Source organism: Aulonocara stuartgranti, assembly GCF_965226115.1.
Source record: "Aulonocara stuartgranti genome assembly, chromosome: 17".
Taxonomy (NCBI): Eukaryota; Metazoa; Chordata; class Actinopteri; order Cichliformes; family Cichlidae; genus Aulonocara; species Aulonocara stuartgranti.
In genome coordinates, this window is record NC_138953.1 from 27,893,314 (window position 1) to 27,964,470 (window position 71,157).

A 71,157-nucleotide genomic window follows, 5' to 3' on the forward strand; every position below is an offset into this window, starting at 1 on the left:
GCCAAAACAAGCATTATTTTACAATAAAAACAAAAAGAGGTTAATTTGATCTTTGTTTGACCGAACCTTTAAATACTTACTTTTAGAGTAACAATAGAGCACTGTACATTTTAAAAAAAAAAATGTCATTATTACACATGTTCAGTTACAATATTTTGATACTTTATAAATTGCTCAGATTTTACCATGTGTACATTTTTTTATGACATGAAACCATTCCTCCCGATTCAGTATCTCTAGGATGCCTTGATCAACGAGCACACAGTGCCACAGCACTATTGTTGATTTACCCTGTGTGCTTTAAGTTATTGTCTTGCTGGGCGGATCGATCCAAACATCGATTGTATCTGTACCAAGTCGGTAACGGTATCAGATCGATACTAGCCCGGTGAGATCGATTCTTTACTTTAAGTTCCGCTCTTGTTTCCAATGCTTTGGTTTCGCCAAAGACGAAACAGCCAGGTCGCCGGAGTAGCCGCTCCTGTGTCAGCGCAGAGCGGGCACACTTTGCTCCCCCTCTCGTGTTTAGATGTTGCGCCGTCACGTGATGTGACTTAGACGCTTTGGGGGTTGTTAAGTTGTTTACATATTATTTATATTTTCACCAGTTGTTGTTTTTGTTCTTGAGAAATTTAATTGTAATTTTTGTATTATAGTTTCTCAACATTTCTTGTTTGTTTTAATGTGTTTACTGGTTTGCGTGCACTTTTTATTTACGATTTTTCTGGAAAAAAAAGATAATAAAGCACTTTCTCTTTAATTACAAACTTTGTCCTAATTATGTCCCGGGTTTTAACTATTTAATAATAAAAAAGGAAACATCACAAAAAACACTTAAGGTCATGAAAATTAATTGAGATTTAGCGATTCAATTACGCATCCCCCTTATTTATTGAAAAGTATCGGTATCAGTATCAGCAATACTGGACCGTATTTACCAGTTCACAGCTTTTATTTTGGTATCGGATCGATACCAAAATATGCTGAATCGCACACCGCTACTTGCTAGATCACCTCCTCATTTTTGTCTGTCTATCCAGGGTAACTTGGTGGCTGGGGCCTATCTCAGTCATAGGGAGAGAGCCAGGGTGCTGCCCCAACAGACTGGATTCTAACCAAGGATCTTCTTACTAGGAGGCATCAGTACTACCACCTTTTTCAGTAGAAAGGACTAGATGTTACAGTCCCTGATTCTGCATTGCTTTAGATGGAGAGACTCTTGAGGGACGGCTGTTATGAGGAAAGGCAGCCCAGAAACTTTGCCAGCAGCACACATCGTTGTGTGTCGCAACTTTCGGTCTTTTACCCAGGCTAATCTGCCATTTTCCTTCCTTTGTTAGGTTTAGGGATTAGAGATCTGATCTATATTATCATTTTAAATTTGGGACACATCGTCAGTAGTGGACCTTGGATTCATCGGGTGTTCCGGCCATTATCACTAGACACCCTCATCCAAGGAGGCCCGAGTGGATCAGGCCCTGGAGCGTGTCACTGGTTTATGTTAAATTGTTATTTCTCTTCTTCTTTCTTCTGTTTAGTTTCCTACAGTTTATTTTCTATCTATTCACTGCAACTGAGAAATAATACTTACCTCTTTAGGTAACACATTAACGTGTGTTATCCAACCTGTCCTACTCTTCAGGACTTGGTGTTCTTTGTGCACCAAACTCTAAATACCTTTTGTTCCTTCAAATGGAGAAAACGTTCTTATCGAGAAATTAAACATCCTAGCAAACATCACTGAGAGAGCAGTCTTTTTCTCATTGTGCAGAAGCTAATGAATTTTAACTCTGATTCAGTAACCACAAGATTTTCTTTACATGTCATGGGGGAAAAACACCTCTATTCGATGAAAGTACTTTGAATTCACTGTCTGGTTTTTCTTTTTTCTTTCTTTTCTTTTCTTTTTTTTAGCTTGCTGGATAAAAATGGGTTCCTTATACAAGCAAGTACGAAGATAAATGTCAAAACTATTTAGTGAGCTTTACTCTTCAACTCCTTTAGCAGCTGTCTCCATTATAGAACAAAACCTTTTTTTTAATTTGCCGGTTTGTGTTTCTCAGAGAGCTTTCACCTTGTCAGGACATGCTTGGCTTTTGTTGCTGTAATGCTCAGGTCTCAGTTTGACTGCCAAAATGTTTTCAATATTTATTGAATTATTAGTACATCTGGAACTTTCTTAGCCTGGATAACAGCATTGTTAACAGCAGTAAAACCATAACTAACAACTTCTTTCAAAGGGGAAAAAATTAAAGCATTTTTAAATAAGCTTGTATCTTAAAAAAATAAAAGAAAAAAAGATTTGATTGGTGACTTTATACATGCAAATTTTATATCAAGAAGGAGCACTGAATAAATGGGTATTTATATAACGCAAAATAAGTGCCCAAAAAGTGTCCAGCGGCATTGTTTTGACAAGGACTTCCTTTATGACTACAGTGTACCCAACTTCTAATATGTCAATTTTCTTAACATGACTATGAGTACACTGTAATCATATGGAAGTACAGCCAACAACTGTGACACTATCATATTAATATGGACAAAATCTTTCCAGCTGAATATACTGTTGAATATGAAGAATTAAGGCAAAAGGCGGTTCAACCCAGTATTAGCAAGATGGACCTAATAAAGTGGCCAGTGAGCGTATATTTGCTTAATAAACATAGCCATTTATACTTGTGACATTTTCTAGTCTCTTTCCAAGTATAACAAGATACTACAATTAGGGTTACAATAAAAATGAGTTTGTTAACCTCCCAAAGCCAAGTCATCATGTCGGTGTAAGGACAGAACTTGTGTGGCTGTTAACAGTAGTGCTAACTACTGTAACTTAAATGCTAAAGTTATCTGGCTAATGCTGATGTTTGGAAAGCCTAATGTGTACTTTCCAACATCTTGTAGGATGGTTAAAGAATGGTGTGTTAGCATGCTGACATTTGGCAATTAGCTGACCCTTAAAGTGATTGTGTATGGACTGCACACAAGTTCCTTGTACTCTTGTCCAGCACATTCAGACATCCATTTTGACTGGCTCTGTTTTACAAAAGTGAAAGCTGTGTCTCAAAAAATTCAGGAATGTGACAAAACCTAAAATGTCCATTTTGTGCTCTTTTATAAAGAAAATAAATCTAGGCCTTTCATACTGACATTTTCTTAGTGTATTAATTATAACATTTTCTTGATGTAGCCTACGGTATACTCAACACTCAACTTTCTTATTGTTATGTGTTTAATTAGTTATGTATTTATTTATTTATTCATTTATTAGGATACTAAACTTCTTCGTAAACAGCAAACATATGTTTTCATTTCTTCATTTAGGGCTCCTATAGACGGTGAGGCTTTATGTCTTAGATCAATGTGGAAATGTAAGGGAAATCATTGCTCAATCTATTTACTACATGCTCACTGAGTCACAAGCTGAGAAATTATAAAGGACTTGAGTAATAACCACTTTAAAAATGGTTATTACACAACCACTTTGATGGACGAGTTTAGACCAGTTTATCAGGAGGTTTTTCACTTTGCTCATGTTAAAACTGAGATGAGATACCAGAAAAATATGTAGAGCAACATATATCGAGGTCACTTCATACTTTTCACTATCTTAGCTCAGAACTTTGTATGGTCTAAGCTTTCAGTTGTACTCTTTTTCTATTCATTCGAGTATGTTAACCAGCAACATATCACAGTAACTAAAACAAATATGTACTTTCACAAATAACATTGAAAATAGTTTTCCCTGTGAGCTGATCTCATTATGATATCTGTTCATTGAATCCAGTCGTATGATTTCCTAAAGTTGAAAAAAAGGTTTGGAGTTGTCTAAGCAGCTTGTAGATGCTTGGGCATGCAAAGAACTGAGGTAAAAAGGGATCTTCTATGTTGTAACAGTTGGTAAAGAGAGCACTGACTTGGAACTATATTAATAGAAACCGATTGTTAGTTTAAAAAGAATGACAATAGATAATGACGGTTTAGACTCTCAGATTTTTAGTGTGTGGCACTACATGTACTCCATATATTTTTCACATGTTTAGTATTCTCTCTTACTTCTTGGCAAAAGTAGAAAGGTTCAGGCTGCTCATACATGCAGTTAATAAATAATTCTGGCTTCCTTTTTAAAGCCTAGACTTTTGTCTCTCAGTTTAATACAGTTTTATTTCTTTAGAGGTTTTCTTGCTAATGCTTCTCAAACTTTTTCTGTCATGCTTCATTTGAGAAGCCATAAAAAGTTTATACCTCACTTCACATAACCTTAATCAATCATTAAAAAGTTAAAACAAAGGGCAACAAAGTCCATAACTGATTGGTTGTTTCCTTCATAGCTTAACTACATAAGTAGTTTTTTTCTCTCTTTTCTTTTTTTGCACAATGCTAAATAAATTGTGGCTCTGTGACTCACTGGTGAGTTTACTCTAAATGCTGAAAGGCTATCTGGTAAAAGCAATGAAACAATGGGAGGAAAAGAACCAGACGAGACTGTGAATCAGAAGCTATTCGTTGTTTTACGCAGAATTCATCCAATTTTATTTGGGTCATCATAAAAATTGAGGAAGTAACTATGTTGGTTAACAACATCTTACAGCTGACTCACTTTATAACCATCATCTTTAGGATTTATGGACTGGAAGAAGATTTTGATTTCCCCACTGCAAGAATATCATTGAATCAACAGAAACAGACTTGTAAGAAAACACATGAAACACAGGAAGACAAACCTTGCTAAGGAAATGATGGCATCTGAAATAATTGCACATTGGATTCACTAGATGGCAGCACTTTACAGTTAACAAAGCAATATTGAACGGCCTGAAGACTTAGGCACTGAATATCAGTGAGAAATGTAATACAACACTGTATCAACAGTGTTGTATTACATAATAATAAGGATCTTTACAGTAAACTTCCCATAGAGGGAAAAACAGGGTTGTTACTAATAACATTAACAATATATCCATTCTATCCAGATGTAAAACAGTATGTTATTGCAGTTAGTGCGTATTTATAGTACCAAGGCATCTTACTGAAGCAGCTAAATATAATTCAGCTATTATTCATTTTATTGTTTAAATTTGTGCTTTTACTGTTATGATACTGTAATAGGGCTACCACACTTTAGTATGTCTATTTTTTAATATAATTTATTATATTGTAACATAATAGAGATATCAGCATGTCAGTACAGGAAAAGGTGAAGGTATGCAGTTATTAACATTGGCACCACATTTCATTTAGTCAAGTCGAGGTTCTGCATTTGTTTGAGTTTGCTGAAGTTTGCATATTAACCCTCCCTTAGGTTTGCTTTTACTTACATGTACTCATATTTTTGATTATTGATTTTACATTTCAGCTTTTTTCTTCTTTTTAAAGATGACTTGATACATTTTTTTCAGAGTTTTTGTATTTAAATGTATTTGCCAACCCCTGGTGTCTGGTGAAAGCACAGTATCTTCCCCCATTTACCTTTCCATTTGTCTTTATTATCACTTCTGTTTTGTACATTTTAGTATTTTTATTTTCTTCTTTTAGTCAGTTATTGTAACTGCTTTGTTCTTTTTCCTACTGGACAAAATAAAAGTCCGCTTTTATGTCTTATTGCTTGATTCCTAACACCTGGATAAAATAAGATAAGTTAAAATAACATTTTGATGGACATTATATTTATCTTTTCAGAACATTAATTTTAGTTTCTTCTAACTGAAATGAATTCAGATCATCTGAAGGAATATGTCATCCGCAGAGACTCAAACATACAAACTTAGCCTTACAAGGAGCGCTCTTTTGTTACTCACGTGTTAAATCTTATGACTCTGATTTATCACAGCTAGTCAATGACTACCCATACTGTTCACATGATGTCCATTACAATAAATGTAATCAAATTATGAGGGACAAATTAAGGGCATGCACATGTGAAATTAAGAGTGTGATCCTTCTAGTTCTCCTGCATGTGACACTAACCGTTTAATACCAGATTAGATAACTTTCAGGCACTACAGAAGCAATGAGCTCTCAGAGAGGGAAGCGGGATCAATGCACAAATTCATTCAGATTAGAAACCAGTTTATATTTAACTTATATTATAAAAGGCCATTTGTTGAACTGGTACATGTCATTTTGGGGGTAGCATGCAGCAGAACAATGATCTAAGCACCGTAGACAGCCTACAACAGAATAACTAAAAAATAGAAGAATCATCATGTTGCAAGCAATGTCCAGATCTCAACCTGACTGAAATGCTGTGGCAGGACCTCAAGAAAGCTGTGTGTATATGAATGCCAACAAACCCCAATCAACTGAAGCAACATGGGCTAAATAGAATCCTGTGAAAATGCTTTTTATCGCCATCTGTGACACATTTATCCACCTATTTTAGGGGGTTTGAGTTTAGCATTAGAAGACCACCTAAGATAAAAACCACACAGTTTAAAGTGGTCATGTCAGGATAAGGTTATGCCTAGGAAAGAAGTGGCTATTTTAATGTTATTGGTATTTTTTCCTTGAAGTCAATAATAAAAAAGCTTTATAAAAGTCTCACTGAATGCACAACAACATTTAGATTGGACTGACTGTTATGATGCTAAATGTATTTGAGATTTGCCCTTTGCTTTGCAATAAACAACCAATTTGACATGACAAGACAAACATAATGGACTTGCACCCATGTAGGATTATGACTTGAAAGTGAAATTCAGAGCAATTATGTAACACTTAAACTTTTGCAATCAATGCTCTGCAGTGTTAAAGTAGAAATACAAGTTGTTTCAAATTGCTGGTCTGACCTCGGCCTTTGAGTAGTAAGGAGAATGATTACACCCGAGTTGTTTTTATACAGACTGATATCTCTGGAATGCAAACTACTACCTTCTGTGAGGTCGTCACAAAGCTGGAGAAGCTGTAAAATCATACCCTTCCAGCACGAAGAAATGCAAGTTTAAGCTGCCTTTGCCAAATATTTCCATAAATGTTGCTTTGTGTTTGTGGTTTTTGCAGAAATGTGGATTGCACAACACTTGACATTATATTTCTTCATTTCCATTTAATACTTGTACAGCTGCTGTTATTGTATATATATTTATTTATATTTCTTCATACATTCTTATATATTTCTATACTGTGTATTTGTGTATTGTGTATTTTGTTGTACAGTTATTTTATTTTCAGCTTTAATTTATATATTTTATCTTATTCTTTCCCAGTTAAATTTACCCTTTTTAATTTTCATATTTATGGTAAATGGTAAATGGCCTGTATTTGTATAGCGCTTTTCTAGTCCCTAAGGACCCCAAAGCGCTTTACACAACCTGTCATCCACCCATTCACACACACATTCACACACTGGTGATGGCAAGCTACATTGTAGCCACAGCCACCCTGGGGCGCACTGACAGAGGCGAGGCTGCCGGACACTGGCGCCACCGGGCCCTCTGACCACCACCAGTAGGCAACGGGTGAAGTGTCTTGCCCAAGGACACAACGACCGAGACTGTCCGAGCCGGGGCTCGAACCGGCAACCTTCCGATTACAAGGCGAACTCCCAACTCTTGAGCCACGATCGATTTATTTCCTATCTTATTCATAGCCTTTTTTTTCTTTAGGCCACGAGCAGTTGTGTAAGCATTTCACTGCATATCGTACTGTGTATGACTGTGTATGTGGCAAATAAAATTTGAATTTGATTTGAATATGTTGCTCTCTTTGCAGAGCACGTTCACTCTAGCTGGTCCGACTAATTCTGAAATCCTCTTTGTGAACATGACGTGCTGATAGAAAGCAGGATTAACCCGTGCATAGAGAGCGGGCAAGACATAAAGAGAGCTCCAGGAAGCACTCAGCAGGACAGTGCCACTCACTCACTCAACCTGTATTCAACGCTCAGGGCAATGACTGCTTTATCCCAGACATAAGTACAATATGGGGCTGTTACCGTGCTCTTCCATCATTTTTCCACTGCCCTCCTCTGTCATGACTGAAAACCTCCACTAAGATTTCGAAGACATGAGCACAACAGCCTCACCAAAACAAAGTGCAGTTCCTGGCATTTCCACAGCAACACCCTCTCACTGGGAGAATCTCCAAGGTGACGCCCTCTATTGACACGCCTAGAGGTGGCTGGAGCCTTTTTTGTAAGCAGGTGCATCCTGTTCACAGACAGATGGTGTAGACTGAGAAGGGTTTTTCTGTTATCTCTGTGGGAATACCTATGTGTAGCTTCATAACCTGACTGGAGAGCAGCATCAGGGTAAACAGAGCAGACAAAATGGAATTCAGATTAGATTATCAAGAAACAAATGAAGAATTTGCATTTGGAAGTCACTAACTTTTACGGAACTTGGGTGAAGACATTTATATAAATCGAGGGGTTTAAAGAAAGCAATCTTCTCTGTTTTGGCCTGCATGTTGCTTTCAGCTCTTGGATATCTTCTCTGATATTATTAAGTTGAATTTCAATGCAAGGATCTGTTATTCCAAGTCTGGTCTTGGACAAACAATGGAGGGGTTTGGGCATGAGCACTTTCGAGAAGGAGAGAATGAGAGCCAGCAAGCGGACTATCGAAGATTTGTAGGGGACACTCAGCGCTCATGTAACAATGTTTCATCCCGGGAATTAAAACGTTACGTCCGGCAAAGCTCACACGGTCATGAAACTGCAGCTCAGCGATACAATGCCACACGGATCCAGGCTGGTTTAGGCCCAGAGAGGTAGGTGACTGGGATAGAATATGAAAAAACAAAAAAAACACCTTCAGGTATCAAACTAGACAGTATTTTGATTCAAATACAGCTGCAATTTCTCAGCTGCAAGAGAAAATTTATGTCTTGCTGTTAGTTACCACTCTTGGTGATGTACGTTCAGCTCACTCTTACCAGCTGCAGCTTTGCAAGGTTGCTTCATGTAAATAATCTTTGTGTACCTGGAACAATTTACATGTCCACACACACACTTTGCAAATGTGCTTGAGGTTAAATCATGCTTTCAATGTGCTGCATTCTTAGTAGTTTGGAGGCCATGCAGACAACAACACTGAGTTTATGGGCAGGCGCTAATACAATAAAAATGGCTTGTCATAGGTTGTCATGTGCTATTTTTAACCTGGTCCTTCTGCCCCTTGTACCCACCCACACACTCACAACTCTTTGATGCACCATCAAGGCAGGAGTGAGCAGCATGCTGCAGGGAGGATAAACAAGGCTAAAGCAAGCGCTTAGAATAGCTACAGTGCATAAAGGAACCACTGACCCATATCTGCAATGACCCACATTTAATTTGACACACAACACAGAGAAGGAAAAGGATCCCCCCTGAGTCACCTTTGCAAACATATCTAGCAACTCTCGCCTTGGATTAACACAGAACAAAGAAGGACTGTCGATTTAAGGGCATAAAATGTGATTCTGAATATTGTCTGGTGATAATATCAGTCTCAAATATTTTGTGGATCAGAAACAACATCTATACAGTGGTGCTTTAAATTTTGTCAACCCTTTTCTCTAATTCTGCAAAAGTACACTCATCACAAAGGGAATGGTTTTGCAGAAAGTGGCCAAAGACTGTGCCCATCCTTCATGGTTGATATTTCTCAATAACTTATTTTTGTTAGTGTCATTGTCACTGCTGGTAGTAGTACTAGACACCCCTTTAGGCAACACAGGTCCTTCAGGATGGCACATCTATGCGTTCTGTTACAAGAAGGTTTGATTTGTCTCTCAGCACACTCTCAAGAGCGTGAAAGAGATACTGGGAGATGGGCTGTTTCACAAGAAGGGCTGGAAAGGGCCATCTGGTTCTTTGTGTGATCAAGAACAGAAAGAGCACTATCAGAGCTGCACAGTGCTGGGCTGTGAGCACAGGTGCCACTAAAGGACATCAGGACCTTATGGCATGCTTATATATGTCTGTTTCTGACAGTTTGGTCAGAAAAATGTATGAGTAGCTTTCTGGAGGTTCTTGCTTAGTTCCTCTTCAAACAAAGCAGCAGATAGAGTTTAAGCCATTCTGCAGCCCAGTCCAGTTCTCCTTGTGTGATGGCTCAACTCCTTGCAAGGAAAACATTCTTGTGACAATATGTAGAGGCTCCACTTACCACTTCATGCTATTAGTGCTGACAGAGATACGGGTAAAAAGCAAAACTAAAAAAAAACAAAACTCAGGAGGGATAAGCAGAGAGCAATGGTGTGTGGAAATCACCTGCAAAACCACTCTGTTTTGGAGGGTTGTCTTGTTGTTGCCTCTCCAGTGTACCTGCAACATTCACTTGCACCAAAGCAGATGAAATTCACAGTGGTTTATGCTGATCTCCAGAATCTCAACTAACTTTGTGTTATAGTGTGAAATCAATAATGCAAATCTAGAGTAAAGTGTTCTCAGTCAATATGATAATATGGTGTGATGGATCAGAATGGGAAGAGTCCACCATCAGGACAGCACTGAACAACAATAGTGTGCATGAGAGGGCTTCAAAGAGAAAGTAACTGCCCCCTAAAACAAACACCGCAGTTTGCTAAAGATAAAATGGACAAGCCAGATAGCTATCAGAGTAATGCTGTGTGAATGGATGAGCTCTGCATGTTGTCATAGAAGGAACAAAGAATGTAGAGGCATCTGGACTGAATCTCCAACCCGGTGTTCTAAAAAGTCCCCCACTCAGATAAGAAAGAAGGTCATTTTTTGGAACAGGCACGCCAAAATCCCTATCTCGAGTCAACGGAAATGCTTAGGGTGGTACCTAAAGCAAGCTGGTTAAGGCAACACCAAACATCTGGGAGCTGAAGCTATTCTGTACAGAGCTATGGGGAGAAATTCATTTAATTCACGTGCAGACTAATCAACAGTTAGTTGCAAACATTTGGTTGTAGCTATTGTTTCACAAGCAAGTCACGTGTAAGAAATTTTCTTTTAGCGCTCATTAGGCTTTTTTCATCTAGTTTGATGAAGGTTTAGGTCATATTTGCAAAGCAATAAAGACCTTTTAACAAGCTTCACAAAATACGTAAGAAATGCTGTTAGCAAACATGCTGTTATGTTACATGGACATTTGTGTTGAATGTACAAGTTTAAAGTGAACAAAGCATTAACTTCTGACACAGTTCAGCCACCCTGTTATTGATAATTAGCCATTTATTTGGCTGTGAGGTGCATGAATGAACAACTCAGCCTGTTTCCTGAAAGTCTGGAATATATCTAATAATAAACTGGAACATACTTGACGTTGGTGAAGTCATCCATGTGAAAAACCTTTTTTGACTGTGCCAGACCTGGTTTGGGTTATTGTTAAAGAGCCTAATTCTTTCCTTCCAGAGAATACAAGACACCCACCATCATATATATAATTGGATGAAAGTAATGCCATGCAAAACATTTATGCTCCTGGCAATACACTGTCAAATTGTCAAGAAGTGTATGGATGCATACACTGACTGTATGGAGTAGTTTGATGTTCCTTATAATTTCAGTTCAGTATAAGTGGGTGTGTACTGAACAGTTTTAGGAACTATTTGGCATCCTTAAAATAGACATCCCTACTTCCGTTGTAGTTGAACTTGCTTGATTTGTTAGAAATCAAAACACCTATAGATATGTTTTCTACTAGTAAGCTGTTTTCTATGTTTACTTTTAATGACTATGTCACATAGAGTAAGGTATTTTTTTCAGTGGTAGAATTTTGCATTCTTAATAAAAAAAATTGTAAGTAAATAACAAAAGATCACAACATTTGTTCAATAAAGGTCCTTTCCTTAAGTCAGCATAGCCAGCCTGAGTTACAGTGTGTTAAAGTATTCAAATGTTCAAATGTTATCATGTGAATGAAATGTGGTTAGTGCTGGCCTTTCATTGCACTTAATCCTGTTAAGAACCTTTGCATGTGACCAAAATTTAAATTCAAGGCAATGTTTCACTAGGTTAAGGATATTAAGCCTTAAAAGTCTCATCTGTATTTCAACCTGATATGATGAAAGAACTGTCTATGGTCACCTGATTTCCACTTTCACTTTGTTAAAGTTCATGCTCACGCACTATGTAGGATCAATCACCATTCAGGCTTCTGCCTTATTCTACCAAGCTTGTATTTACACCAATATCCTATATTTAGTAGTAACACATGAGGATGACTTACACATAGACTATAGTTTGCTAATTACACACAATTAGAGATTTTACCAACAATACAAAAAAGGGGCTATTTTTAAGCGAAAGAAAAACTGCCAGTGTTTAAAGCTGAATATAAAGATTGCCTGGTTATTACTGTGATTTGTCACTATGCTGTGGGCAGGCTGACAAAATGTTAGTGATAAAACTAGTCTGGCTGCACATCCGTGTAGTAAACGTTTCACCTGAGCCCGTGTTGCTACTTTGATTCCAGATATTGTTCCTGATTTCAGGGTCACAGGAAGCACAGGGTTAAACTTGCCTGAAGGGGAGAGGGGATGTGACGCTGCTGCTAATATATAACACCAACACGCACTGTCTGAAGACAGCGATAGGCAATCACTTCTTGACTGGCTTCATCGCTGACGTTTACATCTTGGAGCCACAAAAGACTGCTGTTTTTCTTTTATTTTTTTGGCTAAAAAAATCCAGTTTGTCTTTCGAGGTAACGGGAACAAACTGCTTTCTGTTTTAATTGCTCTCAGTCTACAGCTGGAAAGTTACCTCCTTTTTGGCCAGCGTGGGCATCCGCTCAATGAGGTAGCTAGCTAACCGTAATCTGCAAAAGATGTTGAGTTTACCATAGCAGAAAAGATGCGTAGTTTAAATTGCTTTCGCTTACCGGTTTTAAAGATATAAGAAGCTTGTTTTAGAGTGTCGGGAGCCTTGTTTTTTTTCTCCCACAAGCGAAGCTAAAATAAGAGAATAGCTAATGCTAAATGCTAATGGTTTCTCCCACATGTCTGCACGTATAGTTCAGCATATAACCAGGATGCAGTGCGTGAAAACTTTGGGATGTGTGTTTTCGTTTTTGTTTTTGTTTTTATAAAATAACTGTTTTATTGTGAGCAGGATGTTTATTTTATTCGTGCAGGCATTACTCTTAAGGGGGCAATATGAATATCCACGAGAGTATCTAAAACTGAATCTGACGCTATTGGGGAAAACATTATTTGTGTTAAACATTAACGACTGATTGACTTGGCCAGCTTATCAGTTAATTTATTACTTATAATTACTGCTTAGTGTTTAGTACAAGTACAAGGTGGTTGTTAAAACACTCGTGGTGATAAGGCTTTCAGTCCTACGTATACTGGTAATGGTTTACTATTACTTTAGGTTAATAGCTTGACTCGACAGACTGACTTCATTGAGTGATTATGTATTTTTGAACAGCTAAATTATAACGGTGTTACTCACATAATTTTAATATTATTAGACGCAATGAACTTGGTTCAAGTAGAAGTAAACAAACTAAACTTTACGTTTCTGGAAATGCTAGATAAGGTCTTGCAACCTTTATGCAACCACATGCTTTAGGAAAATGCAACATATGCCACTGAACGCAGCACCAAACTCGCTCAAAAAGTCTTCTGAAATATCACCGATCGCCTGATATACCAGAGGGTTTATTCAATATAGAAATGGACCAAAATATTTACCAAGTATTAGAATGCGTTTTTTTCCCGACGTGGTTTAAATACTCAAACGCCAACCTTGGGAGCAAGGTTCACCTGTTAGCTAACGTTTGCTAAGCCTAAATGAGTAGTGATTTGAAACCCAAGGTAATTCATAAGCATGTGAGCTAAGTGTTGCTAAAATGTAATAATCCGTTATAGCTTCTGGAAAATGAGCGATGTGGAGGGTCCTCGATAGCATGGATAAGGTTACACGGATGATGCATAGTCGCATCTCTGTATAAACAAAGGCAGGTCTGACTGCCATGTTTTTGCTAACTCCCGGCGTGCAGCGCAAGCAGCTAATGTTTGCTAGCTGATAATGCAATGTGGGTCACTAGGGGAGTAAACGTTATCGTGCAAGTGTAGATGACACGGCGTTTTGAGGTTACCGTGTTCTTCTGACATTTAATCCAAATCTTTTAACTCTACTGTTTTGCATTTCATTCCTTGAAAATCGAAAGCATGCATGATTGGCTAATATGGAATGGTGCAGTTATATGTTAGTGGGTCACCCGGCCATGGTTTCCTTCACACGCGATGGTGTGGAGAGTAGTGCACCGTTATCTGCCTCGTGTGCGGTTTGTTTGGCATTAGATTAGTTATTAAATAATAACGTGTTTAATGTTTTTATTACACATCTCCCTTCAGCAGAGACTCGATTTTTATTTTAGTTTAGTGAGTTGGGGCTAAGCTGTGGTATTTACCCGTAGAAGTGTTGTGGGTTTCCGAGTGTCCCCTGTTTTGGGTTTAAAAGGTGATCTCATCTTAAGTACCACCAGCAAGGTTGCAAGTTTAGTACAGGATTATTTATGGGGGAAGCACCTGTCACGCAGGTGCACTGACCCCAGGCTGGCTGGGGATGTTGATGTTGCCATGGTTATACCTTCCTGTGAGAAGGTCACCCACCAAAGCTCTGCCTGCACAGTGGCTGTGCAGTCTTCCTGCAGAGCGTCATTACACTGTCTGTAGATGAACATCCTAATGTTGAGTGTTGGCGTTAAAACAGCTGATTGAAGTGGCTTTGTTTTGGTCATTTGACAGCATGGCAGATTACCTAATAAGTGGTGGCACAGGCTACATTCCCGATGATGGGCTCTCGGCACAGCAGCTCTTCTCCACTGGAGGTGGTCTAACATACAAGTAAGTTTCCCTTCATTGCAAAGTTTTTGTTTCGTTTGTTTTTCTTGAAAATGTTTTCATTAATTTCAAAGTAAGGTTTCCTCATTTAAAAAAAGGAAAAAAAACCAACCTTTTTGCGAAGTTGTGGGTGGAGTGTAAGCACCAGTGCTTTGTAATGGCCAACACGTTTTGAACCGGCAGATCTGACCAACAGTGTGTTGTCTCCGATGGTCAAACGGCTGAAGAGCTATGCTCTAAAGGAGATGGGTTGACTTACAAGTGAGTAAAAGAAAAAAACAGTCACCTTCAAACTGAAAATCCTTGATCTATCTAAATAGTGAATTCATAGAGGAGAAGCAAATAATTGTTCTTCTACAGCAACTTTACTTTGACTGCAACAAACTATATCAAAAATCCCATGAACCGCGGCGCATGAAGGCAGATGGTAGATATAAGGCTTTGTGAAATTCTTAACTTGATTTGGGTCATGGGAATGAAAATTGCTTTCACGGGACATCGCTGTTTTATTAACTTCAACTAATCATCAAAGTATGTGACCTCTCCTGTAAATGCAGAAAGCATGATGGAGCAGCTTGTGCTCTTTAGCATGAATACTTTTGATAAAAGCACTCATTTCTGACCTCTTGCAATTCTTGCACTCCTCTGCTTGACATTCTGATGACATGCTGTATAGACACGCACATGCTGGATTTTGTGTAGACTTATTTTCCTTCATTAACTCTTGTAAATAGCCTTTTATTTTCATAACCATAAATGAACAAAGCAAGCTAAGTTGTAGTGGTTGTTTGGCACTAAACAACCAATTTAATCTTGCCTGCATTCATAAGTTCCCTATAGTGCGTCACGTGTGGAGGGAAAGGTTGCAAACGTGACTGCCTGAATTGATATCATGTGAATTTCAGGGGTAATTGATAAGAATGAAATTCAGATCAGTTTCTCGACCTCCTAATTAACGCAATGCAGATAGCTGACTCAGCATATATAGTCCACCTAAAAATTATTTTTTTATTTTTTTATTATATGAATGAAAAAAATATTTGATTACAAACTTTTTTTTTTTCTTGGAGGAAATAGTCAAACAGGGAAACTGATACACAGTTGCAGGAAGATAGAATCAGATTTCTGTGAGTGGCAGCTTCCTGCTATACCAGATGCAGCAACCTTGTTCTGAATGCGACGTGTCAACATTTTGCTCCAATCAAGTCTACTTTCACACCTTTTCTTCCTGTAATGGCCCTCAAAGTATCAGTGCACGACTGCCTGTATACCGACTGTCTGTTCAAGGAAGTGTTAAGAGCACACAAATGAGTTTTAGATGCCGACACTGTTCAGTACATCTACAGGTTCCTTCCTGTACATGTCTCTGTTCTAATGCAGCTTTCTGACACAAACAGGGTATTTACTGTGGTTGCATATGAGGTCACTGCCATCCACACAAAGCTACAGGCTTTAATTAACCCGTTTAATTCAAGCTATATAAATAAATGTGTGAACTTTTGAGACTTGGAGCCGAGTGTACACTTTCAAAATCATTTTAAATGTTAAAGCTGGTAAGGAGAACTTGCATGGCAGCATTCTCCTAGAACCTGATAATGGAGTGGGGTCACACTTAGCCAAAGTTACCTCAGGCTAAGGATGGAATATTTTAAGCATGACATTATGATCTTTAGGTAGTAATGAAATGTTTCTTTGGTAGTCAGTTTTAATAAAGGGAGGTGACTCTGATACAGAGATCTAACCTATACCAATTAACTTTAATAATAGGATTGTAGGGTGTGGGCACATAGTGCTGTACAAACCTTGATACCTTCAGAGCTTCGTTTCTGTGCTTTGTCTTTCAAAATCAGTGTCAGTTTTACCCTCAACCAAGCTCTGAAATCTAACTAAAACCAAAATAATATTAATAATAATAATACAGTGCGGCTAAAACCTGTGATAATACACACAACTATACAACTTCAGTGCCAGGGAAAAAGCTGACAGGTGAAGGCCTGTTGTGGCCTTTGGTTTTACTTTGAAACCATTAGCATGGTAGATTTGTCTACATTTAACATTCAAATGCAACCTGTGCGATATGGCCGAGCCAGTGTTTTCTTTAGGAGTCAAAGCCAACACGGCAATCAGGTTACTGCTGACTTGGGGTCAGCAGTAAGCAGACAGTATAGTCTGTGTGCTGCAGCTGCGGTTTGTGGCTTCTGCTAAATGACAGCAGATGTTCCCTGGACATTTTGCTTGTCCCGTTTTGCGCTTTAAAGTGAGGGTAGGCAAAGCCTTCTACCAGATTTCTCTACTCCTGTTCTCAGTTAGACCCGCTTTATGTTTGTGTACTGTTACCTCATAGTTTCCTCCAACATTCACTAGATGTATAAAGCTTCACTTATTCCTCCTTATTTCCATTTGTCCCCTGCTTCTTCCCCCCCCCCCCCCCCCTCTCTCTTACATAAACATCTCAAAAAACCCACAAAATACATATAGACTCGAGCTGAAAAATAAACACATCATTCCCACGTCTGGCGCTCGCTGCTTCACTCATCTTTCTGCCTCTTATTGTGTTTATACAGGCCAGGAGCTGAAAAGAGGTCAACTGTAGCTTTTTACCAAGTAGAGGGCGCACCCAGCTGCACTTAGTGTCTGTACTCAGCCGCAATGCCATTTTGTAATTTTCTGGGAACCACGATGTGGTGCAAGAGCGTCCAAAAATGGGTTGTTGTCCTTGGTTAAAATATTACACAGAAGGAGAGGAGTGACTCTGTAGGAAAGTGACTTAAAAAAATTATTACAAGGCCTTGATTACAATCAGAAGTCTATTCACATTCTTTGATAATCTAAATAGTTCTGTTATCACTACAGATCAAAAACTGTAGTACTTTTATTAGTTTGTTCAGTACACCCCATTTGCTTTGAGATACTCCTCAAAGTTGTGAAATCCTTTAATTCATCTGGTTTTCTTAGGGATGCCATTACAAGCTTTCACTGAAACATATAGAACACCATCTCCTGGAATATTTCTGAGGTGTTGTTGGAGTTTTAGACCTCACAATACTGCTAAACTGCTGCTATTAGCCCCTTACTTTGCACTTTGCTTATGTCTTTCAGCGATTTCCTGATTTTACCTGGCTTCATCGACTTTACCTCTGACGAAGTGGTGAGTAGCGTACACATGTGAACAAGGAATCTGAGTCATATTTTTGCCCTTTTAAAACAGTCTGCATCTTTTGGTCTCTTTCTGCTTTGCTATTTTTTTTTTTTTTTTTTTTTTTTTTTTTTCCCCCCCCCCAATGTGGTCACCCACTGGCTGCTCCCTCACCCTTGTGGTCACATTTGTGTCCGGTTAGTTACTCATCTTGCAGCAGGCAAAAGGGGGGTTAATCTCAGGGCTTTACGGGAAATCCCTCTCCTCTGCTTCGTCTATCTGAAGGTTTAATTTAGTTTTAATCTCTTTCTGTTTCCTTACGAGTTAGAGTGCTTTCTTTACTATGGGACATATTTGCCTGGCTGCCATATTATGTTCTAGTTGTTTTCTCCACAGTCTTGGTCTGCCCTAGTTTTTCTCAGGATAGTGAACCTATTCATGCTTAAATAACACAAATGCTTGCACAACCTTGAATAGTGAATAAGTCTAAATACTTTGAGGCATAGAAGCATGAAGTAGTGCTGTGTGTTGAGGGTGGTGGTGTTTTGGGACATTGTTTGCAGTCATGGTCTTCCTCACATTCTTTAATACCTCACAGTAGAATTTAGCAGGTTGCTGCAGTTGTGTGCTCTGGCAAAGTGGCGTTAGGCATTTTCTCTGGCCTTCACCATAAACCTCTAAAGAAAACGCTGCAAGCACCCACTATAGTTTATGTCTACATCAGATACTGTTGAGCCACTTCCCTGGTTTCCCATGTTAGTGGAATGTTATTATTTTCACTCTGCCAGTGGATTGAAACGAAATGTGCTGGTTGTTTTGGGAATCGGCGATAAGTAAAAGTAAACCTGGTCGTTGGACACTGTAGTGTGGCTCATCCCTATTTTTTTCCAGACAGTGTCATGTTTCTTTCCCTGGTAGGAACAACAGTTGCAGTATGTTACGTCAGTGTCTTTTAATTTGGAGGCATTTCATATCTAATATGAACTAAATCTAAAGCTTAAAATATTTTTTTTAAGCTTAAAATTGGCTCCATTGTTTTCCCGTTTTTATAAAAGTTTGCTTGTATTAACCTTGTTGTGTCCTTCTGGTGTCTGATGTGAAGGATATTTACAGTGAAGTCCTTCATGGCTATCTAGTTCATTCTGCCCCCTGGTGGACCACATGCAAAATATTCAATCCCCTATTTTTTTGTCTTTCAGGACCTGACATCAGCACTGACTAGGAAGATTACATTGAAAACCCCTCTCATTTCCTCCCCCATGGACACTGTGACAGAGTCGGCCATGGCAATAGCTATGGCGGTAAGAAAGTAGCATCTTAAGGACACAGTTTTTTATTTTTTTATTTTTTCTGTAACTGTTTAATCAAAAAGCACACATCTCATTCTTTCTTTCTTTCTTTTTTCTTTTAAAAAATTTGGTAGCTAATGGGAGGCATTGGCATTATTCACCACAACTGCACACCAGAATTCCAAGCCAACGAGGTCCGCAAGGTCAAGGTAAACTGTGACTGCATACAAATATTTATACACATTAAAGGGTGCTAACTAGAGCAGGGCAATATGGCCAAAAATATTTATCACGATATATATATTTGAAAATTTGCGATAACGATATAACTGACGCGAGACAAAATACAACTCCACAACTTCACTAGCGCAAAAAAAACTCGATCCATTTATTTTCACTTAAACAAGCAGCTGTTTTTTTTTTTATGTGCATTAAAGCTATATAAAAATTATCCACTGAAGTTAAAAAGAGGTGCTTTGCAACATTAAACTGCAGTGTGCCAAATATAAAGTCAAATACGTATTTTTCGGACCATAAGGTGCACGGGATTATAAGGCACATTAAGCGAAACAAAGCAGTCGGATAAATCAAACTTTATTCAACTCATACTTCTTGCTTCCTCCACTTCTGTACCATTGATTCATTAATGCTGTATTCTATCACAGCTGCTCTATTCCTGTGTTGTTGCAGTATATTAATGACTATTAGTTTCCTGTCTTCATTTATTTTACAAGTGATAGCAGAGCTGTACGTTTGAATGTTTTCAGAAATCTCTGTCAGAACATGCTATATCAGGGGTGCTCACACTTTTTCCGCATGTGAGCTACTTATAAAATGACCAAGTCAAAATGATCTACCCACTACAAAAATCCAAAACATATACTTATTTATAAATATATTGAGGATTCTTTATATCTACAATGTATATACATGCATAACCGCAATATCCAATATTTCACAACACAATTAACTATGTAAATTTTTTGTCATTACCTGAGTTTACTCTGATGACTTGCACTGAATTGAATCAGCCAGGGATGCATAGTCCGGACAGTAGCTGCTGACGGCCAGGTTTAAGAGAAAAAACCGAGAGCTAAAAATTGGAGTTAACTCGCTGACTAGCTTGTCAGTTTTACTACACTTCGCGCCGCTGTTTGCGCATGCGCAGCGACCTAAGCGTCAGAAAAAATCTGCTGTCATCTGACTGGCTTCCCTGTATCAATCAAGTGACGGGATGGATGATAGGCTGGCATCTATTTTTTTAATGCCATGCGATCTACCAATACTACCTTTGCGATCGACTGGTCGATCGCGATCGACGTATTGAGCACCCCTGTGCTATATCATGCTTAGGTAACTAGCAAAACTAGCGAGCTAACTTCCGCTAACGTCCTGCTAACTTCTAACTCCGTTAAGTGTAATAAATTCTGTTCTCATGGATGCCTGGATGTTAAACTTAATAGACATTCATACACCTGGTAAAGCAGCAATGCTGATAGTTTTATTAAAGATGAAAGAATTTAGACCGTTTTTAACTCTCAGTGATGCTGCAGTGTTCGTTTGACTTTGGGACCTGAATTGGACGGAGTTTAGGACCCAGATTACTCCCAGATTTACGAGCGCCTTAGTCCGACAAATAATAAAGACGGCTGCTTGCATGTTCTACAACAAAATGTGCTTTGTTGTGTATCTGACGGACAAACGCCAAACCAGTTCCACATCACTGAAGTGGCACCACTTTTACAAACTAATTCTGGTTCATCCGTTTCACTCAACAATCCGCTTTCTCCTTTCTCATTCTCCGTTACCGCCATGCTTTTTCGGCCATGTGCGTATGAAAACAAAGGCACTGCGCATGCGCGCGTTACCCATAATATATCGCGATATTTTAATTTCTTATCGTTGCCTAACATTGTACCGGTATTACTGTGAACGGTATAATATGGCCCAGCCCTAGTGCTAACCTTTACCTCAACCAACATAATTCAGCTGTTGTGTGATTCATGCTCTTGACTTTTCTTGTTATGGTGTCCCATCTTGTCCCTATATAGGCTATGGTAATGGCGTCACATGTGTGTTATATTTGTGTGTGTGTGTGTGTGTGTGTTACTTACTGTTTTTCTGCTGCTTCTGCTCACGATTTTTTTTTTTTTTTTTTTTTTTTGTGTAGTGTGTTTTGGCTTTTGCTGTTTTTTTTTTTTTGCCACATTACCGATGTACAGTGGAAAATAATTGTTTTGGTTTCTGTTGGCTTCCAGAGGTTCGAACAGGGTTTTATTACAGACCCAGTTGTTATGAGTCCACGCCACACAGTCGGGGATGTGTTTGAGGCCAAAGTTAGACATGGTTTCTCTGGTATTCCTGTCACAGAGACAGGAAAAATGGGCAGCAAACTGGTGGGTATTGTCACCTCCAGAGATATCGACTTCCTCTCTGAGAAAGACCGTGGCAAGCCTTTGGAGGAGGTGTGTGTTCTTGTTGCTTTTAAGAAACTCTGTCATTTATAAAAACTTGGCTTTACCCGATTATTTTTACACTGACCCCGTCTTCTCTCAGGCTATGACTAAGAGGGAGGAGTTGGTAGTGGCTCCTGCTGGTGTTACACTAAAAGAAGCCAATGATATTCTGCAGCGCAGCAAAAAAGGTGAATTTAAAGAAAAAGTATTTGTGTAATAGATGTTGGACTTCTTTTTGGTTATTGTATTTTAATAGCCCGACTTTCTGTGTAACCAGGCAAGCTTCCCATTGTAAATGATAACGATGAACTGGTGGCCATTATTGCCAGAACGGATCTAAAGAAGAACCGGGAGTACCCCCTCGCCTCCAAAGACTCACGCAAACAGCTTCTCTGTGGTGCTGCTATCGGAACCAGGGAGGACGACAAATACAGACTGGACCTGCTGGTGCAAGCTGGAGTTGATGTCGTTGTACTGGTTGGTGCTTTTTAAAAAGTTAGATTGTGGTCGGTGCTTTAATAATGATCGGTCACATCACAGATACTTGGATGTATTGTAGAGAAGATAAATCTTTATTGTCATTACAGTCATAAAAACTGTCCCCCATCGGCACTACTTAGAAGATTCATTTCAAATTTTAGAGCAGCTTGTAGCTAAATGGCAGCCACTGTCAGTCACATGGCTAATTTCTATAATTTTCTCATTAAGAAATATTTCAGATTATATTTTAATAGTTTTGGAAATTATTTTAAGGTTTGTTTGTTTTTGTTTTTCTTACATTATTGTATAGCTAAAACATATTTTAGAATTCATAAAAAAACAGTACTATAAACAGCGCAATAAGACATCTAAATAATTAGCCTTGAAAAGAAAAAAAAACTACTGTAGTAAACTTTAAAAAACTGATTTTTAATTGGAGGTACTAACGTTAAGAAAGTATTAAAACAGGGCACTTACATTGAAAGGGATTGAACTGGTCATTGACTGCATTTTAAAACTGACACTACAGAGTGCTACACAGAAATTGAGATGCAATATGAGATTATGGGGTTTTATTTTAACATTGACATCATTTTTAAAATGCTAAGGGGTCTGTCGGTGATTCTAGTGTTAAATGGCGACAGGATGTGAAACCTGTGTCATGTTTTGGTTTCACTGAAGAGCCTAGCAGTGTGGCTGTTGTTAATATTGGCCATATAATGGCAGGTCTGAAGCGCCTTGAGGCGACTTTTGTTGTGATTTGGCACAATATAAATAAAATTTGATTGAATAGATCTCGAAAAAGAGTACAGGCACTATTCATGCATGGTGAGAAACTGTCAGACTCCGTGTAGAACACTCTACTGTAACTAAACACAACTAAATGGAATGGGTACCACCTTGTGGTGCGATTCAGTATTGCAGGTAAATTACAAACTGATGTTATAGCCCAAATCATACTTCCTGTTGCTGTGTTTTGTTTTAAAATTGTAGCTTAAATGTTAATTATTACAGAGTAAAATTCTCAAGGAGATATGTGACTAAGTCCACAAATAAATCCATGGATCCGTGGGGTCTGCCCCCTAGGGGTGCAGAGCCATTGTAATGGGGGGGCGGTATGAAAGGGGGGGGAACAACAACAACACTTGGACACTGCTAGCACGGGGCACCTACACAAACGCAAAGCAGGAGATGAAGCATAGCTGAATATGTTTCCAAACCAACTTCATTCTAAGCCAAAGACTAGAAAATATGGTGAAGCATATCTTCCCTTTGGCTTCACCTGCACAAGTGCCAAGGTAGGTCTCCCTTGCATAGTTGGTTTTCCCTTCGTCGGGAGCAGGCGTTGGGCTCTTCAAATCACACAGTATCCCACATTCTTGATTTTTAGTTCACAAACACTTGTTGTAATGACTAACTACTCCTGACATTTTGGAGATGATAGCTCTTTATTCAGTAAAGTTACAGCGGGATACAAATAACATCAGGCTGATCCTGCCGCAATTTGTTCCCCCTGTCTAAATCACGGACAAACAGTATCCCACAGTTGTTTATATTTTTAAACCCATTTTTTTTTTAAAAAATGTATTGATAGCAATGTTGAATATTATTAAACAGGAAAAAAACAACCACATGTAAAAAAAACACACGGCGACGCCATTCAAATGTCTGTTTTGACTTATTAGGTGTTACTGTATTTTATGGTCTAAACTTATTATGTTTAAACCATAAATATTTTTTTATATATATTTTCTTTTTTTTTTTCTTTTTTGTTTTTTTTTAGGACTCCTCGCAAGGCAACTCGGTGTATCAGATCAACATGATAAACTATATTAAGCAGAAGTATCAAGAATTACAAGTGGTGGGAGGAAATGGTGAGTCTGTTGGTGTGGGGAGTGAGTATTATGTGGCTGTCCCTTTATGAAAAGTAACATAAATGACAACAAAATAAACAGATATATATTTTTTTGCACACATTTCTTGACAGTTTTCACTTTTCCACCTTTCCTACAGTGGTCACAGCAGCCCAGGCCAAAAATCTGATTGATGCCGGCGTGGATGCTCTGAGAGTCGGCATGGGCTGCGGCTCCATCTGCATCACACAAGAAGGTATTCAGTGTGGAAACCGTGATATGATGATAGAACTTAAGTGTAGTGATAAGTATTTATAAAAAATTATGCCGATCCTTTTTCCGGCAATGAGCTTTGCTAAGATGAAAAGGCCATCAGTTGCTAGTGGAAACTAATACCCTGAGACCACTCCTAGTTGTCATGGTGATTTGCCGAGGCCTCTGTTCTGTGTTGCCATGGGGACCGGTCTCATGTTCAGACTAGGTCATGTTTATACTAAAACAAACAAACGAACAAAAACAGTGTTTTTAAAACAACATGGCAGTCACCTTTGATGTGTTTTCTACTTTCTAGTCATGGCATGTGGACGACCCCAGGGGACCTCTGTGTACAAGGTGGCAGAGTATGCTAGGCGTTTCGGTGTGCCAGTCATCGCTGACGGTGGCATTCAAACTGTGGGCCATGTGGTGAAGGCTTTAGCTCTCGGTGCATCAACTGGTGAGGTTTAAGAGATGGCGACGTGCAGTTTGTTCAAGCTAATATTTCATATAGGTCTTTAGAAATGTCTGATTTCTATACAGTGGAGCTGTCTTTCACAAGAAATTTGCTCTCACTCCAGTTATGATGGGCTCCTTGCTAGCAGCCACAACTGAGGCTCCTGGAGAGTACTTCTTTGCAGACGGTGTGCGACTGAAAAAGTATCGTGGTATGGGCTCCCTGGATGCAATGGAGAAAAGCACAAGCAGTCAGAAACGCTATTTTAGGTATGTGTGAGGTTATTAAAAGCTACAGCTATTGTAATATTGTGAACCACTGGGATGTATATGAATTTGGTGATATGTTGTCCACAGTGAGGGTGACAAAGTGAAAGTAGCCCAGGGTGTGTCGGGCTCAGTCCAGGACAAGGGTTCCATTCACAAGTTTGTACCATACCTGATAGCAGGAATCCAACATGGGTGCCAAGATATTGGGGCAAAGAGTCTTTCCGTCCTTCGGTGAGTTGTGTGTGTGTTTTTTTTTTTTTAAGGTTATGAGATGCTTTTATAAGCAGTATGTATGATGGTGCTTGTATGTTTTATACAGTTCCATGATGTACTCTGGAGAGTTGAAGTTTGAGAAGCGCACCTTATCTGCACAGGTGGAGGGTGGTGTTCATGGTCTCCACTCGTAAGTGCAAAAACCCACAAAAGAATGTCTTTTCTTTTAGTCATATTTTAGCTACTTGATATAAACAGTGTAGAGTGTAGACTGTATATAAAAGATGGGCAGCCGTTTCTTAATCTTTCTGGTTTCTAAAGAGCAGCAAACAGAAAAAAATCAGAGTAGAAGTCGATAAGAAACTGCTGCTGCTGCCTGCCTGATGTTACCTCAGAAAAGATGAGTTTCATTTTGTAATATGTGAGCCCACTGAGAGAAATGGAGGGTAAAGCATGATACGCGGTAGCACAGACAGTGCCCATGCATCCTTTCATGAACTAGCTGATTTGGTGTTTCTTTGCCTCCACAGATTTGAGAAGAGGCTTTACTGAACAGGGGTGTGACATGTGGATCACCCAGTGCACAGGACCTTCCCAATCTTACAGTGACCAAATGTTATATCGCTACTTCTGCTAGAACACATGCCGCCAACTACACCCCCTCTGCAGCATCATATTCACTGTTGCTCTTTCTGATCTTACCCGGCTGGTCTAGAGGGAGGGGGGAAAAGAAGGGGGAGGAGGGGCATCGCAGCGAAGTGTGAATTTTCAAACTGACACCTAACTCTCTGAACACCTTGGATTTTGCACTTAAGAAGCAGAGCATCAGGGTCTTTGGAAAAACACACACACCTGTATCACAGCTATACAGCCCGATCCCAGTTATATGTGCGTGTCGATGGCAGTGAGAGAACAAAGGGGTTGAATTAAGAATAGTGTGCTTGAATGTGTGATATAGTTTTGTGTATGTGTGTGTGTGGGGACAGACAAAGTGAAGGTGCGCTATGTTTATTTGTCCTGTTTCTGTTAGTGAGCTGACAACAGTCATTGTGCGCAGGTCCCATCAGCATCCTTTTTTTTGTCTTTATTTCTTAATTTCCCCCTGATGTTTACCTGCGAGTTGCCTCAAACATCCCATTTTGGAACCAGAATAATACACACATGCAAACAACAAGAGAAACACTTCTGCTCTATTTGTGCAGCGTGGCAGTCGATCACGGCAAACATCATTACAGGTATGCGCTGCACGAAGAGTAGCCGCTTATAGTTGAGCATTCATTCACTCGGTGTATCGTGCAGTCAGAAATACACGGCCATGGTAGTCATCTGGTCAAGTTTGTCTCCTCCAGTGTCAACAGTAGATGGAGGTCAGACCTGCAACCTTTTTATCTTCGTGAATATTCATTTACCCCTTAGACATACTGAGCCGAATAACCAGTGTCCCATCTCGATGTGTAGTGTTCATGTGTTGAGCAAGGAGAGGACCAAAATCCGAAGATCAGGTATATTTAAAGGAGAAAAAAAACAATAAAAATGTGTCAATCAAAAATAGTTGAGTTTTTTTGCCCGTACTTTGAATACTTTTAGATATATTAAAAACAACAAAAGCTTTATATTAAACCTGTATAGTCTCGGGGAGGGGGGCTTTGAAATGAGCATGAAGGGTTTTTGATATGCATGTTTTTTTTCACTAAGCCAACCGTGGCTGTATTTATATTCTGCGTTAATTGCATACATACTGCCAAGTGTATTTACACTTCGTTTGACACTTCTTTTATAAGTTAAAAACCAAAATTGGTGCAACAAGTTGCTTCTCACTTGTTTGTTCCTGCTCTTTTCACGTCGTGGCATAGTTTCTCGGAGTCTTAAAGTGTCTTTTCACTGGAGACATGCCTTGAAACGGGGGTGGGTAACAGCTGTAAGACGGCTATGTGAAAATGCATTGAAATGCATAATGTTACAGACCTTCTTGACTCCATTTCTTGCTTTGAAACAGTCTCATTGTTTGTTTTTATCGTTAAGCTTATGTAGGAGTAGGTTTATTTTCTAACATTTTCATACAAAGTTATGTTTTTGTTTTTTGTGGCCCAGAGTGTAAGCAAGAATTGTTTTCCTAACTGGCTAATGTATTACACCCTGCGCAGGGTTCACTTGACTAACATGATCTTGCAGCTGGGCTGAATTGCAAAAAGTACATTAAAATATATGGAGACTTGTATACCTGTAGTTGGAAATGACTGCTGCTTGTTTTCAGTTTCCCCACCTAAAGTTGTAATTCAGGTTTTTAAAACGTCTTAAGTTGTCAAGTACAGAGTCCTGTTGGTCCATCTAAAAAGGCACAAATACAGTTATTTGTAGTTTTTTTTTTTTTTTTTGCCTTATCAGCCTCACAAGCGTTGCCAAAACACAGCGGTTGCTTATGCAACTTGCAATCTAAATGACAAGATAACTGCAATTTAATTTTTAATTTTTTTTAATTTTAATTTTTTTAGATGGACTAAAAAGACTTTGTATGTAGTAAATCGTTTAGGGGAATTTGAGGACTGTTGTGTCAGAACATGTTTACAGTAAAACACTCGACAGAGGAACGTTGCTTTTGCTGTTCATCAAAGTAAAAAGAATAAATGAATAAAACCATGTATGGGCTGTTGTCTTTTTGTATGAACCAAGTTATTTGTTTCAAGATATAAAAGAAGCAAACTTACTATAAAAACAAATCTTTATTAAACAATATGTTGACAAAGTTATAGATAAACATAAATAAGTTAGTAAGCTGGTCATTAATATGCTGTCTGGATTGTTTATATAGAAGCATGTGACAAATAGCTTGTGCTTAATACCGGTAGAGGGCACTGCTGCATCATAACTGCAAATGCGTAGCTTAGTGGTATGTTTTTGTTTTTTAAGCTTGAAATACTTGACTGATGATTTTGTAGAACTGGAAGGAGTCTGACTTCAGTAGTATTTAATAAGCGCTTACTTCACTCACAGTACTATCTATTGGAATGTTGGAATGCGATAAAATTCTTTGTACAAATCAGTTCTTGTTAGATCACCACTCACTAAACGACTGTATCAAATGTCACTTGCTTTTATCAAACATGTAAAAGTTACAAATTGCCATTTGGCTTTTGACATTCTTGGCACTTAGACCCTTTTATCTTTTTACCACATAACAAAGCCTTTCAAAAACTATATTTTGGCAGCTGTAGCTCTTCCATAGTGTATACACCGCTAACCATGCACTATCAATTTGTAAAATTCCTGGACAGTCAGCTTGCTGCACATAGTAGTCACCCTAAAGTCCTCAGTATAACCCTCATTTGACCAGACTACTTCATAAATCAATAGTCTCACTGCAGATGCTCAAAGCATCGATTTGTCTGCAAACACTGATGAATTCCTCCTGGACAGATCGGTCTGCCTCTGTCGACGTGTCTAGATCCAGGCTCTCTTGTGAGGCTGCTCCCAATGTGTGATAGTGCCTCTGCAGGTCTGCATGGCCCTGGTGGCCAGAGGATGCCACGTTACCCGTGCGGCCTTGTTGGAGAAGCTGTCGTGCATGTCTCTCTGGGCTTGCGCAGAGGACCAGCGAGCTTCCAAGAGAGGCTCGGTAGAGGGAAGAGGAGGAAGAGCTTCCCCTCCATCGTTCAGGTGATGAACAGCTGGAAGAAGAGCTCAGGGAGGGAGATGGCGGAGCACCTTCAACACCATTACCCTCAGATTCGGGTGGCTGGGGTTGAGAGGCTATCTCCATGCAGGAGGAGGTCCGATAAAGGCCAGCGTCGGCAGAGACGGGATCACAGAGTCCGTTGCTGGGAAGTGTCCAGTGCTTGTTTACTGATTGGTCACTGCACTGAAAAGGCCTAGCAGGGCTGAAGAGGCTCATGGGAAACAAGGCTTCACTGAAGAGCGCCTCATCTATGCTGCGACGTAGGTTGATGGGTGAAGGTGGACGTAGGTCTGCGGTGGAGTCACTGGTGAATGAAGATGCACCTGAAGGCTCTCTGCCACCTGTATCTTCAGGTTTTTCTGAACTCTGTAAATCCATGTCCAGGTCTCGGTAAGCCAAAGCCCGGTTACTGTGGTAGAGGAGGTCCAGGCCATTCAGACTGCTGCCAAGTCTTTCATCCACCAGAGTGTAAAGCGGGAGACTCTCAGTCTCTCCAAGTCCAATAGTGTCCACAATAGCTAGCTTCTCTTGCTGACTCAGGGTCCATTGGTAGCTCCCAGGCAGGATGGGTGACTTGGATGCCAACAGTTCGGTCCAACAACTTCCAGCAGCTGGAAGGTGGTCAGAACAATAAACTGGCTGTGCAACCACTAAGGCTAAGGTGAGACAAACCCCGAGCTCACAGAGTCTGCAGCTAAACTGGAACGCCCACCACGGCCAAGGATGGAAGACCTCCGCTCCACCCACAACACCCATTGCATTGAGCATTGCGTATAACTGAAGTCCTGCACACGCCAATGAAAACAATGCTGAAAGACACACCGTTGCAGCAGCACGATCCCACTCCCTGCTTTCAGCAAAAGGGCAGCGGTTGTAGCGCTCAGCAGGCGTTGGAGATGTGTTATTCAGGTGATAGATGTGCTTCGAGTCTGCCCGCACGTAGATATAGAACACAAAATAGGCAGCTGATAGAAAAGTTGCCAGTGCCACAAAGGTTCCCCGGGAGATGAGTGACAGAAAGAGGCACAGAGGAGGCTTTTGCTGGTAGAACTTCAGAAATGTAACTGGACCGAACGCAGCTGCAAAATGCAGGACAACCAGGCAGGCCAGGAAACAGGGTCTCTGAAAGGCCGAGTAGGAAAGCTGCATCCGTGAGCGCATGGACAGGAGAAGGAAAACCAGACCAAAAGCTGCAGTGAGGCAGGGAAACGGTGCTTCGTAGAGCATCAGTGAGGCCTCTGTGGAGGGTAGGCGGTCCTCGTGGCCATAGGCATCATACAGGAGTGAGAAGGACCTGGTACAACCAGCAGCTAATAGGAACAGGCTAACCAGAGCAAAGTAGCCACAACCAGTTGGGCATCGCAGTGGTAAGCAGAGCAGATTCAGTGCTGAGGCAATCGTCAGCATCGCAAAGACGCAACCAGCGCCGTAAATGTGGGCCTCCCAGGCCAGGCCCCACGTGGCCATAGCGCTGTTCCAGTCCGTGTACAAGGGCACCAACATCGGTGGAGCTGGGATCAGAAAGGGGCTACTTGACTGGTTGATGACAGTGGCGTTTTCTGTGGGCTTAATGTCCATGTAGGTTGTGGAATCCCACGTGGTGGTGGAGCGATTACAGCCTTCTTTAGCGACGTTGGTTGAGGTGGACATCCAGTCTTCAGTATACAGAAGTATATGGGGAGTTTCAGGGGGAAGGTCTATAAAAAGAAAAAAGTAGAGATGATTCTGGAACATTAATAACTGAATGAGTTTTCATAAAAACAGAGAAAAAGAAAATGCATAAACTTTGAATTGACAGTAGCTGTAAACATGTACGGACACTTTTATATCACTTGAAAATGCACTAATGGAGTTCTAATGAGAATACACAGAAGCATTTAATAGTAAAACTATCAGAGTCAGAACACAAATGGGCTCTGGCCCAGGATGGGGAACGTTCTCCTAATGTGCTAATCCTGTGTAAAATCTTGTAAGCTGTTCAAACCGAGCGAGGCCCAAAAGCAGAGGTATGCATGTGTGGCTGAGTGTGGGTGTGTGATGTGAGTGTGTGTGAGTGAGATCAGCCCACTCCGAACCACAAGAGCTAGTTCTTGCGTTACGTAAGCCATCTGGAGTTTCCATGCAGCTATAGTTAATTGTGATTTTGTTAGACATGTTTTAGCACTGCAAAGGAAGTGGCTTGGCTTTGTAAATTAAGGAGTAGCCATGCATATGTGTGTTTGTACAAAATTTGCAGAGACGTCTGCAAAGCTCATCTACCCTGTACATGTTTATGCACTTCAATTACTCGAAAAGGATGTACATAAGGGACTTCACACAGCATAATGCCTCACAGATGGGCAATGAGACAAACATTTTTTCAGCCTTCTAGTCTCTGCATCACTGAGCTCCACAAACTGGTGCTTGTTCTTTTTCATAAAGCACAACCGATACTGCGTTCACCATGAAAAAAAGCAAAACAACAACAAAAAAAGAAGGACCCATGCTAACAATGGAAGCTTATAAAGAATATGTATTCAAATGCAGCTGAAGAGAAACAGCTTCTAACTGCATATCAGGGATTTGCACACACACACACAGGATCATTAGTCATTCTGCTGCAGGCTTATCAGAGACAATAACTCCACCATAAAAATTCAGGTGCTAAAAGAGACCACAGAGACAGGGACAAATGGGCAGGATAAACTGACAGCCTATTAAATCACACAGCAGGCAGATTTAATGTAGTGCACACTCATAGATATATTTTGGAATCATTTACGTGTCAGAAAGTGATGTTTTTATTGATTCAAATATTGCCCAAGTGCAGATAAAAGGCACTCCCACTACTTTTGTCTGCAACAGTAATTGAAACCCATCTAGCGTTAACTGGAGAATCCATTATATCCGGTGGTAATGTTAAATGCCTGTTTAAGAACATGAATGTGTAGACTTCAGAACCGCAACCCCCCCAAATCTTTGCCTATAGGCCGAAGATGTCTAATTTGTTTCCTGAGTAAAAATAAAAGCGGAATTCATGTGGTTTTCTGAACTCTTTCTCACATGTCTTTTATGGGTTATATTCTTGTGTTTCCCATCCCACCCTGTCCTGGTCACCTAATTCATTCTTTTGTTTTTGATTTTCCTTCGACTCCCGCCTGCAAACAGGGAAACTCCCATAGGTGGGCTTGTTATTTCTGAACAGGGACAGTTTTCTTTACCAAATCCACTTTTCTCTTTGACAGCCCTGAGTTTTACAAGTCTCTTCCCATGCTTTATTTTTGTGCTTTTCCTGGTGTTTTTCCAAGTATATAGATTCAATGTATGGCAGCTGCAGTTTCTATTACGTTTAATATGTCAGCAGCTCCAGATGGAAATAGCAGTTTTTGGGGTTTTTTTTTTGCTCCAACGTGAAAACTCCTTTATTTTGTGCTTTCCATAAAACCTGTGTCTGTATATGCGTTCATTTTGGGGTGTGAATCCTTGCATTTACATGGATTTGTAAGCTACTTGTGAACAAAGCCATCATCAGATCCCTATGAGCAGAAAAGGACTTTCACAAGCGCTTTAGCAAAAGCACCTCTCTGCTGTTTGCCTGTGTTTGTTTTGTCATTATTCACATTTATCTCCTGACCTCAGTGCTGAGTCACAGCCCCAGGTACTGATGAAAACATTGAGCCTGAGGAAATACGAGCCCACCGCAGGCTCACTTCTGCATCTCTAAATGTGATGCAGCAGTTTTATTTCACACCCTGAGCTGATCCAGAGCAGCGGGCGGAAACGCAAGGATCGATTTTTGTGAGTGGCTTTGTTTTGTTTTGTTTTTTTCACTTAAGTCTTAATGAAGCTTTAATAGCAAGATGCATTCAACGTGGCTCTGTTACACATCTCTCTCTCTCTCCCTCTCTCTCTCTCATGATGATGCTGGATTATTAAGAGCAGGAAAGAGATTTAGATGTGCAAGTCTGCAGTCAGCACTTTCACACCACATTCTGCTCTGCTAAGTACAAGCTGTGCAACCATTAAGTCTGCTAAGCAAAATAGAACTAAACATCCTGTTCCATGCTGACATTTAATTTGCCATAATTCAGAATGGCTGAATTATAAACACAAGCCCCGATGGGTGTGGAACAGCGACATGCTTTAAATTTGAAAGCGCTCCAAGGAAATCTTGATTATCTGCCTAGAAAAAGGACAGAAATAAAACCACCTTTTTGACATATAACACGAAGTGGTCAAACATTTATTACTTTCATAACAGTCCCTGTTTTGTCTCATTATATTTACAGTACCCTTGACTTTTGGACTGCTAGTCTGACAAAACGGGAATGCTAAAGACATGCAATATTAGTTGTGCAGCACTCAGTGCTGCAAAAGTCAACCTCATGATGCCATTATAGGAAAAGTCAGCGCTCACTAGTGTCATTAGAAGTCATTGTCTGGGAATGTGTAATGTCTGTAACACGATATTCAAGTCCGGACAAATGTGGTGGGCTGACAAGCACTGGTGCAATGCAGCAAGCATAAATAAATATCTAAAGATTAATCAAGGTCAGCAGTAACCCTTTCTCCAGTGTAGTGAAATGATAATTGGTTAACTGGTTAATTCAAATTCCATGTTGCATCAGTGCAAAATGCAAAAAACAAGCAAACAAATCTTACACACTCATTATTATCAAATAAAAATAAGATAAAATTATGTTTAATCTTGTAAAAGTTATCGCACTAGCAGCATAGAAACAGTCTATGTACTCGCACTGACTCCAACTATGTCATCTTATCACAGAACACAGTCGCTGTGTGGGAAATGTGGTTCGAGTATTAAACAAACCCATGGCTGCAGACATTCTGAATGTGGCAGCCACTGATAAAGTAGGTGTGTTTTAGTATATGCATTATGTCAATGACCTGTGTGCCCACTTGTCTGCTTTCCAGGGCAATGACTTGGATTCCACTGAGGCAGGCCGAGTGGAAAACGTGATGGGTATTGAATGATCGCCCTGTTTTGTTTCCTCATGTCAATAAGAGTCCCATCTGAGCTGCTGGCCGACTGAGCGGCCTCAGGAGGGTTTGGTATGTGCCGGCGGCTGCTCACTCTTGCCTCTGACACACTCTCGCCTCTTATGCTGGGAACCTTTTACACAGAAAGACTTCAAGAGGTCTTTTGTGGACTCTGAGGGGTTAGAACTATTAAAAAACAAAGTATAATCTTTTAATTACTTGAGAATTGTTCTGCTTGTTGGGATCACAGATGTAAAATGAGCAGCTCTGTGAGACATACGATGGTGCTTTGAGCTCGCCGTTAATGGTAGCACACTACTGTAAAATGCTTACAGTGGCAGTGCTCCCATACTTCACAATGTTCAGCATTTTTGTGTTAGCATGGCAACGTTCAGTAATAAAGCTGTGTCACCTCTGGAGCTCAGACAAAACCTCCGCACAAAGACAAGGCATCGAATCTGAATGAATGGATAATTTTCGCATCTTCTCCCGTTTATGTGACAGCTTATGTAACAATAATTATTTGCCTTCATTGCAGTAGCAACAACAGATTTCGAAAATGTGACAGCAGCAAGCTGCTTGTCGTTATAGTTAATTGGCAACAGTGCAGGTTACTTATGGTTGTCACAAGACAGTGCCGCAAGGGAGAAGAGATTTCCGATTTATTTGCCATTCTCTAACCAGAACTCTAGTGAGGGAGGTTTACACTCAGGATTTTATGCAACATAAGTATTTAAATCATCCAGTCGAGTTCCAAATCCACAGATGTGAACTTCTAGGTGGGGCTTGGGAAAAAAGTAGGGGAAAGTCACAAATGTTTAGAAGATTTCTACTTTTTAGACTAGTAGCATTTCATTCAGGAGTCGACCAATCCACCAACTGGCATTCCCGTAGCTAGGGCTGTTCGATATAACGATATATATCAGATGACGATATAAAAACGTCTATTGTTTCATTTTACGCTATCGTTTGTTTCGTGGTGTCCCAAAATAAACTGTTTACGGCAATATTTTTTCAAAGGTCTCACCTGAGGTGCCTCACATGTCTACCAGCTAAGATAATGAAGTAGAAGGGTTCTTCTGATGATACGTGGACTCCAGCTACCCCACGCCCATCTTTAACTCACAGCATGTTGATTCTGTATCACTAAACTAAGGGAACCATGTAGTTTTCTTCTGATCGCCTTCATCTTCAATTTGGCTCACTTCAGAAAAAGTAATTTCGTGGGAGCTCATGGAGAAATCCGATGCATACTAAGGAGGGGCCAGTTGTGCTGGGACCTGTACGACTGAGGTTTTATCTCTCACTTAAACAGTTCTACACAATGCAGCGGGCCTGATTTTACGATAACTTTATGCGGAGCAGACATTCTCATCAGCACATTTATTTTATTTTATTTTTCTTCCTTGTTTTTTTTTGTTTTGCTTTAGGGAGAACACTATTAAATAACAGATACGCACACTAGTAATATTATTGTTTCATTTACTTACTTGCGAGCCATATTCAGCAGGTGGCACATTTGAAGTCTATTTTTGAAAACCACTTGACAGTATTGGCTATTCTGGGTGAGGTAATGTGGGTTACAGCTGCTTCTGTGAAGTGGGCTGAAAGTGAATCTCTTCAACAGATATCTGATCAGAAATCAGCTGTATATGATTCACAAATAATTAGACTAATATGTGAATTTCACATTTATACTGTAACACATTCTTACAATTGATCTGATTTTTTTCTTTTTAATGTGAAGTGAGGCGATGAAAAGAGGTTTGATCCAGTTGTAGCGTGTTCTTTGTATAGCCTAGGCATTCTTATTGTTATTGCTGCTATTATTATTATTTATTAGCACCACAGTGACCTACAATGTTGGATTTCCTAGTGAGTACTATTCTATGTGTACTCGCTTGCCAAAATGCTTCCATCAGACTTTGCCTGTTTGAGCTGTAAAGATTCGTGCTATTAATAAAAACCAGTGACATGTGGAAATGTTTGAAGTAGATGCAAATGCTTCTAAATTACTTTTTTAAAAAACTGTTGACAGCATGGTTCCAGACAACTGTAGCATAAAAAAAAATCCACATCGACCAAGTAGAATTAATGCATTTATTTCTATTTTTTTCATTCTCTTTATTTAATTCAAAAGTGGATATTGCTTTGTTATAATGCAAAAAGATGACTAATGATGATAATCATTGGCCAGCAAGATTTGCACTACTGTGTGTTTTATTTTTGTAATAGAAACTGTTATCATTGGATCAATAATTGTGTATTTTAGAAGTAGTACCTAGAAGTCTGTTCAGTGGTTGGGCATTGCTCCCTATCTGTTGGATGAGCACTTTCCCCCCCTCCCATTGGAAGCAATTAGTAGCCTCAGGCAATGGATGCAGGTAATTGTTTCTCCCAGTCTTCTGACAGATTTACACATACGCAAACATTTAGAGGATGGCTTCTGAAAGTAACAGCATGCAGACTTTTGCTTGTCCTCCTAACAGTATGACAGTGCAAACACATGCTTCTAAAATGGATTCGATTTTTGAAGGAAGACAGTGTTTGTTTACATCTCGAGGGATGTGTTTGCTCACCTGTCTGTTGTTGCAGCTCACTGGACGGCGTGGAAATGCCTGCCAAACTTATGTCACCATCATTGTCTGCAGTCGACTGAACCACACCTTTCTCATCCTCCTTATCCTCTTTGCCTGGCAGATCTGGGGAGACACGTGCAGTTTAACCTAGGCGAGATCTCAAAGTGATCAATTTAATTAAAATAGCATTTTAAATAGCACTGGCATCTTTAAAGTAGTCTGAGTTAAAGAGATTAGCATACCCAAAAGAAAACTTAACCCTCTCTGTTCTCTGCTCAAAGCACATCTGAGGTTTAACACTGTAGCAAATGGAAGAACTATATTTCTTAACCCAGTTCTGTCAGGGATCGGCCTATCACCCACTTAGTTGTATTCAGTCATCCATAGCATAGCACAGTGGAATAGGCCTGTGTGGTCTAATTACATTGACATCCTTATGTGTATGTGCATGGGTGTGTACATCCTGGTCCACTGCAAATCCAGACTGTGTCTAGAGCTGCTGCGTTCCATAAAGGAGACAAAGAGGAAAAATGATGCAAGAAAGACGGCGAGAGAGTGCTAATGTTAATAACTACACAAAATGCCATGTGTAGTTATTACTACACATGGCATTATTCAACCCTTTAGCTCAGTATGGTTGAATCACAAAATATTTTCATAGTTAGCCACCCACGCAGGAATTGTGTGTTACAACAGTCACAAAGACAGAAGAAAAGATTTAGAGCGCTGAATAAACCTGTTGGGAAAACCGGATGAGCTGACTATGTAATGAAGCCAGGGATACCAGGTACAGTTTTAGGCTATAAGTTCAGAATTAATATTAATGAAAAAATAAATACCAAATAAAGTGGAAGATAATGAGTTGTGAAAAAAATCAGAACAGCTACAAGGCAATGCCTTCTATCTTAGAGACTAATCTAGGTCAAGCAGATAGTACCCGAGTCATCTGTTAGTTTAAAAAGTCCTACAATAAATCGGTTTCACACAGCGAGAGCTACAGTTCAGCCAAAAAGAGTAAGAAAAAAAAAGAGAGACAATATAGCTCATGTACGCCCAGCAGTATCTCACACTACAAGTTTGTATTTTAAGTTTTAAGTGTCTTCTTTGCTTATGTTATTATATTGCGGTCTATCTGAACAAATGATTAGTAGGAAAAAATATTGTATTTGATGAGGACATGTTACACATTACCTTTTTATTTCATTACATACGCTTGCTATGCTTGTTAATGTTTAACATTATGAGGTTTTAAAATAATAGTATAAAACTCTGTGTATGTCCTGGGCTTTTTCTCTGGTCTAGCTCTGTTTGTGGAAGCCAGGCAAGGGACAGCAAATCAATTCAGTTAAGTTTTATTTATATGGTGCAAAATCATTGCAACAGTTTCCTCAAGATGCTTTAGATTTTAAGGTGAAGACACTGCAGTGATCCAGAGAAAACAGAGAAAACTCCATCAATTAGATGAACCCCTATGAGCAAGTACTTTGGCGACAGTGGAAAGGAAAAACTGTCTTTTAACAGGAAGAAACCAGGCACAACCAGGCTCAGGGACTGCATCAGTGACTCATCTAGGAGGTCACAAACATCTAAAGAACTGCAGGCCTCACTTTTCCTCATTTTCCTACACACTAACAAGTCCACCTCTGAATGCCTCATATAAACAAAATAAAGGTTTTGGAGTGGCTTACTCAAAGTCCAGGCTGATATCCGACTGAGGTGATTTGGCATGAGGTTCAACAACCTTCCAATGTGGCTGAATTAAAACAATTCTGCAGAGACGAGTGGGCCAAAATTCCTCCACAGCGATGTGAAAGAGTCATTGCCAGTTGTCACAAATGCTTGATTGCAGTTTTTTTCTGCCAAAGGTGATGCAACCAGTTATTAGGTTTAGCGGGCAATTACTTTGTGTTGCCAGAAATGTAAGCAATATATTCTCACTGCAATTTTGTTATTATTCTGATTGTTGTAAAAATATTCACAGTTAAGTTCAACTCATAATTTTGATTTTTTTAGGGAGCTAATACTATGTGTGTGTACGCCACATCTAAATCACTACAGATCTGCAGTGCAGGCAGCGAGTAAATAACAATGTCAAACAAGATCTGCTAAAAACGAGGAAGAGAGAGTGACGAGAGAGTTCACTCATATCTGTAGCTCATCACAAACTGATGACCAGCTTTTTAAAGCGACTGCTGAAATTGCAAAATAAAACAGTAGACAGTTGACAGGGATGTATGAGCTAACTATGGATGTGCTAACTTTCCACTTTTCTTATTGAACAGCTCAACTTTCCACACCTCTGCTGACTTATCATGTATGCCTCTACCTAATTAGTACATCCATAATTTTCTTTGGTCTCCGTGACCTTAAAGTCTCATTCAGTTGCTTTTCAGTCACAGCAGAAAAGGAATGTCTCAGTGCCTTCCTCACCACAGGCTATAGCTTCATATAATTCAATTCATTTATGGCCACCCAAAATAAAAATAAACATAATTAGCGGCCGTGGCGAGTCTAAGTGTACCACAATAACACAGTGTATAGTGATGATGGAGCTTCCCTTTATCTTTAGCTACCAGAAATGATAAACAGGAGATGATGTTGCACTCCATTACTCTCTCCTTAGCTATAAAAGCCTTGTGTGACTTGATGAAACGAATGAATGCAATGGTTTGTAAGAAATGTACTAATAATTAGTTTCATAACAGTGGCGCAATAAAGTTTCTCATCTTGAATTTTGCTTCTAATGTGACTTACTTGCACAAAATTGCATCACGTTGTTGCTAATTTGGTTCATCTTTAAGGGCAGCTACACAGGAACCCAGAGCATCTCTTACTTTAAAATCAGTCTGGGCTAGAGTAATAAATCACCCCATTGCTTAATATGTGTTCCTCAGCCAGTTCTTTTCATGGAGTTTATTCAGCCTAAGAGTTGTGAGTCAAATCCTAAAAACAAACCAGGCTGGTAAAGCCTGAGAAGATTAGCATAATATGTAAGCCCCAGCAGTGTTCTCTATTTGCACTAAAGCCCATTTTCCATGTAAAATCTATAAAAGGCCATCAGATATTCATGTCACATGCTCTGTATCCATTTCCATAATCAATTACTCTGTCATTGGCCACGCTTTAGTAGTTGGGTACAGTGCTTGGATCACAGAGACAATATATCCTTGCAGGTATTAATGGAGTGTGCTAAGGGTCTAGACTCACCAATGACTGTTAGTGCGGTAATGGAAACAGGGATGAAGGGAAAGACAGCAGGGTAAAAGACAGATTTTTGGATGAAAATTAGCAGCAGTGGTTTGAGAAAACCAACACTTTCACCCCTCAGTTCTCTTTCCCCCACTTTCTCTTCTCATAATTGACCTTGCTATGGCTGTTTTCATTGCTGTTTTATTTTTACACCTGACAGCCTCCTCAAGGGCAACGCTCCCTCGATCAATGTAACTCCCCCCCCCCCCTGTTTTTTTTCCTTTTGTGGCGAAGGTGTCCAACACCTGAAACAATTCACCCCATGCAGCTTTCAAATAAATGACAGTACACAGATAGCATGCTCACATCAGGATAAAGTATGATAACACAGAGCTGCTATGCTGTTAGTTTCCTATTAATCTCCACTTGTGTCCTTTGGTAACGTGTAATAATTTAAACACTGCATGACTCCAGTCCACTAGCACATCAATTAGTCTTATGTTACTGGTTTACGTTTCTTTGTGAATGATCAGAAGCTTCTCAGCTTCTCGTCAGGGCATTTTCAACCTTTAAAGCAACAGCCGACATTTTTATCCATGAAACGAGGTGACAGGGGTTTGCGTCTGTACAGAGAGAATATACATGGCCACAAGAGAGGAGGGAGGAGACTAAATGGCAAGAAGCATGTTCAGCATCCATGAACAGCGACGGCGAGCGGATGGTCCCACAGGAGAGGCGGTGGTTTCGCTGAGCGTGCGCTTAGAATACTGATACATGAACACAGCAGCCCTCCCCACCCACCTTCTGTGCTGTATCCCACCACACCACGCACAGCTGAAAAACAAGTGCAGACAATACTGATCACAGCAGACAAAACATAATAACTGCCAGCCAAAGCAGACTGGGTGATATGGGATTGGGAATGGTTGCATTCCAACACTGCTGTTGTGGAAAAAAACATTCATGGAAGAACTGTAATCTCAAGATTTCAACATAACAACACTATAAACTGCAAGCATCTTGATGAAGCTCAAAAATCTATTCTCAAATCTGTAAACAGCACAAGGCAAAACAAATGCATTTCAAGGTCAAAGGCTGATCTTGAGCTTTTGAGCTTGAAGAACCAAAGTGCGCAGAAAATTACAAATGAAGACATTTACAATTTTGTGATAAACACAAAAAATACAAAAACTGGAGGAAAACTACTCAAATGGCAAGTCTGATGTTTTTTTTAATAGGTAAGTATAAACACCGCAGCATTTAAATATATTTGTAATTGGTGAGTATCTAAAGTTAAGTTTAAAATGTATTCAGTTAGTGATTTAAATTAACTAAATCCAAAAAATGACATTAGGACAGTGAATCTATAAGAACATCAAGTAACACAATTTCATCCCGATTAAGTTTTTTGCCGAATTGTACTTTATAAACAACTTAAAAATTATATTTGAAGTAAATTCCAACATTAACATATATCTGGTCTATTTGCAGAAACAGAAAATAGTTGTGTCCTACACAAGCTAGGACACTGCTGTGTGTACCCATCCACCAAACAACTGCTGAGAATAATCGACTCATCATTTTCAGGGCCGACCTTTGACCCCACATGATGAATGTGTCTGTACTTGGAGGAGGATCTCCCTCTGAGGGCTCGTTAAGTATTCACACCCCAGACTGCCACCAGTGGTTGGGGGATGGGCCAGGGATAAGAAAGTATTGCCTCGGTGTCGTGTCAGGGTCTCCTGCGACATAAAGGCTACCAGAAGCTATTTCAGATTAACATCTTTCGCTTTATACGCACGAGGAGAGCAACTCCTCTTCCCCCTTCCTCACACAGCAACCCCCACAACATTTAGACAAAATAACCTCCCTTTTCTGGTTTTAGCATAGACAATGTTGGAGTTGATCTGCTGATGAAAACACATTATAGGTGGTTAAAGAGATAGTTTCTTTTAGTAGGGTGGCCCAAATTACTCACTGGAAGCAATTGTGCAATGTGAAATTAACTTGGGGTATAGATTTAACCAGTAAACAACAACACAACACTTGAAATCTCATTTTAACCACCCACAACACTTTACTCAACACATTCTGATCATTTCTTCTCCCTTGATGCTTTGGAAATATAATGAAGACGTGTCATTTTGTCAATGGTTTCAACGTGTTTTTGATTGCTTTACTTATTAAGCAACTCTCACGTCTCAAAACCATCATCACGCTGGCAGTTAGATGCAATCCATTTATCAAATGCTGAATATCGTGTAATAATTTTAATGCTGATTCCCATCTCGTATTCAGTGACTGTTTACAAGGATTCATCTGGATCTGGGTTTTATGCAAATTTCTGACCTTTGACTTCTTGCCATGTCAAACATGTCATCGATCAAGCCAATCTGTCTGCAGCCTTTTTGACAGCCATTTATTGAACACTAAAGACCTGTCAACACATGATTGATCACATCTTTCAAGTCAATCCAGCTACTATTGATTTAACTTTGCTTACCTCCAATTGGTAAGTTAACCTTTTGGATCTGAGTTGTGCTTGTTGTGGATTCCAGGACTGGTTTATGATCGATCCCCGGGGCACTAGACATTACCCCTGGCTCCTCTGCCATGGCCCACGACCAGGCCTCAGTTCTGCTTTGAGTTGTGTGGACTTCTGATGTAGTGAAGTCTCCAGCTTGGAGGGTAATGCTAACAGATGCATCTTGTGGTTCTCTGCTAAATATTGTTTCTGGGGTAGCAGTGTGAGCAGCCGGCCCCAGATTGTGTCCCATGGTCAGTGCGGTCTCCACGAGTCCTGGGTTTGTTGTCGTGGTTTGAGCTACTGCCCATGTCAAGGCAGTGGGAACTGTGGTTTCTGGTGCTATTGTTGAAGGGATCTCTGGAGAAAAATCTTCATTTGCCAGAGGAACACTGTGTTTCTCTTGAAGGTGTTGTGCGGTGGCATTCGCGCTGGGCTCAGCTACCCATGTTGTGTCCCATGGTGGGTGGGTATGTGTTGCATTCTGTTCAGGAGCGTTAGTGCTGGTGGGACTGTTGGTGAACAGAGTGTTTCTGATAGAGACGCTTGTGGGAGAGTAGGAGTTGGAAACAAGAGTATCATTGTCGCTCAGAACTATGCTGCTGTGTGGAGAATCTGATGTTCCTGTGGGAGGTGATTCGCTTCTTATCTTAGTCACGCTGGTTAGGAGCCCCTGAGTCAAAGTGGTGGGTGACTGAGATGCTTCAAAAATGCTTTCGTCTCCAGATCCTGAGCCTTCTTGGGCTTGATCATTTGATTCTGTCAGCCCTTTGGCAGGTGTGGTCACTGCAGCTACCTCTTCTTTACTATCTGAACTCCCATAAAAGGGAATACCGAACTGCAGTTTGGGAAGGGAAGGGAGCTTCGACAGAGCCGGGGCCCACCAATACGAGCTGACTTTATCTTCAGGTGGCTTTTCACTTGATGCCGTCGATCCCCAGGGGGCCTCTTCGTCAGCCGCAGCCTCTCTGTGAAGTAACAAAAAATACCAAAAGAAGAATGCCAAGGTCCAGTGGAGGCGAAGCATGCTTTCGACAAGTGGTGTGCAGATCCGTCACATGTTGTTCTCCATTCTCCTGCTCCCTGAGATGGGTCCAGCTGGCTTGCCAGCAAATATGGCCTAGAAGACAAGAACACAGAGGACATCAGTGACACACTTTTCATCCACTCTTTGGCGGCTAAATTTGAGTTGATGAAAACTTGATAGAATTTGCATGTGTTCACTTTTTGAAAGGCTGAGTTTTCTTAGAGCATGACCTGCTTTTGATCTGTTTTTCCAGACTGTAAAGCAAATTCTTGAAAAAAAAAAGTATAGAAACGATGCCACTCATTACAAACGACTGCTGAAGTTAGCAGGCTTAAAAAATACGTCAGCCGCCACAAATCACAACAAGAGCTTAAGTATTATGGACACCCCACAATTAGCGGTATTCTGTCAGATGCCGTGGTCAGTATTTATGTCATGCTGTTGCTCGCATGCTCACTGTGTCGCAGCAGTTGGGCTGTTACATGGACTGATGAATTCGAGAAGGAACTTCCTTTCATATACATCCTCCTCTATAAGGAGTGGTTGAGAAATAATGTATAAGAGTTGGGTTGGGGGGAGGTTAGACTCTGAGAAGAATAGAAAGACCACTTATTCTTTTGTGGAGCATTGAATAGTTCAAAGTCACTAGCCTGTTGCCTCAGTGAAAAGACTGGAGCACCCAAGGAATTTCCCCTGTGAGAACAACAACCTGTATGCATAGCCTTACTTAACTCCCTCCTCAATAACTCCCAGCTTTGGTCTTGCTCTCTTTCAATCTCAGATTTATTTGTTCTTTAAAGCAGTGGAGAAAGGTCTTTTTGTGTGGGAGTTTAAAAAAAAGCATCAATATTCACAGAAAACTGCTATCACAGTCAAGCTTCTCTACCGTGCTCTCGTTGTTTTTATCAGGCATGTCACACTTCCTCTTCATTGTCAGCTTTTCTTTTCCGCTATGACAAGTTTATTTAAATCCCTCTTTTTTTTCAAAGCATTGCCTGTTAACTTTGATCTCTCAAGTGTTGCCATTTTCTTTAGCACGCATACAATTTAGATCAATAAGCCACTGCTTATCCCGATGTCTCTGGATTACTTCCACTGATCAGGAAAGCAGGGCTTTGTCCAGCCATCAACCCTTCTCTTCCCTGCCTGAAGGAATGAAATCAGCCAGAGCACACAGTCAGATGCTTAGATATGAAGACTGAGAACTGGAAGGGGGGGGGGGGGGGGGGGGGCAAACATGAAGCTTCCCACACACTCCCCACTTTTAGCATTTTGACTGAACAGCAGGAAAATCCAATTCCAAGGAGGTGAGAATGTTTTTAGATGGCTGTGTGTTCGAGCTTGCCCCAGCCAACCTGCAGACAGTCGCATTTCATGCATGCAGTGATATGAGTGATACGATTGTAGATGAATATGGATCTGACTCTGCATGTTAGTACAACTTGTTCGCCTACATGTACTGTTCTGTAGTAGATCCACACACCCACACTTGCACTCTCCTGAATTCTTCAAGACATTCTGACAGCAGTTTTTAAAGGCTTAGAGAAAGGGAAAAACATCTAGTTGAAGCATGGGGCAAATTATCTTTCATCCCTAGTTGCCCTTTTGTTGATTTGATGTATAAATCATCAATTATTTACACAGCGGGTTAGTATATATAATTTATTTTGGTTAACATTCTCACATTTCACTTCAGTATCACTTTCATTTAGTATCCTGCAGTGTGGTAAATGGGAAACTCATGTAGGCTCATGTCGAGTGTAAAATGATCGCTTTCCTTAGCGTAGCGATTGCACAGTTCTCGAATAATCATGATATTTACTATGATATCGTTTTTTCAGGCCATTCACCGGAAGCAGTTAAGCAATTCAAAGCATACTTTGCTAGATCTTGGATTAAACAACTAAGACATTTTTCATGCATATTCGTCAACATCAGGATTATTCTTGCATCTAACATGCGAAAAATTTTAAAATTACCTTTCAAGTCATAATATCAGAGGATGTCCAGGAGATACACAGCAAAGGTTGCATGCGTTTGAATGTGTGTTTCTAGCAACTGTGTTTCCTCATTTTTAACTATATTTCAAAATAAACATTTTCTTTCCAACAAAGTTTTAAAGTGCCTTAAAGTTTAAAGGACCAATGAGGCAGATGGGCTGCTCCATTCATCGGAAATTTGGTTTGTGGTGAGAAAATAGGTTTGTCAGAGCCAAAAAAAGAAAAGAAAAAAAGATGAGAGCGGTGATAATTAACAGCATAAAGCAGTTTACAGTGAGGGTAACTTCAGTCATGTAGTATTTCTTTGCGGGTGACACATTTCATGTGCATGTTCTCACATGACCTTATAAAAACCGAAGCCAAACTGAAGCTTTAAAATGTAAACAAAGCAGCCTACAAGTAATGTTCAACCACAAATTGTCAGAGTCAAATTTAAACAATCTTATAATCTTACTACAAACCACCAATTATTCCAAAATCCTACTCAGCTTGAGCTTTAATGCCACTGCCTTTAACATTCCTGTTACCATTCTTCCCCACATCAAATACACGCCTGCTGTAGGCATTGTCTTGTTTGACAGGCAGTCGAGCAAGTGGAAAGGAGCTATAAAAAAGTGGCTGTGGGGAATATGCAAGTCCCTTCTCTTATTTTGCTGGCGTTTTGTCTCACTGCTCCTGACAAAGATGGTGGGGAGCCTGGCACTGTAGTGTGCTCAACGGAGCAGAGATAGAGAAAGATGGACCGAGAACAAGAGACAAGGGCAGGCGAGGAGAAGAACAACACCGTGTTGACATTCGATTGTGACATTGTTAGTCCAAGAGAGCGAACTCTGCGGCAGTCTCCTTGATGCTCATTTTAGTTTGCTGCCCAGAACCTCTTTTATTAACTCTGTCAACAGACTCCTGGCTTTCATTTTAGTCTCAGCGTGTCTGTGTTTACAAGAAAGCACATACCTCATATTTTCTCTGGGACCATTAGCTACCTGACACGCAGTCAGCTTTCAATGTGGTGCAGCACGTTTCTCCATGAAACATATGCTGTTTCTAAATTAATTGGAACTATCGCAGGACAACCCCTTCTGTTATCAGTGCACTCAAAATTTTGTTTAAGTTAATCAAACAAGAAATATAAACCTTGTAACTGAAGTGGAGGCTTGGGTCTTTCTAGAGTGATTGAAATGGCGAGGGCAGTCGCGAATAGAGATGAATTGACTGCAGCCAGCGTCATTACTATTTAACAAACCCTCTATGAGCGCGGGAAGGTCTGAGGATCAATGACATAGTCCAGGATAATGGAGTAATTTACCTCCCTGCAAATGGCTACTGTTGTGTGTGATCGTTGTTGTTTTCTGAGTCTGCTGTGTGGGTGTACATATTTACAAGCCCTAGTTTTCACTCTAGTATTATTTCCATGGTTATGTGTAGGTGCAATAGCATACAAGTGCACGTGCGTCCTCCCACGTGCCTTTGGGCCCTCTGTTTTTCAAATGTAACTCCATCTCCCATCTAAAGAGCAAACTTAAGTATTAAATTTGAAAGGATTTTTTTTTTAAATCTTGGGAATTAGAAGGCTTTCCATATCAAGCAGGCACTGAACAACCAAGATGATTTGAATGTGTGACTATCAAAAATTTGTGTTATTGTGCTTTAGAGCCTCATATGCAAATATTCAGATACTTTACCCTCCTTTATTCTTTATTATCTTTCACAACTACTATATTGTCTTTGCTCATGGTGTGTAATAAGAATTCTGTGGCATTAAATGCCATAACAATACTGCAAACTAAAAAAAAAGGAAATCACTCAGTTAACTCAACTTGCAATTCTGCTTCCATAGTAGCGTTTCAACATCTTGTGTGTGGTTACGTCGCCATGATGCCATACAGTGTTTTTATTCAAATTAGCAGTGATTGGCTAATAACTGTGGCCAGGAAATAGTAACCTTTTAGGCAAAGCAAAGTTTCTGTCTTCACAGTAGCCTAGGTCAACCACCTGCTGACTGTAGTCATGTTTACAAAAGAGCACAAGCGAGAATTTTATTAAGATTCCCAGACAATTTTTAAAAGAACTGTCGTTAACTGCACAACCCTTTTGCCTTAAATTGCTATTTTCTGATTGCACAGAGCCTATAGAATAGTGACAAAACACCCGTGTTGTGACTAGTTGCCTCTAGGCTCCGGCAACCAGAGGAACTGTTGTTGGAGGAGACAAAGAAGTCAGACACAGTGGGAAGCAGCATTAAATCTGCATTATTTCTATTAGATCGGGAAGTAAGACAAATTTCCTTGTGATAAACCTAATATTATAAACAATCATTCAGTATTTGCAACAACACAGGGAGAGAAGTGATAAATCTATAAGCAAGCGCTTATGTGAGCTTCAGTATCTTCCTCAAGGACATACAGACTACAGGAGTTAGGGATCAAACCATCAAATCTCCTGAGCTACAGTCGCCCCTGTTTAATTTGAAGCTTTCTTCATTTGTCATCATCCATTTCCATTCACTTCCGCTTATCCTTTTCAGGGTCGCGGGGGGCGCTGGAGCCTATCCCAGCTGTCATAGGGCGAAAGGCGGGGTACACCCTGGACAGGTCGCCAGTCTGTCGCAGGGCTAACACATAGGGACAGACAACCATTCACACTCACATTCACACCTAGTGGCAATTTGGATTATCCAATTAACCTATCCCCACAAGCTGCATGTCTTTGGACGGTGGGAGGAAGCCGGAGTACCCGGAGAGAACCCACGCAAACACGGGGAGAACATGCAAACTCCACACAGAAAGACCCCGGCCTGATGGTGGAATTGAACTCAGGACCTTCTTGCTGTGCGGCAACAGTGCTAACCACCGTGCCACCGTGCTGCACATTTGTCATCATTTTAAAAATAATTTCTCCATCTGTTGTCCTAGACTGTAACTAATGTGTTCGCAGCAACATGTGCACAAATGGAATTGTGCAACCAGTCAATAGTGCCTGGACATTATTGACCATAATGAGAGCTGTTCTCATGTCTAAGAATAGCTAAACCCATCCACATGTGTCCAAATAGGCAGCATCATAAGCTGGACTCCCAACCGAGTCCCGTTGGCTTGACAACCAAACAACATCCTGAGTCACTGTATTTACAAACAAGATTAATTCCTTGCTATTTTCACCTGCAGGGCTTCCACTCCAGGGCATTATCTTTTGGTTCTGGCATTCTTTTTCTAATGTATTTTTCTAATGTATTTTTCTAATGTATTTTTCTAATGTATTCTAAATACCACCTCTTTAAAAAAAAATCCCAGTTTGACCAGCCCTGAGATAGATCTCATCAATCTCTTGATTGAGAATGACATTGTAGTGGGTTAATGCTTGTGTTAGCTCTAGAGCTGATGAATGCAGTGAACCCGCTTATTATAGAGGACGCTTTCAAACACAGGCTTTCCACAGGCTGCCTTTGCCATGGTGACAGCTGAAGCCAAAGACGTCTTGTTAATCCCAGGAATTTGAACACCTTCTGGATTACGCTGTTTGGCTTCTTGGAGCGTGTTGCTCTCACATGTAAATGGGCAGTCTGACACACAAACACACACACTCAAAAAAAAAAACCCCAATCGATTCTTGCAAGAGCATTTGCTGGTTTGCTAACTCCAAAGCGCACATACATACATTTGCACACCCTTCTAAAACAAAGTGAGTGAAAATAGATACAACTGCTAAACGAAATCACAAGAGTGAAAATTGCAGATGCCAACATCTTTATATGTCAGATTTATCCAGACGCCTCACTGACAGGAACACACATACACATATATTTAGCCATTACTCAGCTTTGAAATCCAGATGTTAGTAAAAATCTGCACACCAGCATCAACCACAACCCTTCATCTTATATATGTTTGATGAAATCCAGTATGTTTGTGTGTATCAGTGTGTAAAACTGCAGCTAGAGTGTGTATGCCAGCATGCAACTGCCTGCATTATAGGAGTCATATCCACACACACCTTATTATTGGTCAAGACCACCTGATTAAAATACACATACAGAGAGAGACAGAGGGAGGAAAAGGACGGTGAAAACATGTCAGGTGCTTACCCGCAGATGTATGAAATAAGATCCACAGCCAGCGGTGTTCGAGTGTGAGTGCTGCAGGTGAGATCGTGTTTCTGAGCCTATGTAGGTTTGCCTGTGTGGAACAGAGTTCCAGTCTCCCACCCTCCCTCCCACTTGCTCTCGCTCCCTCTCTCTCCCTCTCTCTCTCTCTGTATTTTTCTATCTCTCTCACTCTTTGCATCTGTAGTCCACTGTGTGGCCACCATCACAATGCCTGTGGTCACACCTCACTGGGCAAATTGTTCAGCGGAGATGACCCGCAGCCACGGACAAACACACATGCTTAAAAATGACAGACACAGCCTTTAACATGAATGCGCACACACGGGCAAAAAGCTGCTGGTATCCAGTTGCAGCAGTTTTTAAGGCCAGAACTAATATCACTGATGGTGCTGATGAGGATGTTTTTTTCACAATCACAAGCACACAGACTCAAAGCACGTGTTCAGATTATGTTAAGTTCTTAGTGTCCTCAAGCTGTCCTCCAGTAAAACCCAAATGTGATCTGACGTCCTTGTAACTAAGGTGTGAGGAGGTTTAAGGTGTGAGCGGGATTACAGCAGTCTCCTTTGTAACAGCTTGACCCATTCATCCACTTTGACCTCCTCCTCCTCCTCTTTTGCTCTCTATTGACACTTTAATGTCAACGTGTGTATTTAATGATATTTTAGTATTATATCATTTCTTGGCAGGATAAACTAACTGGTTACACAATCACACTGCTTTAACAAAATACAACTTGTGCAGAAACACGAAAAAGGCGGATACAAATTGTAAACAAGTCGAACAGTTTACCACATTTTCCTCAAACGTTTTTGAAGTTGCCACTATTTTCTACCCGACATTTGTGAGCTGTAAATGCCAGCAGAACTCTCACATCTGTTCGTTTCCCTGCCTTTTTTCTCCCCCAGCATTGCCACATTTCCAGCCACATACCTCAGCAATTGATTTGGCTTGTAATCACATGTTTAGGTCCAAAGACTCTTTTAATATATGCACTTTGAAAGATTCTGTTTGTGTTAACTAAAAGAGTAAAACAGATGTTTACTGTTTTAATTAAATTTTGTTGCAGGTCTTTTTGGGAGTGCATGCTGTCATTGGACATCAGTCCTAAAGTACATCATTGTCTCATATTGATGCAACGCCCACAATTTGTAGACTGCCAAAAACAGATGTGTAGTGTTAGTGATATAAGTCAAGCTTAGCTCTCAGTCAGATTCTACACATCCTTTCAAAAATCTCAGATAGGGTCTGCTATTTTAGTTAGCTTTAGCATACCTACAATTGGTGCTAGCTCTACAAGCCCCTTTGCAAGCTACCTGCCTAGAGAGCACTAACCTGTGTTTTATGCTGTGTCCATTTTAATCAGTGTAGGGCTTCAGCACCCTCAGGTGATTTGACATTCAACTGATGAAGCTTTTATAAAAAGCTTAAGTGTGTGCAGTAGCTCCCTCGTAGCTCAGTCTTGGTTCATGCATCCTTACAAAAGTGTCTCAAGCTCTGCCTACCTGGTCCAAAAATTAAAGCTTACCACCTTACAAGCCGGGCAAGAATACCGACAGAGCAGCTCTTTAAACTTTAAAAAATTCCCATTCATACTCTGAGCAAGAACTAACATATCGATTGAGAATAACTAACACGGCAAACCTGGCTACTTGAAACCTATAAAACAGCTAATTAATTGCAGGCATTGCAGTAAATTTCTTTTTGTGGTTTTGTGTGTCTTTATCCATCTACAACTTCTTTAAAGTAAATAATAAGTGCAAATTTATGCTCTATGTATGAGTGTGGTAGGCTGGAAAAGAGTAGGGTGGTCCCAAAAACTCTGAATCACTAAATCTAAATTATATCAGCAATTCTGCATTAAAATCTAAGTTTTTATATATAATTTCTATCAATAACCATCACTTACATAAGGTAAGGGACAGCAGCCCTTTATTTTGTTTTGTTTTTTCAATTTTTGCATGCTTGCACTTTATTTAGTCCTCTGCTAATTGTCTGTTACATGTTATATGTGGCACCATGGTCTTGGAGGAATGTTGTCTCGCTTCATTGTGTACTGTACCACTACATATGGTTGAAATGACAATAAAGGCACTTGACTTGACGACTTGACTAGATTTGACCTTTAAGCCAGTTTAGCACATCATTTTGTGAAATGGTTCCACTTTTTTTTTAATCTCCATTGACATCTATGGTGTCCAAAGAGAGGATGCTACTCTTGTGCATTACCTTTGGTACAGCATTCCCCAGATCTATGCCTCAGTGATCCCCAGGAAGTACCTAAAAATAGGAACAATCTGCCCAGTCCCAGAGCTAGGAAACATAATTTCCTGAACGGTTTCTGAGTAGACTTGCCTGAGATGAAGCCCCATCCCCAGTGTCACCCACCAGCATTGGCAAGAAAGCCTTAATAGCATATCTGACCTTGGCTCTCCTTGCTATTTTTAACCACCTTCACTTTACCCTGGTTTGATCAAAGACCAGTTTCCTTACAAGTACTTACTCTACTTAGAATTGCATTGTTCTATTTTTATATCAAATATCTTTTTCTGTACTCTGTTGTTCTGACCTCCTGACCATATACTTTTAGCCTACTGTACTGTGTGTATAATGAACTGACAAAGCAAATGCATCTTCCATGCTAAACCGGACTGAAGAAGAAGAAGCACACTGTATACTGAGTACTAATACACACTTTTGAGAAGGGTTCATGTCATACAATCTAATCATTTTGTAAACACTGTAGATGCTAGTGCTATGTAGTGTGCAGTTTAAGGTTTTGCTTCACAGAAATTGTCTGACATTTCTGTTGGACCTTTAAAAGTTGAGGTCAGCACGTTTGAAGTGAATAAGAAGCCAAAATGTTGAATGCATAAGTCCGATCTCTCCTTTAAGTTGATTTTTATACTCCGTCTGGGGCAACTTTAAAAAAGCTTGTATGTGCATTCTAACACATAGTTTTTCTTTTTTCAGCCTTTATTCATTCACATTTTTGTGTTGTTGTGTTATCTCCTTTAAATTCTCTTACATCATGCAAATAAACAGCTTTGAGCTCAAAGCAAGACAATAATAACAAAAAACAAACAAACAAAAAAAAAGAAACTCATTGCAATCAAGGTTTGCAGAAACCATCCTATTTTGGCAAACTGTCCAACAGTTTATGCACATTTCTGCTGTCACACAATAATTCCAACATAAATTTAAGTATGCAGGACGGTTTGCCACTTAACTTTACCCATCAGAGTATACTTCTAGCTCATATTAATGAAGGCAGGATGGTTTTCCACTTAGTTTTACCCCTCAAAGTATACTTGGAGCTCATACTCACAAAGATAGGACGGTTTGCCACCTAATTTTGTGTTGTGCGCATACACAGCACATGCGCAGAAACAACTGGTAGGATGGTTTGTGAGGTAGGATCACATTAAACCTCGAAGCAGATGAATTACATCAGCAGAAGACCACACCTGCACCAGTCCTGTCAGCGAAGAACAGTAAGTTGTGTAGCAATGGTTTAAATTGGTTGTGGTAATGTAAGGGCAGGGAGAATATTTTCTTGGCTCACTTTGGGCCCCTTAGAAACAACCGAGCATTATTTAAATGACACAGTCTGCCACAGCCTCCCAGACACTGTTCAGAGAGGTGTACTGTTTTCCCTCCTTGTAAATCTCACATTTGATGATGGACCACAGGTTCTCAATGAGGTTCAAATCAGGTGAACAAGGTGGCCATGTCATTAGTTTTTCTTCTTTTATACCCTTTCTTGCCAGCCACGCTGTGGAGTACTTGGACGCGTGTGATGGAGCATTGTCCTGCATGAAAATCATGTTTTTCTTGAAGGATGCAGACTTCTTCCTGTACCACTGCTTGAAGAAGTGTCTTCCAGAAACTGGCAGTAGGACTGGGAGTTGAGCTTGACTCCATCCTCAACCCGAAAAGGCCCCACAAGCTCATCTTTGATGATACCAGCCCAAACCAGTACTCCACCTCCACCTTGCTGGCGTCTGAGTCGGACTGGAGCTCTCTGCCCTTTACCAATCCAGCCACGGGCCCATCCATCTGGCCCATCAAGACTCACTCTCATTTCATCAGTCCATAAAACCTTAGAAAAATCAGTCTTGAGATATTTCTTGGCCCAGTCTTGACGTTTCAGCTTGTGTGTCTTGTTCAGTGGTGGTCGTCTTTCAGCCTTTCTTACCTTGGCCATGTCTCTGAGTATTGCACACCTTGTGCTTTTGGGCACTCCAGTGATGTTGCAGCTCTGAAATATGGCCAAACTGGTGGCAAGTGGCATCTTGGCAGCTGCACGCTTGACTTTTCTCAGTTCATGGGCAGTTATTTTGCACCTTGGTTTTTCCACACGCTTCTTGCGACCCTGTTGTCTATTTTGAATGAAACGCTTGATTGTTCGATGATCACGCTTCAGAAGCTTTGCAATGTTGAGACTGCTGCATCCCCCTGCAAGATATTTCACTATTTTTGACTTTTCTGAGCCTGTCAAGTCCTTCTTTTGACCCATTTTGCCAAAGGAAAGGACGTTGCCTAATAATTATGCACACCTGATATAGGGTGTTGATGTCATTAGACCACACCCCTTCTCATTACAGAGATGCACATCACCTAATATGCTTAATTGGTAGTAGGCTTTCGAGCCTATACAGCTTGGAGTAAGACAACATGCATGAAGAGGATGAAGTGGACAAAATACTCATTTGCCTAATAATTCTGCACTCCCTGTATATATGACAAAGAATTATAGCAAGCAAAGGCAAAAGGAGGTCCAACACAAAATTAATATGACCGTAAACCATATTTTGTATAAGACGTGAAGATGTTTCTCTGGCTGCCTGGAAATTTTAAGAGGAATTCTTAACCATACTCTACAATTTTGCTTCTAGTTAACTGTAATCAGAAAATTTGTTGTTAAAAGAAATTAATAACAATAAAAATTGTGTAAGCTCAGATTATTTATTCCTACTTTGTCCATTGTTGTTACATCTTTAAGCGTCTGTCAGTATCCTGTTGTGATACCGAAATACTCTTCCTTTTCCAATTTAAGATAACCTCTCAGCATCATGTACTTTTACACATATTCCTGTGCTAATGATAGTGACCTTTAGTGTGTTAAAGGGACTGGTTTGTCTCTTTCCAAGCCTAGCTTGTGTCTTAAAAACACCCTATAATTCAGCGTGTTATGCATGTAACCGCAAACCGAGGTCCTCTCCTTGACCAGTCTGCTGGCTCCAGCAGACGGAAAGTGCCGGACAATAGCTATTTGTGAGAGTCAAAGAAAGTTTCTTTGTCTCGTAAAAAAAGAAAACAATTGACACTCTGAGTAGTTTAGAGGCTCTGCCATCTGCACGGACCCAGCCCAGGTTCCTCGGTGTGTTTACACGCCAAGATCAAGATCTTAAAGCTCCCTAAACTTTTAGTCACATAAACAATTACTAAATTTTGATTTTTGAACTTGTGCTTATTTTGCTAAAAGAATGTTTTATGTGTATTTTGTTAGCTTGTTTTTACCCCGTCTTTGATAATAATGCTTCACATTTTTCTTACTGTGATCTGCAATTCGCTGAAATAAAAAAAAAAAGACAATGTGGGGAACAGCGGGAGTCTTGATGAAGTACAACTTTTGAAATAATCCATAAAGACAATCTGACTGAGGGAAAAGTCCAATATAAAGATGCCCAATATGCAATACAACCTATAATCAAGCTCTCTGTGTGGGTGTGGGTGTGTGTACAATCCTCATGTGTGTTCTTATGATGTTCACAGTTTTTGCTCCAGATTTGATATGGCTGATTAGAGCTGTTAGATGAGCATCGGAGATGACCTTGGCGGACAAATCAACACTCTTTGCTACAAGCCTGTGGGGTAAATAATGTGTTATCTTCACATTCAATGGAGCGCTCACAGAGTTATAATGTATGCCCTTGGCAAAGCATTTGGGACAATCAGAAGAACATCAACAATTTAAAGATCGCTTAAAGTGAAGCAAATGAAAAACGTATTTATTGTAAACAAATTGGTTGGGACAGACTAGTTAGCAATCAATTTGTGCCAGTGTGATACCTCAATCACATAGATATCTGCAAAAGACTAATGTAGTCGAAGGATTGGAGGTGAAACCAGTGTAATCAGGTTGACTGGATAGAAGTTTGAAAATACCCCAAGTGCTCATTGCATATATTGCTAAAATCATTATTTTCTTTCTTTTTATTAAAGCCGGTGGCAGCGGGCACGCTCCATTTTGCGTTACTATTTTTAAATCCCGGTAGCACTGCAACCACATAAGCTAGCGCAATAATTTGTTTTGCATATGAAACCGGAGGAGTTGTACTTACATCTTATGCCATCAGTTTGTCCTAGGTCACGGTTTCCTTCCACATATAGCTTTGCAAAAACTGCATAAAATGCACTTGAAGCAACAAAAAAAATAATATTCCAGAAACACGCTTTACCGATCTGAGCAGCTGTTTGTAACACTTCCCATGTCCATCAGCACGAACTATCGCATGTCCGCCATGACCTGCCCGAAACCGGAAGTGACGTCAATTTGCGGAAATGTAGTTTTTTACCATCAGGGCCTTTTGAGCCCTGATGGCCTTTTGAGTTTTTAAGTTATGTTTGACTTTATGACTTTCTGTGTCGTTTCTGGGATGCTTAGGACTCATATTGCACTGCTGGAAATAGTTTATTTTGATGCATATGCTGTTTTCTTTGCAAATTTGCATTATAATATTTTTTTTTCGTTTTTCCTGCAGTATATAAAAATTGGTGTATTTCAAAAATAAAACTATGAAGACACTTAAAATAAATTTCCTGTGGTGGCAAACTATTTTGTGCAACTTTTTTGTATTTACAGTTTTGAGGGTTAAGCCTCTTAAATTCCTCTAACTAGAAATATATGTTTAAAAAAACAAAAACTATTTTCAATTGTTTTGTAGTTTATTGCACTTTTTTGCAATTTATGTAATTATTATGCACTTAATGCATACATATTATTAGAATTTGGACTATAATGGTTGTATTGATGTATATCAACTTGAAATGCTCCCAAAAATGGCACAACAACATGTAAAAATATAATATAAGCTCTGGCGGACTTGGTTCTATGGTAGATCTTAAAGGGTTGATAAATGTTTAGTTTGTAACAAGTAAAATAGATAATAATGCAGGCTATGTGTTACTGATTTGTCAGTCAGATTCAGCCTTGCTTGCTCTCTGCATGGTTACAGTTTTCCCATTAAGCAGGGTATGTTTCATTTTTACCAGCCAAAACTTGAATCCCTACTAACGCGACAGCTAGCTAAGCTATCTAGCTTGTGTTAGCATTAGCTAATCAGGTCTACTCTTTCATGCACCATCTGGTTTCAAAAGTGCAAGATGGAAGCAACCAAAGATGCTTACTGTATACTTGAAAACAGTAGTCGCTGTTATCATAGTTCTTTATATACAGTCTGTATTCAGGCTGTTTCCAGAACTTTTAATTCTCCCATTTTAGTGTCATTATCAACCAGACTACTTTTCCTCCTGGAGCCATATAGCTCCATGCGCCATCTGTTCACAACTTTTAATCTTTTGGAATTCATATGCAGTTGCACCCATTCCAGAATTCAATTTACATTTAATGACAACTGATTTTATGGACACTTGAAGGCACTGCAACAAAGCAAATGTTAGCAAACACTTAACAACCTGTCTGAAGATAAACAGAGTATGTTTTTAAAGTGGTGAAGTAATATAAAGTATAAGCAAACACAAACTGTTTCGGTGCAGCTTGTCTCACAGTATGCCTGCTAGGCAAACGTACAATGGCTGAAAGACAGGACAGGAGGGGAAAGTGAGAGATTACTTTTCAAAGGTAACGGCTGCTGATAGGGGTCAAGTTTAGCTTCATGTAACTCACTATCATTAGCAACTGCCTCACACTAGGTATTAGGTAGTATCAAGTATTTGGAAGATTTCCTGTTAATGTTTTGACTTTATAGTTTTTCAGCAGATAAATTAACAATATAGTCTACAGATTTAAAAAAGAAAACACACACACACACACACAAGCAAAAACCTTTAAATGGATAATTTTTTTTTTTTTCTGTACTCAGTGTTTGCTGGGTATCTGTAATCAGTGACTGTATGGTTGGAGATTTCACATGGTTTCCATACCAGTGAGGAAGACTGATCCCATCAAATGTCCTTGGTTCTTGGTATGTAATTGGTTAATAAGGACAGGTGTCTTACATCGTAACAGTAACCATAACATCCTTTGGGCATGGCGTGAATGCAAATCACAGTCTTCAAGAATCTTGAAAGCTGGAAAGGCCTGGGTGGGAGAGTGAGACTGATGGAAATTAAGGAATGGGAAATAAAGGTTCATATTGTTTAACACGGCTTTCTTGGCATAATTAATCATGGATTAAGTAACACAACTTGCACCACAAAAGTAGCAACAAATATGATCATTACACCAGTCCCCTCAGGCCTATAGAAAATTTTAGCATCTTTCAGCTCATTGGTTCTGTTGACCATAACTTTAATGTTTGTTTCACCCTTATTACTCATTGACTCATTACCTGCAGCGCGTGTGTGTGTGTGCGTGTGTGAAAAATACAGGTTTCCCTATAAGTATTCAGTTTGCTTAACTCTGCGTTGTTTTTCTATTGTGATTGTTTAGCTTTGAATGATGTTGCCACATGTTCATACCTACTACGAGTAAAAGTGCTCCTGGGTTATCCTCAGATAACGCTTTGCATTAAAATCTGGACGTTCCACAAAGCCAAAAACAACCCATGACAGCGATGACTGAGTGAGGGGACTAAAAGGAAAGGGCTTGGAGAGAAAGCAGGAAGCTGAAACGGAATTTCCACACCCTGATGTGGGTGGACGCCTCCAACCCAAAGAATAGAGAGGGCACATTTTCCCCTCTCTTCACTCTCTTTCTTCCTCCCAACTTTCTGTCTTTGCTCGGACAATAGAGCCCATGGTGAAACAATTCAGAAAGGGAAGGCCAGGAATCTGTATGGCTGCAATAGGGGGTGGTCCTTGCAAACCTCTTTTTATGTGTAGGGAGAGTTTTGGGGAGGGGGGGGGTGTCCTAAGAGGATGTCATTAGATGGGAATGAGAGGTGTAGGGTAGATGGAGGCCAGCTAGTGATGAGAATACCACAGACACATGGCCTGGGGGGTGAGGGTTATGTTTTTGTGGGACTCAAACATTTTTCTGCCTGACTGAGCCTGAAAGTGATCGTGCTGAGGCAGGAAAAGCAATGCAGCCTTTTTCTGCTGCACACAAGTTTTCACAAACAGAGCAGAAATTAAAACTGCATTAATCAATATTTTTATATTAACTATTGAGTGCGAGTCATTTGAAGTCAGTGCAGTTAATTGAGTAGAGAATTATAAGTCCAATCTGTTGTTCCTGATGACTCCTGAAGGTAATTTCTTTCTTATATACTGGAATTTAAATATATATTTCAGCTCATTGACCTTTGGGGCCTACAGCTTCACTGTTTTGGTTTCAACTCCAGTTACAGCAGGCAGCTTTCGTTTCAACAAACAAACTCTAATGAAACCACGTGCTGCAGGAATAAAGAGTCTATTGGGAAAATTAGGGACTAGCTTCTGATCACAGGCATATATTTAGCAAAATGAAACTAATGTTGCTCCATGTTTGCCTTCTGTATAAGCAGACAACTGTTTGCTTACTTGTTTGCCAAAAACAAGAGAGCAGTCTGTAAAAGTGAACAAAAATCTTATGTATTATATTATTATTTTGCCATCAGATGAGAAACTCAGGTATTTAGTTGAGTGTGTTTATATTTTTGATATTGAATAGATTTCTGGTGTTTCTGCCATTCTGGAAGTTATTCCAGTCATTGAGGATGAATGAATTTGTTTTCTATTTACATGGACTATATTTACCACCCTGCACTGACTGGTTACAGTTATGTTAAGGCAACATTTTCTCACATTGTTTGTTACATGCCATTCATAGCCAGTTAGCTCAAAGGGACAATAATGATCGGAATATTGGAGTAATCCACAAGTAAACACACCCAAACCAGGGTTTCAAACATAAGCAGATATCCTGGAAAATTTTAAGGTGTTGTAGCGGTGTGTGTGTGTGTGTGACATTTTAAAATTACCTACATATAAAGCACTGTCAGAGGACAGCCATGGCTCACTTTCTCTGGAATCCCCATTGAGACGATCTCAAATGTAAACTTAAAGTTAAGAACATAGACTCAGATTCTTGAACTCTACATAATTTTGAATTCAGGTATTTATGCCTGAGTTTGGTATATCTGTTATATTTTGTGTAGATAAAACATATTTAATACTGTCTTACTGTGCAGGATGTAACAATTTTAATCTGGAAGCTTCTTAAAGGATGAATTACATCAACATGTTGCTGGCATAGCTTTCTAGATTCTGGAATTCCCCACTGTCTAAAATAACTCTACAAAATTAGATTTTGCTGTAAGAACAATTTGTCGTAAAGAAAGGCAAAGACGACAACACATAATAAACATATATAGCAGGTTATTCTGAGAGACATGGAGGAAGAGGATGGAAATGCAGGGCACACAGAGAACAGAGTTAAAGTTTAACGTCGAAATAATTATAATTAAAAAAACAAAAACAAAAAGCAGGCAAAGGTTATACATGGGGAATCATATAATGTAGCAAACAATCAAAATGATGAGCAGGCAAAAGCTAAAGTCCCTGACATAGTCCAGAGTTCACACTCAAACACAAATTAACACACGGGAGGGGACTTTCCACAGTAAACAAATTAAAACTGGGAGTACATTTATTCCCAAGTGAGCAATCAGCTGATAGGGAACAGGTGAGGGAGACTAAACTCAGGTGACAGGTATTGAGGACAAACGATCAGAAAAGGGGGAAAGAACAACAAATACAGGAAGCAAAACTGGCAAGCGTGTAAATGGACTAAGAATTGCAAAATTAAACAGGGAAATCCCGAACAGGAAACTAACACCATGACACACACATACAACTAACTGTGCACAACATGAAGCTACCGGGAATATTTAATATACTATAATACAACCTTTTTGCCGTGTCAGTGCCACCCACTGCATCAGCACAAAGTTGTTTCTCTGAAATCTATGTGGCTCTCTGGCTCCATCTCGTGGCCCATCAGACGTTTTGGAGTTAACTGGTTGGTATGTCAGAACAAATAACCTTGTGGATTTCTGTGCTTCCCTATTTAGCCACATGAAGCCTGTCGGGTCAGTGTGACCAGGGCATGCGTTATCGCCACGGGATCCAGGTGCACTGAGCCCTTGACGCTATAAATACCTTCGTGTTCCGATGTTAAAGGGTCAAACAAGAATTTTTATTGAACACCTCGTCTTATATTATTCATCACTAATAGTTGTTGCTTTCACATTGTGTCTTATCCGTTAGGCGATCTTTTATGCGCTTTGTTTCCGCTCGTTTGATGGGACCGAGCAGACGTACTGCAGCACGCGGACAAGAAACCGCTCACGGAGGACTGCGGGAGTTAAAGGGGCGGCAAGAGCCGGTGGAAGAGAGGCGGACTCTTGACTGTCAGTCAAACATCCGGGGTTATCCGTTGCTACGTTATAACGCCTTAGCAGATCTAAACGACTCTCAGAAGTAATTTTTTTCAGAATACCAGGAGGAGACGGACACACCTAAGTCTCTCAGAATGGGAAACCTGCTGTTCTCCACAGGGTAAAATATAAATATATACATATGTGTTTATCTATATATATGTAGACAGATATATCATGTTGTTTTGGCATTACTTGTGCATGCCCTGCTTACTGCTCTTTGCACGAATATCCACTGAAACAAAGGTAGACAAAAGATGTGACGTGTCCTCGCGTGACCCAGTAATGCTCTGAAATTATCCCCCAGGATTCACTTCACTCAGTGCACGCGTTGGTAAAAGCAGCAGAGGTATAAAGCAAGCTGTAATGCTATGTGTGGATCATTTTCCTAAAGTCTGTTAATCACATGTTCAAACAATACGGTAATCAGTGGATCGGCGTGGAGCTTTAGGTGTGCGTCAAGAACGCAGTAAAAAATATTAACAACCAAGGTTACGCATTCGTTTTGCCAGCGTGTCGCTATAGAGCACCACCAGTAAAGAGCCAAGAAAGATGGTGCAAAATTGACTTAAACTACGGTTTATAAAAGTCTAAGGTGTTAAAAAAGTACAATTACAAGGAGGTGACACAATAAAGCCAAATATATAGCTAAATGCCATGCGTGAAGTTTTTGTGATCACGGAAATGGATCCATCGATGAAATGAAGGGGTGAATGTGTCACTTTAATCAGGTGTTTTCTGTGTAGGTCAAATTAACAACCTGGTAAAGTTACACTCATTCAGGTGAGGCAAGAAGATGGTTTACAGCTGACTTTTCCTTTCCGTCATCCATAGTAGCGAACAACCTCCAATTAGTTATTTGATTTCTTGTATTATTTCCTTTAAAACGACATAATTTTACACATAAAATGGGCCAGACTCAAATAGGAAGTGCACACTGACATGCAAAAACCTTGGCCTGCTATGCATCTCAGTTGCATGTAGTCCACTAATGATGATTACATGGCTTCAACATCATCATCTAGAAATAAAACTTAACACAGTAAACATGTTTCCAATATAAATTAAGTCTTTTAAAAACGCATGTAAATAAACAGTCTGTTGAGTCTAATGCATGGAAAATTGATCATGTGAACCACTGCACTCACAGGCTATGTAAAAATAATGTCATTAAAATGGAAATGATGGCATTAAATAAGGTAAAATGATTTTACATTGAAGTTAAACAAATGGCCATCTGGCACAATAAATAAACTTCCTTCCTTTAAAACCATACTGATGACTTTATTATAGTCATTTTGTTTGTCCATAATTTCAGTCCTACGATGGGAATTAAAGTTAATTTAACCTCAAAGAATTCTCCATGAATTACTGTTTGTGGTGACAGTCACAACAGATAATGACAATAATCAGTCTTTGAGTTCTCTGGGTCCTCTGAGGATATGTTTGCAAATCCTTAGCCAAGTGAATGTTATAGTCTGTTGCTCTGTGATGTTTCTCTGGTGAACTGTGGAAAGTATTCATGTTTCAATCTGGCCTCTTTTTCAGCCTCATAAGGACTGATGCAACCAAGTCGGATAAAGTTAACAGACGACATTTAATAGCCAAAACGATCTGCAATGGCATAACCTATTATTACACTCCACTCACTGGTACAGGTTGCGAAACAGAATGTCTTGCCAAAAAATTTCAAGATTCTGCAGCTCTTTGCCCCACGTTCCCTGTTTCACCATCTGCAGAAGCCTCCTCTACACTCCTCTCAGATTCACCGTCAAACACTGTCTCCTACCAAAAACAATCATATTCTTCGTCCACTTCTCGTCCACTTCTGGTTTTCTTCTCCTGGCTTGGAGCCCAACCAGGGGGAATAGCTAAGTACCGGGACCTTTATCTGGACCGTGGCATGGATGTCCTCCTGGTTCAGAGCAGTGTGATGCATTTCCTGTGGCCTCGATGGGGGCTTGAGTATGGATTGGAGGTTCTGAAAATTCTGGAGAACCCTCCCTTCGCAGGGAGGGTGATGCTGGTTCATGCTTCTTCCATCGGTGGCTACACTTTCACTCAAATCCTCACCCACATTGTCCAAGAACCAAAAAAACATGGAGGCCTGGCACAGAGGATGATGGGACACATCTATGACAGCTTAGTGGTCGGCACACTGGACCACATGGCAATAGGTGAGTGAGAGTGATCTAGTATATTCGGTTGCAGTTCACTTTTGTGTTGGATACGTGTGTCAGATCTTTACATAATTTATTAGCCGATCAACCCACTGCTCCAGTTTGTCAGGAGTTCTCTCTAGCTGCTTGTTTTAATCGGCTTTAGGGCTGTGTCTGCAAGCAGTTTATCCATTTAACATTTGGGATTTTTATCAGGTTCTATCTAAGCCGCTAGTTCTGTCTAGTTTTCTAAAAAAAATTAACTGGCATTCACACTGTGTAGTTACTGTACTACCATCTAAAACCTCATTTATTTAAATTAAAATAAATTCAAACATGTGCACCCAATTCTTTTCTTTTGTTTTTTGAAGTCCTTAAAGATTCCAAAGAGGAAAAAGAACATTTTGAAGAAATCAAAAGTCTGTTAGAAGTGCAAAATTTCCATCAAATTCATGCCCATGATGCATGTAAACTTCTGACAACATGGACGCAAAGCACCTGGTAATTAGAGTTACGTTAGGTTACAAAGAAAAAGGCTAGAATTGCAATCAGAAGAACTGGAGCACAGACTTGTTGGTGTGTTTGACTACAGGGTAAGCCATGACATTACTTGTCAGGTATTGGATTGGATCATCAACACAACAAAAGCACTAAAAAGGAGGTAATAATATTTGATTTTGCCCTACAGCTGGCCATTTTAGGACTTAGCTATATAGGTCTAGGTTATTTTTGATACACGGCCTACATAAGAGTAAAGCTTTAAAACTCTAAACTATTTACTCTCTTGTGTTTTTTTACATTTTTTATTCAGGCATTGGTAGAACTCTGGTGCCACGTTTTGAGAGCTTTGTCAAAAACACCGCCATGCTTTACTTCTGGCTTTTCAAAACCCACACGGCAGACTTCTATGAGACCAGCATCCAAGTGTTCCACAACAGCCCAGTTACCGCTCCCGCTCTCTTCTTCTTCAGTGAAAACGATGCAATGTGCAACACTGCAGTGATGGAAAAGCTGATTGACGTCTGGAGACAGAGAGGAGTGGACGTGCACAGCAGAAAGTGGAAGAAGTCGATACATGCGGCCCACTTGCGCTGCCACCCAGATGATTACCTCTCCACCCTGCAACACTTTTTGAACTCGCTGCCCATTTCCTCCTGTAAAAAAACAATCTAAGAGGGGAGGTAAAAATACACCACCACCAAATATTAAAAAACAAAATAAGTTTTATGATTTAAAAAAGAATGCACTTTGATTTTTTTTCCTTTAGCTTTGTTATTAATTAAAATGAGAAGTATTTTTTCTCTCTTTGTTACGACCCCCTCTGCTAGGCGACAGGTGGGGAGAAACATACACAAGCCCACTCACGAAGTCAGAGTAAATAAGGGGTTTTATTGCAAACGTTAAACTAAAAACCGACGGGGCTGTTCAACAGACCACCGGGCAAATAATTAATACACAAAGAAAAGAACAGGCAAGAATAAAAACTAAGGGTTAACTAAGCTGAGCCAGCAAACACAAGACTCTAACAAAACTAAGGTCAGCTGTATCTCAGAGTTTACAAACGGAGTTCAAATGCTAGGCAGACGAGGAGGACACTGCATGTTCACGTCAGCACAGCAGTTCCCCTCAGTGTGAATCTTCAGCGTTTTTATACTCCCAGGTGCAGACAATCAGCCAGTCAGTTGGTCTTGGAGTGTCATTGGATCTCCAGGCAGCCAATCGTCCACGCAGTCTGGCACACTTTGATCTGCATAAAAGAAGGCTGGCACAGGACTCCCAGCAGCCAGTCATCCACGAGTCCTGGCACACTTAGATTTGCATAAACAAAAGGGCAGTCTCACTTCCTCCAAGGCCCAGGGCCGTAACACTCTTTTGCATATTCATTGTTTGAATTTTTGTTGCTTGCTGTTAAGTAAAGTTGTATTTTAAGTTATTTTAAAAAAAACTGATGTTATTTACCTGTGTGCTTATGTTATGGATTATTTTGCACTTTAAACAATTCAAAAGCTTTGATAAACTGTTGGTACTCTTACCAGAGATGTGGTTGCTGCACATTGAGTGAAATAAAATATTTCAATTGCGCTGCTTGGAACAGGACTTTTACTTGTGAGTTTTTTCCATATAAAAAATTGCCAACATGGTCTCACTTCTACTAAGAACTTCTTGAAAGTCGGCGCTGGTTTAGCTCAGTGCGTTGAGCGAGCGACCACATGCCATACGGCTGAGAACGGCCGGCCTGGGTTTGAGTAGCACCCGCGGCCCTTTGCCGCATGCCTTCTCCTCTCTCTCTGCCCCCACCTCCCTGTTGTCTATACTGTGTCCATCTAATAAACTTAAAAAAGGCCAAAAAAATAATTACTTGGAAGTCTTGTAACTGGTTTATCATTTAAGTCATTTTAATTACTTTTATACACATATATATTTGTTTATTTTATTATTATTATTATGATATTTAGTCTATCTGATATTTCTTTTCCAAATTTTTCCTTTTAATGATGAAATCGGGTACTTCATAATGTGGAAAAAGGATAGTTTTCTTTGAATGTGAATGGGTGGACCTGGAAGTTAGTGGGAAATTTATTCCAAGTTGAAAAAAATACAATATATAAATGGGTTTATAATGTGTGTATAAGTGCAACCAAAGGCTTACTGTTAGTCTTTAACTAAAGGAGGGTAGCAAAGTTAAATCTAATACTAAAGAAATGCTGAAAATATATGTGCTAAAGCAAAAATATTTATCTTACCCCAAGCATATCATCTTAGCTAGTTTAGCTTATCTACACATGTTTATTCCAACCATATCTTTTAATCTATTTTAGCAATTTGGACTTACAATAACGTTTGCTTAGAATTAGACCTGTTTTCTAGTCTTTTCTGTTTTATTTTCAGTGTAATTCAAACATTCACATGAACTCATGTTATGAAAGCACAATCACTCTTGGTAAGTAAAACATAAACTCCATAAAACCTATGTCATTTAACTTCTTTCCAACCATCTTTGAAGTCCGTATGTCTGTTTTCAACCCTTGCTGTTTATTTTAGGAAAACACAAAGATAAACATTTTGAAAACTTTAATATTTTTAGTTGAATTTCTTTTTAAAAATTTCAGTCTGCAACCCTCTCTGTGTGAAAAGGAGCTTATGATGGTGTTTTGAGGTCTCTTCATCCACTTCTGTGTGAGTTACATTTGAGGAATGATATGTACTGCAGTTACTCAGAGTTGTTCATATATATTAGGACCACTCTCACAAGAAGTGAACCAGAAGTGCTTGATTATTGATTATTTCCTGGCATTGTTCATAAAACTATGTTCTACATCATCCCAGATGTTCTGTGATAAAAAGCCATACTGCTATTCACTCTTATTGTAGTATGATCTTAACAGCTTACAGTTGTTGCCATTGTTGTGTAGCAAAGGCACATTAGACCAGATAACTAAGAAACTTCAATGTAATGTTAAGAATGCCTAATAATTCTAAGCACTAAAAAACAGGTCCACAGAAGTATATACGTCTTTTCAGTACAGCTGTTAGTAGTAACCCACTGTTTCCTCCCTGCCACTGTTATCTAACACAAAAATAACCCTGCATTTCCTCTCTAATTACAGAAGCTTCTCTCACGCCAGGAAATAACAATTAAACGCTCTGTTAGCACGGGCTAATGTATGATTCAAAAAAGAGAATTTTACTAAGTAATCAATGGAAATTTAATAAATAAGTTAATAGAATAAACATGCTTTCAAACTGCTCTCAAACAGCTCCATATCACACAGATATTTCTGGCAGTCATTCGTCTTTCAGAGGAAGGCCAAGTGTAGATAACTGTAAAGGCAAGGAACACCAATAAGTCTATATTTAAAAAAAAACCTTAATCCTATAGTGTTATCGTTAGACTTTCTTTGGAATCTCATGGAACTCAGCTGGAATACACAAAAAGCAGACTTACCATAAAGTGCTTACAAGCACCACCTCTTGTGTGTTTAGTCCCTTTAGGTATGTAGTAATTTTTTATTGCATGTCTGAGTAGTATGAAGAACTGACTCCCTACTGTATATTACTGTATACTACTATTCTTATTGTATATATTGTATATCTTATTCATCTGTTCCTCTGTCTCTCCTGCTGCTTTGAGCATGTACGTGACAAAAGAATTTCCCTCGGGATAAATAAAGGTCTTCTTATTCTTATTCTTAGAATGTAAAAGAGTGGATCTGTAAGAATTTACTGTTGATTTACCTTGTAAAACCTTATCAAGGTTCTTGAATTTCAACTCTGTTTACTTTTTTATGTTAGCGTTTCACACACACATGCACTCGTGCTGTGATTATTCATCATCGATTTGTGGTGACTTGTGTTACATTTCCCTTATAAGGTACAGAGTTTTTAACATTTTCAAAACGTGTAGCATACTCTGCTTAGTGTTGTTTAATGGCCGTAAAATTAGAGGGTTCGATTTTGTTTTTCTGTTTGTTTCTTCGAAAGTGGCTTTTGGATGAGAAGTAAAAAATCTTCAAAAGCCTAAAAGAAGTCCTGCTGACTTCAACTCACACACTTCAGACAGTCGTACTAAGAGGCTGCTCTGTAGTTCCTCATTGCTGAACAGCTCCATGTTATTAAAGTGTCTTCTTGCTCTTTTGTAGTTCACGGGTAATCAGTAATGAGTAAGTTAGTTTCTGTTTTTGTGCCGTTTGGTGTTTAGATTGGAATGTGTCTCATGAAGAAAGTGAATCATTAGATTGAAATATGGGTAATTGTGAACTAATTATTGCCTAATGATATCTGTTTTGTTTTTTAAATTAAATTTAGTAGAAATTCTTATATAAGAATAATAATTTTTTCTTTAAAGTTTAAGCAAAGGATTGTTGTTGTTGTTGTTTTTTTGTAAATATATTATTATCATCTGAGTAGTCAGCTTGATGTGATAAAATAAAATAAAATAAAGCCATGATAGCTGAAAACTACATTTTATAATAAAAAACAAACTTAATTCTTTATGCTGGTTAAAATGCTGCTCCCAGCATATGATATACATTAATGCCATTATTGTAGATTATTATATATGAAATTTAAATTTATTATATCTATTGGCTTGTTTTATTTTATAAAACTGTATCATTGTACCATTAAGTTTAGCTGTATTTTATGTCATACATAATATTTTAATAAAGATTTTTTATCAAAGTAACACAAGTGAAAAAAGTCTTAAATGCATGACTTAAATCTTTTAAATTTTAAATAAAGCATCAGTCATGACAGAATTTGTTATTGCAAACTTTATTACAAAAAAATAACACATTTCATTTTTAAACACAACCTAATAACCTTTCGCTTAATGGTTCTGCTCAATAGACCACTGAGACAAGCATCCACTAAAAAACAGTTAAGATTGCACAGTCATCAAAAGGTCTTATATGCTTTCTCTGGCAATAGTTTCATAGCACCATGCAATTCTTTGCATTAGTTTTATTTACTGGCAGAAATGACCACAATCATGCTTATTCACACAACCTCCAAGTACTATGTAGTGTCTCATTTTTCCCATCCTGACCCTCAAAACACACACCATGTCAAATGTGTGTAAAACAGTTTGCCATAAAGTATTAAAAAATGTATTTTGTTAAAAAATATATGAGTATTTTAATCTATCTGTAAAACCCTATAAAACATTTGTTGTATGAAATAAAAGATGCCCTTTATAGTTTTTTTCATTATATTACAAATCGCTGAATTATTGGAATTAATTGCATGCTTTTAACGACTGACAGTTGTCCACGTAGTAATTATATGTATAGAAAATATGCATCACAAAGACAAATTAACCTTTGCCTACACTGGGTCAAGTCCTGGCTTACTATATATGCATCAAGCTTAAATTTGTTAGCAGAGCTTGAGTTTGCCCTTGTTGAGAAGAAGTTCCTCTAGGTAGTGCTGCACCTTTGTCACTGTCATGTAAAGGTGGCTTTCTGGGAACACACTCTCATTCATCTGTACTGCTGGTTTGGGCTTAAGGGGACACTCCATTGAGAAGGCGAGGGAGCGCACCCTTCCTTCCAAGCTGGAGACATCAGCCTGAATCTGGATGAGGAAAGGGTGCTGCTGCAGTTCAATATCCAAAACTCCAAGCTCATGGCTTATATTACTTAGTCCTACAATGGAAGGAGGGGGAACACCTATCGGTGAAGCCAGCAACTAAGAATAAAAAAAATAATACATAAGCTTAGTTTAATATTGAATAAAAACATTCCTCAATGAGAAAATTTAGGCAGAAAACAGTATACGCAATGAAAATAAACAGCAAATCGCATTAACATAAAAATAATCAATATATTGGTACCTTTAGTTTCTTAATGTGGACAAGGGTTATCTGAGCAATGTTTACAATGTTGTGTATGGTGTTTCTGATGGATTCTCCCTTTGTGAGAAGACTAGTGCTCTGATGAGCTGCCATAAGAAAGACGCAGAGAAGGGCCAGAATGTTACGCATCCTAAAAAGGAAAAACGAATTCATTAAATAGACAAAAAGAAAAAAGCCATATAAACAAAGACATAATAAAAACATGCAAAAAAAAAAAAAGTATAACCTTAATAACGTCTTCCTCTGGATATTTTTTGCATTTACTGTGGGGAAAAAAAAATCTAATCTCTTACCTGGATTTCTTGAAATGTGCTCCTCTAACTGGCTTCTTTGCAGGTTTCCAACATTTAAATAGTCTGCCCTGCACTTCAGTCTTGCCTCGGTCTGTTCTCCTCCTCTATCCCCCCCACGATACATCTTAAACGTAAGCCTGACCCTTGTAGGTCAACTTCTTAACATGCACTGATTAAAAAGGAAATTCCCATTAAATATCAATAAGAAAACAGATCACTCTGACTCAGACACACATGTTCTTATTTTTTTTCCCCCCTAAGATGATCATTAACAATGTTAGTATAAGCCAGTTGTTAATGTAACACTTTAATCTTAACTTTGAGTTACTGGAAAATGTGTAGGCAGACTGACACAGTGCAGAGTGCATGCAGTACAGCTGTTTAAAAGAAAATGTGTATGTAGTGCTATTTGAACTCTTCTTGTTTAGTATAAGTGAGTCATCCTATCAGCTCTTGTTCTAATATTTCTGATAAACAGTTGTGAGTTGCAAAATGTCTGCTGGAAAAAAATTTGATGCAGTATGGAAACAAATAACGGTATATCGGTATGATTTTGAATTTTGAATGTTGTCTTGGTGTTACTGTGACTCATCTGCGTGTGTGAAAGGGAGTATATTCTGTTCATTCTTTTCATTTTACCATTATTTGTCTTCAGTCAGAGCTTCACTTCATTGAGAGTTCACTAGCCGTGATCAGGAATGGAATCAGTAATAAAACCAGTGACGGCATGAGAGTTAAGTGGAACAGTGTGGAAGATCCTTGAACACTGAAACCTTTGAATCTGCCGATGACTGGAAAACCACTAAAATCTTGGACTTCAAACCTTTACAGGGTACCGTCGAGGTAAATAGACCGTTTTATCTGATTGCTTCCGTGTTTGTTTTCTTTTTTGATAGCTAGTTTACATGTTGACAAGCTATTTTCTGGGTTGTCTGTTTAGGTTCTCAGTTAAGTTCTCAGGTCATGGCAGAACGTCTTTTTGTAAGGCAGGGATAGCATGTCTGTAACTAATTTAATTCACTATGAATCGTGTTCTCTATACATGTAAATATACCTATACTTCTTTTTATGTACCACACAACAGAAGCTTAAAACCGAAAAAGCAAGAAAATGCAAGAGAACACACTTTTTGTAAGTCAGATGCGTCATTGCAGGGATAGCATGTCTGTAACTAATTTAATTCACAATGAATCATTTTCTCTGTACCTGTAAACAATCTTCATAACATACATATGACTTATTCCTAATGCACTGAAAACTTCTCTGGCTGACCAGTAAATTTGTGTACGGGGGTATAAAAAAAGAACTGAGCAATAGAGTGTTTCAGATATTTTTTTAAAAAGCATTTGATATCTGCTTTAGTCTAAATATTTAAGTTGCGAGTTGAACTTCCCGGGTTTGCAGGTTTAGGAAAATGTGGGTAATAACAATATCTTTATTCACCCCTGTCCTAATAAAACCCTGCTAAACCTGCACATTCACTTTAGCTTACTTCTTAAAACATCCTTAAA

General features: G+C 39.5%; 4 protein-coding genes across 14 annotated transcripts; 2 read left to right on the forward strand and 2 right to left on the reverse strand.

Annotated features, from left to right (window-relative positions):
• Positions 1 to 8,177: 8,177 nt before the first annotated feature.
• Positions 8,178 to 27,798, forward strand: impdh1b (IMP (inosine 5'-monophosphate) dehydrogenase 1b). 7 transcript variants are annotated; one of them, XM_082511917.1, is made up of 16 exons: positions 8,178 to 8,709; positions 14,656 to 14,754; positions 14,935 to 15,012; positions 17,851 to 17,899; positions 19,087 to 19,188; positions 19,311 to 19,385; positions 21,435 to 21,641; positions 21,733 to 21,820; positions 21,910 to 22,109; positions 23,896 to 23,986; positions 24,126 to 24,221; positions 24,537 to 24,680; positions 24,802 to 24,946; positions 25,034 to 25,177; positions 25,266 to 25,349; positions 25,690 to 27,798. In XM_082511917.1, the coding sequence occupies exons 1-16, from the start codon at positions 8,498 to 8,500 to the stop codon at positions 25,709 to 25,711; spliced, it is 1,836 nt and encodes a 611-aa protein (XP_082368043.1). In that variant the 5' UTR covers positions 8,178 to 8,497; the 3' UTR covers positions 25,712 to 27,798. The 7 variants fall into 7 exon arrangements, with proteins under 7 accessions (XP_082368043.1, XP_082368044.1, XP_082368045.1 ...); XM_082511919.1 differs by lacking the exon at positions 8,178 to 8,709 and adding an exon at positions 12,402 to 12,694; XM_082511920.1 differs by lacking the exon at positions 8,178 to 8,709 and adding an exon at positions 12,402 to 12,599.
• Positions 27,799 to 27,898: 100 nt separating this feature from the next.
• prrt4b (proline rich transmembrane protein 4b) lies at positions 27,899 to 55,765 on the reverse strand. 3 transcript variants are annotated; one of them, XM_082510778.1, is made up of 4 exons: positions 55,698 to 55,765; positions 42,084 to 43,224; positions 36,392 to 36,514; positions 27,899 to 30,529 (listed from the first exon to the last, which is right to left on the reverse strand). In XM_082510778.1, the coding sequence occupies exons 2-4, from the start codon at positions 43,129 to 43,131 to the stop codon at positions 28,497 to 28,499; spliced, it is 3,204 nt and encodes a 1,067-aa protein (XP_082366904.1). In that variant the 5' UTR covers positions 43,132 to 43,224; positions 55,698 to 55,765; the 3' UTR covers positions 27,899 to 28,496. The 3 variants fall into 3 exon arrangements, with proteins under 3 accessions (XP_082366904.1, XP_082366903.1, XP_082366902.1); XM_082510777.1 differs by having other exon boundaries at positions 55,581 to 55,754; XM_082510776.1 differs by lacking the exon at positions 55,698 to 55,765 and adding an exon at positions 49,213 to 49,297.
• A 4,386-nt stretch (positions 55,766 to 60,151) lies between these two features.
• LOC309692640 (transmembrane protein 53-like) lies at positions 60,152 to 65,090 on the forward strand. 2 transcript variants are annotated; one of them, XM_082511323.1, is made up of 4 exons: positions 60,521 to 60,532; positions 60,670 to 60,960; positions 62,388 to 63,016; positions 63,810 to 65,090. In XM_082511323.1, the coding sequence occupies exons 2-4, from the start codon at positions 60,935 to 60,937 to the stop codon at positions 64,169 to 64,171; spliced, it is 1,017 nt and encodes a 338-aa protein (XP_082367449.1). In that variant the 5' UTR covers positions 60,521 to 60,532; positions 60,670 to 60,934; the 3' UTR covers positions 64,172 to 65,090. The 2 variants fall into 2 exon arrangements, with proteins under 2 accessions (XP_082367448.1, XP_082367449.1); XM_082511322.1 differs by having other exon boundaries at positions 60,152 to 60,960.
• Positions 65,091 to 68,774: 3,684 nt separating this feature from the next.
• lepb (leptin b) lies at positions 68,775 to 69,721 on the reverse strand. Of its 2 annotated transcripts, XM_082510057.1 has the most exons (3): positions 69,647 to 69,721; positions 69,333 to 69,483; positions 68,775 to 69,187 (listed from the first exon to the last, which is right to left on the reverse strand). In XM_082510057.1, exons 2-3 carry the CDS (start codon positions 69,480 to 69,482, stop codon positions 68,876 to 68,878), a joined length of 462 nt encoding a protein of 153 aa, XP_082366183.1. In that variant the 5' UTR covers position 69,483; positions 69,647 to 69,721; the 3' UTR covers positions 68,775 to 68,875. The 2 variants fall into 2 exon arrangements, with proteins under 2 accessions (XP_082366183.1, XP_082366182.1); XM_082510056.1 differs by lacking the exon at positions 69,647 to 69,721 and having other exon boundaries at positions 69,333 to 69,536.
• Positions 69,722 to 71,157: the final 1,436 nt, after the last annotated feature.

Coding starts and splice junctions, on each gene's coding strand:
- impdh1b (XM_082511917.1), top strand. CDS start 8,498: ATGGAGGGGTTTGGGCATGAGCACTTTCGAGAAGGAGAGAATGAGAGC. Junction 8,710..14,655: donor GCTGGTTTAGGCCCAGAGAG/GTAGGTGACTGG, acceptor GTCATTTGACAG/CATGGCAGATTACCTAATAA. Junction 15,013..17,850: donor GGAGATGGGTTGACTTACAA/GTGAGTAAAAGA, acceptor TATGTCTTTCAG/CGATTTCCTGATTTTACCTG.
- prrt4b (XM_082510778.1), bottom strand. CDS start 43,131: ATGCTTCGCCTCCACTGGACCTTGGCATTCTTCTTTTGGTATTTTTTG. Junction 36,515..42,083: donor GGTTAACTTACCAATTGGAG/GTAAGCAAAGTT, acceptor GTGTCTCCCCAG/ATCTGCCAGGCAAAGAGGAT. Junction 30,530..36,391: donor TGAGCTGCAACAACAGACAG/GTGAGCAAACAC, acceptor TTCTTTTTATAG/ACCTTCCCCCTGAAACTCCC.
- LOC309692640 (XM_082511322.1), top strand. CDS start 60,935: ATGGGAAACCTGCTGTTCTCCACAGG. Junction 60,961..62,387: donor AACCTGCTGTTCTCCACAGG/GTAAAATATAAA, acceptor CCTCTTTTTCAG/CCTCATAAGGACTGATGCAA. Junction 63,017..63,809: donor ACTGGACCACATGGCAATAG/GTGAGTGAGAGT, acceptor TTTTTTATTCAG/GCATTGGTAGAACTCTGGTG.
- lepb (XM_082510056.1), bottom strand. CDS start 69,506: ATGAATTCGTTTTTCCTTTTTAGGATGCGTAACATTCTGGCCCTTCTC. Junction 69,188..69,332: donor TCCACATTAAGAAACTAAAG/GTACCAATATAT, acceptor TTTTATTCTTAG/TTGCTGGCTTCACCGATAGG.